The sequence below is a fragment of the Ixodes scapularis genome, unplaced genomic scaffold, assembly GCF_016920785.2.
Source record: "Ixodes scapularis isolate PalLabHiFi unplaced genomic scaffold, ASM1692078v2 PGA_scaffold2__306_contigs__length_199485367, whole genome shotgun sequence".
In the NCBI taxonomy this organism is placed as follows: Eukaryota; Metazoa; Arthropoda; class Arachnida; order Ixodida; family Ixodidae; genus Ixodes; species Ixodes scapularis.
The window spans coordinates 111,413,864-111,485,952 of record NW_024609857.1 but is presented as its reverse complement, the minus strand read 5'-3'; the positions used below and the strand labels follow the sequence as shown (position 1 = coordinate 111,485,952).

General features: G+C 45.0%; 1 protein-coding gene across 1 annotated transcript; it reads right to left on the bottom strand.

Annotated features, from left to right (window-relative positions):
• Nucleotides 1-11,459: 11,459 nt before the first annotated feature.
• LOC8041414 (carcinine transporter) lies at nucleotides 11,460-46,066 on the bottom strand. The gene is made up of 10 exons (XM_029991610.4): nucleotides 45,401-46,066; nucleotides 45,051-45,154; nucleotides 41,385-41,539; nucleotides 36,312-36,480; nucleotides 32,867-32,993; nucleotides 29,846-29,955; nucleotides 25,378-25,592; nucleotides 22,064-22,245; nucleotides 16,865-17,028; nucleotides 11,460-12,172 (listed from the first exon to the last, which is right to left on the bottom strand). The coding sequence occupies exons 1-10, from the start codon at nucleotides 45,800-45,802 to the stop codon at nucleotides 12,085-12,087; spliced, it is 1,716 nt and encodes a 571-aa protein (XP_029847470.2). The 5' UTR covers nucleotides 45,803-46,066; the 3' UTR covers nucleotides 11,460-12,084.
• Between the last annotated feature and the right edge of the window lie 26,023 nt (nucleotides 46,067-72,089).

Below are 72,089 nucleotides of genomic sequence, written 5' to 3'. Positions count from 1 at the left end.
GATACCACGGCTCATGTATGTGTGCCAATGGCTATAGCAGGTATGGCTACACCAAGACATAATCGTTTCAGCATGCCATATGCAATCGAACACAATTAATCTCCTGACAAAATGAAGTAATCGCATTAACGAAGCTGTTAAGTGACGGAAGGGAATTACAACATTTGATGAAAAGGCCATTCTTTTTTTCCTATGAAAAATAATATTTGAAAGTATCGTGCTTAAGTTTTTATGGGAGAGACCATGTACTTCGTGTTCTCTTGATCTTTGACCGCGAGTTAATTACCGTGACATCTGATGCACGGATGCTCCGGTGATTCCCTGTCCTAACTCGACGACATTAGCAGACGTAGGTTCCTGTAACATATAACGCAATTTAAGAAACGAGTACCGTGTTAACGTACTTTAAGTGCAAAAAGTCTCCCTGTAGCACTATTAAAGACTTACATTAGGAATGCGGTGCGCAAGTTCGCCTGCTTCTTTTGCGGGGGTTGTGGTGACGTCAGAAGGCCGAGCTCTGATCGACTCTAAATGAAGGACAGTGGGTAAGGCTCAAGGAAGCCTGCTTTGAGGTCTAGCCAGAATCTTTCAATCAGAGTCAATCAGAGCTCGGCGTTCTGATGTTAACACAACCCCCACAAAACAAGCAGACGAACTTGCGTTTCACGTAGTTTACCTCCGCTGACCAATCTTCTGCAGTAGTTGATATGCTAGCGATCACATCACAGATCACGCATATTCAGTGCATATTGATCGTGAAGAACAGTGTTTAGGAAGTAATTGGAAACATGAGAAGACAATAATGACGCCAAATACCCCGGAGATGGGAGTGGCATTCGGAGATGACGATCGCCTTACGGCATACGTGTTTGGTACGCTTAATTGCATCCTACAGCTCATACAAGTACTTCTAGTTGTCTTCATAGGGTTTACGTAACTGTAAGAAAAATAAATTGTCTCTTACCGTCGGGGTCACCGTTAATCATGTAGTAAACATCTGAGGTGCTTCCGATCCGGAGTTTATGCTTTCAACAAGATGGCAATGGGGATCCCGAAACGGCTAAAAAGCGCGTGCAGACGCTCTGGAAGCGGTGGTGCTGTTAGTGTAGCCCTAGATTTGCTCCGCGCCGCGTGCCACTGGGGTAGATCAGGTGACCAATTGCTCAAGGAGGTCGACCGCTCGACGACCGCTGGTACGGAGCTCTCGGCATCTGCCAGTGGAAGCTGCTATAGGACTGGTTAATTAATGATCTCAAAATGAATTGGAGGATGCAATTTAAAACGATTCATTTAAAATATGCAAATAAAAGGGGAAACTATACTTTTCTGCCAGAAACTGTATCTTACGTATATATACAATTAATGACGAAAATCTGGTTACTATATGGTTTTATGGTTAACAGCCGTGGGTTTCAGTCTGTCATATCGCAACACTCTTTTCTGATGCCTTTCGTAGTTTCGATTCTCTCGGCAGGTCACGTTTCACGTAGCGCGATGACCTGCTTCCTTCCAATTGCTATCTGACTGATTGTCGCGTTGTTTCACCTACCAACCGACAGCGGACTCACAGACTGATGATCACCACACACCCATCTCTAGCGTGTCGGCCGAGTCGAGACTACTTGTATTGCGAGACATGTATCGGGGGTTATGGCAGATTAACGCTGGGCGGAAATGCGTGACCTCCTTAATCCCCTTGACGTCATCGACGAGTTTGAGGAAGAGCAGGGATTCTGATTTGGCCACGACGGTATTGTATATCTCGTCGAGACACTTGGGCGACAATAATTGGCTACACAAATTCGGTGATTGTGTAAAAATAAGCGAATGGTTCTGAAATAAAATACCGTGCATTTTATTGCGTTATCTTCTATTTTTCTAAAGTAATTGGGAAAATTTACTTTTTGAGTTGCCGTTGTGTATTTCAGAAATTGGGGCGACAACACTGAGGCCCTCGAGTTTACCGTTTTCTGGACCGCCAGCTAGCAAATATTCCCGGCAAAAAAAGAGAAAAAAAAAATACCGAAGTTTTTGCGTAATTAATTTTGAGTAATGAAGTAACTAATACCAGATCACCGAACAATTGTACTATCTTATTAAATTTTTTTACAAGATCTAGCTAGATGCTACATGAATAGAAAGAAGACAAGTATAGTGAAGTTAACGATTCTGGAAATAAAGTATTATCGCTATCTATAACATCACAAATATAACGATCCAGGATTCCTTGAGCCTTCCGATTACAAGGTTATTAATTAGGAGCTTGCAACTCGTTCAACGCCGTATGAAATGGATGCTTATTACAAACGAAATACATTTAACGTGGTCATGATTTGAAAAGACCAAGCTTTAAACCAATAAAAGTTCTGATAGTTAATAAGCTAACTGTAGCGAAACCCAAAACACTAGATAATTTCCTCAGGACAATCGAGAACTTCTCTACAGGTCAAACGTGCGTCCTGTGCTAGAATATGCCCTGTTTCCTATGGGATCTTCCAACGAACATTGACAAAGATAAAACGAAAAAATGCAAACCGAGCAGTTCGATATATTTAGGAAAACCAATATACGGAAGAGATTTTAGCTCAACACGGTACAAATAATAGTTAAAATGGGATACGCTCGAGCAACTCAGGGCGAAGCTTCGTTTAAAGCTATTCCGTAGCATATCTCAGTCGCAATCTGGTATTCCACGTGAAACGTATACCTTTTACATATATGCTCGTGTGGATCACATCGAGAAAGTACGCGAGTGAAGTTGTAAGGCCGTAGCATTTCGTGGCTCTTTTTTTTCAAAAACAATTGGTTAATAGAATCAATTGCCTTCGCCTATAGCGCCAATTCTTTCAATGGTGCATCTTTTTTCTGCCTTAGAAGCAGACACTTTATTTCACCGATAAAAATAAAAAAAAGTAAATAGATTCCACAATAGATGATTGGAGCATATTTTGCTTTGTTAGCGTTTGCTACGTATGCCGGGATAGCAACCTTTTATATTTATATCCCCGATGTGGAATTTGATTTTTTTTTTGAGCGGTCATAAGCAATTTGCAGTTTCTTGTTTGAGTTTTTTTTTCACTTTCTCTTATGCAAATATTTTTATTTTTATCTGCTGTTAAATTTCCTTGTGTGTGTAACCCCCCCCCCCCCCCACTTCCCCCCCCCCCCACACACACACACACTGTAATGCTGGAAGGCGCTGTGGGTATTGAATAAATAAATAAATAACGTAATTTTGTTTTGATATCAATCGAGCGCACTAAAAGTCGTACGACATATGAAAACCTACAAAATGCCTTTTGGATGGTATACTGATTTAGTGGTTGTCATAATTTTGTGTTTGTCGTTATTGAATGCAAACTTGAGCTTCAATATCAAGATGGCACAGAAATTATAATATAATGTTCTAATACCCCAACTGTTTGTTTCATACACACAACTGATGTCTTTCCCTAATCTCATAGACCCCCATGGAGTTAACACTTGTGTGAGGCATATCAGTTGTCTAGAAGCTAGAAGCTTTTTATTATAATGTAGAAATTGAGTATCTTGGTGATGTTGTATTGAAACCTAAAAGGTTTTTTTCTGCGGTCAATAATTTTTATCTCTGTGGCAATTCCGTTTGTCGGTTGTAAATATTTCTGCTCTAATTTTACGTCAGGCCTACTAAGTATAAACGCAATATGGTTGCAGGAGTTCCACAGATGTGTGTTTCATACCGCCTGAGTAGGGTGTATTTTTTATACTGATATATTTTTAAAAGCGCAAATATTAGTTGCTATATAAGTAGCAAACGATCAAAGCAACGTGGTTGAATCGAAAAACTATAGTCGGTGGCAGGTCAAGAACGAAGTGGAAGCTCCTCCCATCCCTTTCCACTTAGCGCATCGAACGGTGGAGAGGAGGACGCCTCCTCTCCGGCGTTTGCTGTACTAAAGTGGAAAGAGGTGGCAGGAGCTTCCATTTTGTTCTTGACCTGTCACCGGCTATAGACAAGGAATGCGATGAAATTATGGTGGCGTGAAGGCAACCTGCTAGTCTGTAGTAATTTATAGCAGCAACAAGTACGCTATACTTGAACCTCGGATAGAATCAAAACAGGCGGCAGAACTCACCTGTGTAAAATGGTGATATACGAAGTGCTCTCCGAGGGCTTGGCCTAGAGTCTGTGGGCGGGTAAGGGCGCTCGAGAGAAAACCCGTCCCGGGCATGGACGATAAACCACTTGTGCATCACTTGCCTAAATCTGAGTGTGTGTGTCATGTCCGTTGTTCGATGCGTGAATTGCATACAGCGCGCCCGCGTCCCCAGATAAAGGAAATTGTGCCCCTCTCCTCTAACGTTCACCAAAGATGAAGCGAGATGGATTCATGCGAGGCGTAATGGTTGAGCAACTGCGGCTTGGACTTCCTCCGCCTCCACCCTCCCCTTCCCTCGTGGACGGCCGGAGGAAACCAAGTCTTCTGATCGGCGAGAGTGCCGTCTACGGTGGCGTGGATGAGCACCATGGCGCCACGCATGCGGTTTTGCTCCTCACGGTACGTTCTCCTTTCCAAGTTGATTGAAGGGAAGAAAAAAGTTTTCGCTTTAAGAGCGAGAAAATTATGCTTATTTTGCAGCCTTATGCTGACACCCTGACTGCTGCCTGTCACCATGAGGCCCCCTCAGGTGCAGCTGGATATTCACCTTCTAGCCGCGACGAAGCTCACCATTATAAGGAAGACAAAATAATGTTTGCGGTTACTCTACTGCAATTGTGTTTTCATTGCATTTCCTTTGGAAGCAACTTTGTTTTTACTTGTATGTTCTAACCGTGCAACTTATTTCTAACCATTTGTTTTTCGAAGGAGGTGGCGGCGCTCAAGCGCAAGATCAAGAGCACCCAGAAACAAAACGTCCAGCTCAAGCAGAAGAGTCATGATGACGGGACGGAAATTGGTGTTCAACGAAGACCAGGTTCAATCCTTATCTCGGCTGTCCAGTTCCGTCAGTACTTGGTCGCCACACCCAGTCAAAAAGTGTTTGCAGCTTCATTTTGCATGCGTGTGTACTGGGTTTAACCTTATGCTTGCTCAACGCCAACGGAGCGCATCTTGCGTGAAAGAATGCAAAACATCAAATTTGAACCCGGAATACTAACAGAGCTATTCGAAAAGGTGCACTGCAAAGTGAGTTCTTTCAACACTCACCAGAGAAAGTGTGTTTTTGACGGTAGATGAAATGGAGTTTCATGATAACCTTGAATACGATCTAAGCACCCAGAGTGTCGGTAGTTATGCCACGCTAAAAGAAAATGAAAGCGACGAGCCAGTCTTAGCTACACACGGCCTTGTGTTCATGATTGGCGGCATTCCCACACGTTGGAAACAGGTTGTGGCATATGCCTTCACGGGGTCATTTTTTTCTGGTTCCCGCTGTGCCGACATCATCAAAGGCATCATCCAGCAGTGTGCCGCCATTGGCTTTGAGGGTATTGCTGTCACCAGTGATATAGGGTCAGGCAATCGAGAAATCTGGAGATATTTTGTAATCTCGGCTGGGAGGAAGAGCCCTGTATTATGCAATGCTGCAAATCCACAGGATTTGTCAAAACCAATTTTTTTCTGTTGCGGATGTGCCTCACATTGTAAAAGAAACTTAGAAATCACACGTGCCGTGGCCAGCAAACACGTCTTCCACCAGACATTGTCGCCAAGTTAGAGTTTCCGTGCGACATTGTGGGCTTGTGGCCTGTCAAACAGCTGCTTGCACATGAAAAGGGAAAGCAATTTAAGGTGGCCCTAACCTTACGGACACACATACTATCTCCTGGCCATTTGAAAAAAAAAATGAAAGTGAGCTACGCTGTCCAGCTGATGAGTCACAGCACAGCATGTGCGCTATAGGAGCTAGTCAGGCAAAAACTGCCGAGTGACATCGCTTTAGCCACTGCTTGGTTCTTCAAGCAGGTTAACCGATAGTTTGATCTGATGTGCAGCCGCCATTCCTGTCTTGCACCAAATATGCGAAGACCAGGTAAACATGCAGAAGCTGTTAACTTCTTGGAGTCTTTCACTGACATGTTTTCTAGAATCCGAATTGGCGATGGTTCTAGTAAACCGGTTCAGACTGGCGTGCAGCACAAAAAGTATTCTCGGACTCCAGAGACGACACCTTGTGGAGGATGGCTTTAGTTTTCTTACGAGTAGGTTTACTCAGGATAGCCTGGAGAACCTTTTTTCGATGATTCGGCTTAAGAACCCCGTCCCCACTCCCTACCAGTGCAAGATAGCTTTGCGCGTGATAAGTGTGTCGCAGTACCGGCAAGCTCCAAAGCATGGCAGGTATGGTACTGAGGACGGAGCTTTTTTTCTAGCCGACTACAGGAGAGCTGTACAGCCAGAACTAATGGCAGTCCTCGAAGATCCTCAGGGTTCTGAGCCAGATTTCGACCTATAGGTCGATGGGCCAGTAAAGAGTGTTTTTGCGTACATGGACCCTAACAACTCCAGGGCAGCCCTCGACTTCACGCGGCTGAAGTGCTACACAGAAGGAGAACTAACTATGCCCAATGCAAAGGTTATGCAACTTTTTGAGACTTGTGAAAAAGTGTTCCTTGCCAACCGAGAAGCACTGCGCAAGCCGGGAAGTACAGACATCCTGTTCAGGAAGATGACTGCAGCTTCGGATTTTATTGATTTCCCCAGTTGCCATGGAGCAAAACAAAGCCTCACCAGGAGGTTTGTGGTACTCAGGATTCGAATCCATTTGAACGAAGCCAGTCGGCTACAAAGAGCGAAAGAAAAGTCCAAGCTTGAATCGCGGAAGTTTGCAAACGCATCAACGCCAAAGAAGTAATTTTTAAAGGGTAGGGAAGTGGATCTTCGTCTGGTTGCATATGTCGAGTTTTTCTTTTTTTTTAATATGAGCCGTACGCAGAAACAGAAACTACATAAAGTTTGTTTTCTGAAATAGAGTAAATCTGGGTTAACATTGTTTATAAAAGCTATCGAACATAAATCGGTCATTTTATGCGACTTGACCAGTGAACAGGCGGTTGTGATACAGGGTTCAACGCTTGATGAACAAACAACCGTCAGCTGTATTCCTTGTATTGTGTTTTGTTTCTTTTCTTTGTATAATTTATTTGTTTATACCCGAGAGAGTCGTAATGTTTGTTCCTTCTCTCTATATAATGTATGTTTTTAACCACAGTTTCTTGTACTCTGTTAAGTAATTTTTTCTTTCTTCTGCATAATGTATTGGTTTTTAACCACGAGTGTTGTATTTTTTATATAAAAAGTATTTAAATACCCTATGAATCTATGATCGAAATGTCATTTTTTTAAATCCTGGATGTCTATGAAATCGGATTTCTCGGGGATCATCATTGATTCCTGAGCCATTTGACCCATTTCGATAACTTATTTCCGAATCTTTCTTTTTATATTTAGCTTTTAACCACAGTTGTTGCACTATGTGAAGTAATTTGTTTCTTTCTTCTGTATGATGTATTGGTTTTTAAACTCGACTTTGTATTATATCAGGTATTTAAATTCCCTGTAAATCTAGGATTGAAATTTCATTTTTTTTAAATTATGTAAATGTATTAAAATGCATTTCTCTCGGATTATCATTGATTCCTGAGACATCTCCATAACTTGCCCCCTAATTTTTCTTTTTTATATATATACTCATACCTTAAGCTTGGGTATCTCTTTGTTTCTCGAAAGTAGCAATGGCGACATGAACTCACTGCTTTGGAATGCGCCTCTAACCAGCGCTGGATCGTACAACGAAAGCACGTTTCAAGTCACGATAGCGCGCTGCAGCCTTTTATGCCTTGTCAGCTTCTCTGGAGCAATTATTCTGTAAATGTTGTGCAACGCTGTCACAGATAGAAACTTAGAAAGCTGCAGTCGCCTAGAAAAAGCACGGCGGAAAATCATGATTTTTCCGCCGTATTCCGCACAACGGTGCGCAAACCTTGTGATGTGGTAAACAGTCGGAGAGCGATTCAGACAGTCAAACTTGCCCACTGAAAAATGCGCACTAGGCAGCTGAGCTGTGTCGGACGTCGAGGTTTTTTGAGTGATTCCCCATTAATAAATGAGTGCCGTTCGTAAATGAGCGGCTTGTTAAATGTTTTTTTTGCTAATTCTTACATGAATAAAGCACCGATTCACAAAATGCTTGTTTTCCGAATCTATCCTTACGCCAACAAAAGCGCGAACGGCAAAACCTACACGCCTATACATCGCACGTCAATGGGGACCCACTCGCCGGGAGGCACATCATGGCGGGAGCGGAACTTGCTGAATCCGCTAAACCTAGCGGGCCGTAAGCCCCTCCGATCCGCCAAACTCTCCCAGTATAAAAGGCTCTGGCTCATAGTAACGTACTCCATTCAACTCCATGCATTTGAAGACACCGTCGGCCGCCATTTTCACATAAACAAAACAATTAAGAAAATCAATCGTACTTTCTATTAGGACAACGATCGGTTTGAAACTTTGGAATTTGGTTCGGCCCGCTAGCGCTACATTTGGCCTGAGAATGATCATTCGACAATACGTATATTTTCAGTAAAATACTTGGTTTTCGCTCACCAGAGGTCTCACCTTTTAGCCTTTCCACTTTTGTGAAGAAGGAAGACCAGGGAAGCTGTACTATGGTGGGAATGAAGTAGTGGCTGGCCGCAAGTCGCCAAGCCGGAGTGGAAAGGCTCGAAAGGTTGCGCGATTTATGAGCGACGGCGGCAAGCGGCGAACCGGCAAACACGACACTCTGGACAGCTACCGCCCTCTATGAGCGACGGCGGCAACCAGAGTTTTTTGTCGACATTTCTTTGCGGTGGACACGATCCTGGGGGAAACTAGCCCTTAACATCTCCGCTGTAAAAACACGACAAAAATAGACTGATGTCACCCAGTGAACTGAGTAGGCGCGCGCCTTCCGGACGTTGTGCCGCTTAATGCAAATTGGGTCATCGCTTTCCGGTATCCCGGCAACATAGGGTTGTGGTGCGCGTACATAATCGTATACTTTCCTATGGGACGCTTCGGCATCAACTTGGGTTCTATACGACAAGACTTCATAAGATTGTATTGTTTGTGATGCCTTAGTTTGTCAGCGAGAGCAGAAAAGCTGTTCCAGTAGTCTTATTTCTTTAGCATGGCTTTGTCGTCTGCTTTTTCGTCTTTGTGAACACATGAACCCATCGCGTTCACATGGTCCTGCCACTGCGGCGACGAGAAAACTGCGATGCCACTACTCGAGCACTTCGTTTGCTCGGACGTCTCAATGAATTTAGAAACAAGCGAACATCTAATTTAATGGCAAAGAACTTAAAACTTCGAGGGACCATCGGCTCGGTATAGCACCGAGGAACAGCATCATCTATTGCGATGGAAAACTGAGCTGAGCTTGGTAGTGCTCAGGCTTGTGCACACCATTTAATCGTCAATGAAGTAAGAAGAGCTAAATATACTTTGTCGAGGAGCGATAGTTTTTTAAAAGTCGTTTCAATCTCGTTAACAGCCTGTCAGACAGGGTACGGAGGAGCTGTGGAGAAACGCCTGCATACACAGAAGAAACGATCTACATAGAGCAAGAAACGGTATACGTATAGTATACATAAAGTAATAGAGCAAACTTACATATAATGCACTTATTGCAAAAAAGTGCTAAGAATAATAGGTAACGTTTCCTACATACATCATACGCATTTACTGTTCAAATCATACAAGATTATCAATATACACCAAATCTATAACTATCGTTTGACGATGGCGTATAAATATGCGGCATTAGGACGCTCAAATATAATTCTTCAACTGTCTGATTTAAAAGAAAAACAGCGATTATTATTCATCAAGAGATCACCAGCCCTGGCAAGTTCCGAAATGTAAGACCAACTATGGAAAACAAAAAAATAAGTTATGTTTTACCATCTATTCTGAACAAATATTTTGTTAAAAACATACATATTGTGCTATTGTCAAACAGCCATATATTCCATTTGTTCATTTGATTTTCTCTTTTTTGACCACTGTATTATATGTACCCCGTCGTAGCTGCTGAATGGGGGTCCCGGAGCCTGGTCAAGCTGCATTTCTGCAGCTTTTTCTCCGGCCTCCCATTTACCACATTTACCATGCTTTACGCGCAGTAACAACTCGCATCTGTCAAAAAGGAGCAACGATGCCAGATGCCTGAAAACTCTCGATGGAGTGTAGGTTTCGTACACAGTTTCTACTCAGTTTTATTTTGCCTACGCAAGCTCCCAACTCCAACGGTTGCCCGACGGGGGAAGCTTGCTTTCTGCGGTCTTGATTGGTGTTAATGCAGAATGAATGAGTAGCCCCCGCCAAAATCAAGTTGGAATAATAGGCTACCACAAGGTTCATTTTCTACCTTTTTGGAGGTAAGTGTTGCAATTCTAAATTACATTATAGGGTTTTTTCGCGTTTTCTTTGACACAAAAATGAAGACTGCTCTGTAAAAGTCGTTTTATTTCAAGCGATGCATAACGGGAATCGTTGCTCTTTTTTTAGTGATGGTTCTGATCCTTTGAAGCACAATTGTGCTTAAAACATGTCGCCGCAACCATAGTGATAACCACCAAAATACATCAAGCAAAACGTGTCATAAAAATGGCCGCCGCAAAGCAGTGCTGAGGTTCCGATTGAGGTGGGCCAACGGATAGACCGCTACGGAGCGAGTGCCCATGGAGATTCCAACGTACGGAACACTTCGGCACGCCATCTCTCGTGCCCTATAATGTTACGCTTAGCTAACGTGCAATGGGGTGGATATATATATTAAAAAATTCGAGAAACGCTTCATTTTTTTGCCGCTCTGTCTGGCCTTTCTTAGTCATTTTCCTCGGGGGACATCTTTCTCTCGCGAAGACATAAAACACCTGATGCTGTTATTGAACCACCCTGGCACACAACGAATGACGCCATCCATTGAAAACCGTGAGTATAAACACCCGAATAAAAGTCTCGTGCTATAACCCGAACATTTCCAAACGCCGGACGTACAACGTGCATTGATGCGCCACCGGAAAACCGGGGAGAGCTACAGGTACCAGAATGCACCACGGCAGCGGCGGCGACGCGCAAATCCTGGTGAGATTGGTCTATTGTTTTTGAGACACACTGTACATAACCTACAATGCTATAAATGAGCCCCACACGTCGGGTTTTGGTTTCCTCAATTGAGGAAACCAAAACCCGATGTGTGGGGCTCATTTATATCACTTCCACTCGTTAATTAACGAGTGGAAGTGACAGTTACCGATAGTTACCGAGCATCTAACCACTGTTTCGCATCCGATAAAAGTGCGTAAAAATCCTTTGCATAATAGGCCACGCCCTGTATTTCTCTTTATCTTCAGGGCTGTCCACTTCGTTCTTCGGCGCTCTCATCGAAGAATCTTCGATAGTCACTCGGCCGATAATCAAACGGCGCGGTTGTTTTGGATCAAACAATTTATTGCTGCTGCGCCGGTAACCATGAGACTGCAACTTTATTTGCCGTAATTTACGTCCGTATTGTTTAACAATCACTTGATTCGGCGGATGTGACTTTGAATACTTCCGTGGGTTGTTGTTATCACCCTATTGGTTTAACCTTATTACGGCCGCTCTTGGTACAAGTGTGGCACGCAGTCTCTAGGTCTGCTCTAGTGGTTAGTCGGTCACGACCACAATGGCTATCCTAGTCATTCAACTAGCCACAGAAGAAATATGACTCCCTGATCTTCTTTGGTTGTGGCGCTTTGGAAATTGTGGAATGACAAGGTGTCCGCGTCAATGTGAATGCACGTAGTCTCTTTTAAAAGTAATGTTGCTTATGAGTTAAGCCAAGTATGAGTATTGAACAATGATAATGATGTAAAAATACGTTCACCTCTAAAGAAATATGTAGCGATAGTCATTCTGTATAGACTAAACAAAATTAATCACTTTAAAAAAGCAAAAAAAAAAAAAATTCTTAATGTGTTAAAGCGATTGTTCCTGACATTTACAGTGATTTGAAATAGAGTAATACTAAAACATTGATGACTGAGAATAGATGACTCAATCGCCTGGATTCTCATGATTTCGCGTCGGGGTCGTCTCCTAAAGGTTTCAACTCTTTCGATTTTTCCTCCTTTGTGTCGTAGCCCTTGCGGTCCTTCACCCTGAAAAAAGAAATGAAGCGACACTTTAAACTCCACATTTAGCCCTTTTGTTTGTGATCCAGATTCAGAAGCTTGTCATATAAAATTCGGCCTAAATTTTCCGCAATATCATGGCCAAGGCAGTGGTTACAAGGGTGCGTTATTGCTCTGTTTTTGTTTTGTTTTAAAACTAACATTTTGCGTTTATTAGGATCAAGGCATGAGCGATTCGTCGACGCTTGGTTGCCGGGATCCATCTGCAATGTACCTTTTTCACAGAAATACAGCATAGCGGCAGACGTCAAAACTTACCTGTTGGGGCATTTGTGATCAGGTTGTTCGAAAGAGCATCTCTAGCGTACGAGCCAGCGTAGAACACGAAGTTTGAGTCTCTGGCGATCGCACAGCTCACCTTTTACAAACTTTTCCTCTAGCCTTGCTATGTGCAGAGAAGCGAAGGGAGAGCAGACGACGGGGGACATCAGAACGCCGAGCTCTGGTTGGAACGAATAAAGCCTAGACCTGAAGCTGTGGTCCTTTGTCTCCGCTTCACTCGTCGAAAGCGTGGGAACGCGGAACGCTGGCGTCCGACGTTTCACTTTCGCTTTCGAATTTGTTTGACGAGTGAAGTGGAGATGAAGGCAGCCTTTCCCTCCACTTCACTCGTCGAACGCGTTAAAACGCGGAACGCTGGCGTCAGGCGTTTGGCTCTCGCATTCGAACGCGTTCGACACGTGCAGTGGAGGCAACGACAGCTGGCTTTAGGGCTACCCACTGGTCATTCCAACAAGAGCTCGGCGTTCTGATGTCCCCGTGCACTCTCGTGTCCTTCTCTCACTCAATTCCTCGAGGCATTTCGCGTTTCCTCGTTTCCTCCGAAGCACGCGCTCGTACTCGTTCCCTCACCTCCTGCAGTCTTTAAATAGATCTGCGAGCGAGCTTTCGTTGCCTTCTGGCATTTCAAACTCGCCTTTATTGTGTGCGTTGTTGGTGCAGTTAGTGCAACTCACAATCGGAGGGACTCCAGTTCGATACCGAGCCCTTCCACGCTTTCTTCGGTGCATTTTTTTAAACTGGTGAATGTTTGTGTGACGCGCCTAAGATACAGGAATGAGTTCCAGAAATTTGCTTAGAGTCAGAAATTCAAAAGAAAGAAAGAATTGTGTGAGCCCAGATATGTGAAGCAATTGCAAAGGTGTGCCGATTGCGTCCCTGTCTCGATTTGTCGTTGGTCTTAAAAGTATATTAACTCTGAAGATCCCCATGCACTTCCACATTGCTCGATCGGTGAGCAGAGAACAAGTGCTGATCATAGGCCCTCTTGATTTTTAACGTGAAAGTCTAGCGTACCGGTCGGCCGGGATGGCATTATTCGGGTTTGCGATTCGTTGCTAATATTTTATGTAGTACGGCACTGCGTTGTTACAGGATGCCAAGTTATAATGAAACAATTAGTGCCTAATAGATCCCTCTCGTTTTCAACCATCAAGGACTGCAGAACTATTCCCGCCTGGATCAGTAGGAGCTCGGCGATTTGCTCAGACGAAGTGCAAAAAGAAGACGCACGGGAGTTTTGGCCCATGTAGACACACTCATATTACTGAAAGGTTCAAGATTTGTTTAAAAACACGCAGTGTTTTAGTGTATGTAAAGGATCAGTATAAAGTTGCTTTACTATTTCTTTCATTCTTAACTTGCAACTTGAAGAAGTACATGGGATTTTGAGAGTGTTCGTTTCAAGTTGAGGAATTTCAGAAACTTCGTAGTTTTTGCCTTTTGTACTTAGCGCGACAGTGCTATAGCGAACAAGCAATCGCCAGTGTTTTAGTCTTTTTCTTGCAGTCTGAAGACTGTCGCACAAACTATTAATGTGATGGAAAGCGATAATTCGAAGCACTAAACTAAGCGGTACGCTTTCGTTCCCTGCCCTTTTAAAGTCATATGCAAAAAATGGGCGATGTGTTTTCGCTTAGAGTACTGCTCACACGTAATTATACATGACCAAGGAAAATTCCTCTTAAGTCGAGGGTCAACCCTTTGGATGTGGTGCAAGGGGCTGTCGAGGAAAGTGTACTCGTACATCGCGCTACATCAATAAGTTAACGTTTTGTCTGTTAGAGCGCAGCTCTTAGGACGCCCGTTTCCGGCTTGAGGGGCGTCGCCGTCGGCGTAACCGCGCGGTGCATTATGGGATGCGCGACGTCACTGGTGACGTCACTGATGATGTCATCAGTGACGATGCCGATGACGTCATCAATGACGATCCGATGCCGATGATCATCAGTGACGTCACTGATGGCGTCATTAGTGGCGACGACGATGCCGATGACTTCATCAATGATGATGACGTTATCAGTGACGTCACTGGTGACGCCATCAGTGACGATGACGACGACGTAATCATGATTGCGTCACTGATGACGTAATCACAATGACGATGACGGTGACGTCATCATGATGACGTCAGACTACTGAAGACGTCACTGCTGACGTCATCACGTAGACGATAACGTCATCGTGATAACGTCATCGCCATCGTCACACGACCTAACAGGGGTCAAGTGACCCCGTGAGGTCACGTGACCCTCGTGAGTTGACGGCGACGCCGCTCGTAGGGAGGAATAGCAGGCAGGATGAGGAGGAGAAAAGAGGGGTATGCGCTCCCCTTAGTACCCTTCCCTCCTCCTCCTCAAGAGCTGCGCTCTAATTCGGTGTTACAGGAAGTTGTAAACGGCTTTCATTTTTTTTAAGCAAACGTTAATGCACAACGGCAAAGCGAGTGAAATGCGACTTTCATTTACGACTTATTTTATTCAGTAATAGGCATTGAACACAAGTCATAAAAAATAAACGTAGGCAGTTTGTTCTTGTATCCGCTCTACTTTATTCAAAGAGCTCATTTGTACTTATGTTAGGGTCTGTAATCAAGAAGTTTCGAATCTCTCAGTGGCTGTGGTTGCGTGAACTATAGCGTTGGATTGCACTGAAATACTCCGGTCGTAAAGTTATGTCGGTTCCTGGAAAACAGACCCTGGGTTTGTATTTTCCGTAAGCTCAGAAGCTAGCGAAACTAACTCGTTCATAGGTTTCAGTAATCACATCGTTTCTCGTTTTCACCTCAAGAACTGTAGCATAAAGTAGTCCAGCTTGTCGCGGAGCATTACACTTTTCCTCCTTTATGTAGAGAATTGAGGTATGCTTAGGTGCATTTTAGGTTAGATGTACGTTATACTATCAATACGTACACGTTTCAAACGCAAAAAGCATGGCTTGTTCTTTGACAACCAAATATTTTAAGAACTGCTTCGCGCGGCGTAGGAAGTACGTGCGCGAGAAGTGCGCCCTAGAAATGCCCCAGACTCGTGTTTTTAAGTTTCAGAGGCGCACCGGCACGACCAAAATGTCACAAGTGAAGTCCTTTCGATTATTTCGAGACGAAGGACGCCCCCGACGCCGCCGAGCGTCGGTGATCGCAGCTAACCAGTCGATGCACGCCTAATTCGATGTGCTGCCGACAGATAGCGCAACGCGACAAACGCGAAGATGCCGCGCCAACGGCTTCTTGGCCGGCCATCTCCGTACAACGATAGGTGCCAACCGGGCGATTAGAGCACGTGTAAATGCAAGCTGGCACGGTGCCCTGAGAAGGGAACGTTGAATTCCAAAGCAAGCTAGTCAACACACTATAACATTGGTCATTACAGAGACTCGCGCCGCGCTGAAGGAAGCGTAATAACCATTTCTGGAAGATTGTCCGGCTCCTGCGGGGAAGCTCGGCAACTCCTGCGGGGAAGCTCGGCACGTATCTTGGGCGCTTGGGGGACGTAGGTGCCCATCGCCGATGCCTTGTTGTTCACGAAGTGGTTGAACGCGTTCAAGGACGTGTAGGTTTCAAGTCGTTTTTAGGTATATAGACCAGGTGACTCAAATAGGTAGTCGTGAAGATGCGGCCACGATACCTTGGGCATGTTACATGATAATAAATTATTAGTTTGCTGGCGGTCCACAAGGAGGCGATGGTGCCATGCACGAACGGGTTTCCTGTGTCCCGGGAGAGGGGGCTCGCTCCACTGACCGCGTAGGAGCTAGGCAAGCGTCCCATCTCGGGGCCCACAGAGGTTGACTATAAGAAAGGGAAGCCGAGTGCCGATGACAGAGCGATGGACTGAGAGGTCAACGGGGAACTCGGTGTGTTAGGCTTGCTGCCCGGCCACGAGAACTCTGGAGAGCCCTCGCCCCTCGGTTCTCCGGCAGAGACGGCCGCCTTGTGTTAGCCTTCGGGCCGGCCACTCGGTTTGTCTAGTTGCCGGGCCAGGGCTGCGCCAGCAGTCTATAGGAAATGTCATTCTGTCGCCTTGTGTCCTTTTCCGAGATCAGATTTCTCGCTCCCTTGGGGAACAAGCTCTTTTCTTTTTTTCACTGAAGGGATGAGAAAGCCATGTCGGTCCCGTATAAGTAAATTTCAGAAGTTACTATAGTTAGTGTTCGCCGGTGGGCCTTTTTAAGTTCGCGGTACTCACTGCCGGTCCTCAAAACAAGCGAAAATAATAACCAATCGGAAGCAACATAGTGTCCCAGGAAGTTTGGTTTGTTTTTGTTTACCTCCGCACACCCTGTATAACTAGTAATTACTACTTAATGTTTAAACAAACAAAAACAAAGAAAAAACAATAGAAAATTAAAAATCAACATTCACAAGGTCAGAATACTTACAGATGTAAAGAGAAAAACTTGCGATTCTTTCCGAAATCTTCCGCATCTTCGATGGTCTGGCAGAGCGCATAGCCGCATGTCTCTGGAAGCCACGCCGAAGAGATCCCAGCAGTGGCCGCCAGCACACCAAGGAACAGGAACGGGATCCACATGCCGTACTTGCCCTACGTGACAGTGAGACATGATTAAATTGACCTTAGGCTGGTTCAAACACTTGCATTTGAGTGTGCTCGAGTGCGTGATGCTCTCCCCTGATTGCTTACCACAAGAAAGCACCAGAGAGCCTAACTTGAAGAGAGGCTCCACGTGAGATCACAAGGAGCGTGTTTAATTTAATGACAGACGCCTCCTTTTCAGAGACTGGTCACGAGTGCGCATGCGCTGCGTTGTCCCGTGGCGGGAGGGAAGCAGGCGGAAAGGTGGAGACGTTCGCCAACGACCAACGCTTTTGGCGCCTCCTCGCAGCTCGTATTGCCAGCGCGGCCCGTACACCACGTGACCTCCTCAATCAAGCAGTTGGCAACTCTCTCTGATACAAGCTCTCAGAAAACACAGTGGCGCGCTGACAAAGTCCAGCGAATAACCCTAGAACCAGTACGTATAATTGAGACTGGAGGTTTCGGAGTATTTGCGGGATAGAATATAGGTACCATCTATGAGACACGGCTGCTTATAACATTGTTCAAAATTGTTAAAGCCTATAGTGAATGAATGATTCACAAAAAGAAATTGGAAACATTTTCAAATCCCTACAGATGGCGCCAGTGTGTTCCCTCGTCGTAAGCGATAACGAGAGAGCACGATGCGCTTGGCGACACTCGAACGCAAGTGTGTGCACTAGCCTTTAGAGCTTGGAGACTGTTCAGAAAATTAGGACATATTTGGGACATTCTTCAGTTTTAAGTTTATGGTTTCAAAGTTTCCTTCAAGATTTTGAGATGTCCTAATGCAAACAAAGGAGTTATCATGCACTTTGTCACTGGGTTTGCATGAGTGGTCACGGACATGGTGATAAAAATACTTCAGGTGGTGTAACGCTGCGCCTTCGCCGAAGTGTCGGTGTGGCGAAGATCGACACGGGATTTTCTCTCTTGCTAGCAGGGCGCGCCACCAACGTCGAGGCCGTCCTTTCGTGAGCGGCAGCAGGCGGTAGCCTGCACGGGCTGCACCGCTGCGCAGTTTTCCGAAGTTATCATTTTTGCTTCTGGCCGGTTTTGGCTTCCGGATGTTGCCGGCAATGTGGAAGAAGTGCTTCGTGTCACCGTGCAACGCGGGATACAGAACGTGAACGGAGAAGCTGTCTATTTTTGTTACTTCCCAAGAAGAGGACCACTTAAAGGCATGGCGGGACGTGATATCGCGCAAAGACCGCGTGCTGCAGCCGACGAGACTCCGTCTGCGAGAGACATTGTGAGTCAAGGTTTCTGAGCAAATCGTGAAAGCCGTCTACAAGGCCCACGCACTCGTAATGTGCCCTGCGGGAACCTGCTCTGGCGAAAGACACATCGCCAACAATGTTTTCGAACTACACTCCCCCCCCCCCCCCCCTTACCCCCCCCTACCTGACGATCGGTGGAAGGAGGGCACTGACGACCCGCATGCCGTCAGTGCCCTCCTTTCACCGACCGGCAGGCACTATTTTTAATACATTCAGTATTCCGTCACCTGGAAGTGCATGAGTTGTGCACTATTACTTTACCGTTCGTCAAATCTTGTTTGTTCCTCAAACAAGAGGTCGTTACTTTCTGAATTACTTTAACAAAGTAGTTCTAGCTCAATAAAAAAAAAAAAAAATCAATAGATCGAAGCATATTTCTGGCGTGTCACTGCCTCATTGCGTTTATGCGCAGAAACTAATATTTAATGAGTTTTTTTTACTCCTGTCAGCAGGCCTACTTCAAGAGGGAGTTTTAGTATAGGTTTGGACCTAATGGGGGGGGGGGGGAGGGGGGGGGGGACGCGGTAGAAACAAGTAGCCCGCCACCCAAAATTACGTTTTATATTTTTATCCATTCGTGTGTAAGTGCGTTCCTCAGCACAAACTATTATATCATAAAAATATTGTCACGGGTGATGACGAATAAACAAGAAATAAACAGAAATAAATAAACGTTTAATGTGGCGAACTTGTGCCAAAAATAAAGAAGGAAACAGAAGAAAGCAGAGCGTCGCGGGCGTCGAAGTCGGCGTGTCAGCAGAGTCGAACGCTGGGGCGAAACTGACTCGACAAGGTCGCGGGCGGCCTCTTATCTAGAGTGCGCCGCTATCTCGAAGATTCGGCGAAAGCGGTTCGAGCGTCGCGTGATCGGGGCGAGAATGAACACGTACTTTCTAGAAAACAAAAGCAGGGATAAATGATAGAAGTTACGTGCGGTACATGAATAAACGGGAACTTTCTGGAGGACCGTGACCGAGCGTTTCTTTCTCAGCCTTGCGCGCGGCAATATGCGAATAACGCGTCTTTTTATTTTTTATTATTTAAAATTAGACTCGTTTGTACAACGGAGGGAAGCGATTTGCCTGCTGTGGAATCAGGATGTACTTAATAAGCAAATAACATACGGTTGCCACAAGAGAACCTCAGCGTCCCATCCCTCGCGATCAATTCTAAGTACTTCGCATGCCGGTAGTACGCTTCAATCCTAGGGCCTGCGCTATACATACTCTAACGTTTACCATATAACAGCTGCTCAATCTCAACAGCCCAGCAGGTACGAGTTTCTCGCTTTACAAAGAAAGAAAGCACGCGCAATATTCTAAAAATGACACCGGCCAGATGCCCTTGTTTTGAACGTACAGTGCTAATCATACTTGTCTATAACACGCGAGCGTGCGGCTTTCTCCGGGGAGCGCTAGACTGGTGGCATTCGCGGAAACTAAGCTAGTCACGTGGCGCAACATGGAACGACCCGCTCGAGGGGTGTCGTTCTGCCCACTCTATCAGCTGGCGGCGAACGGAGAAGGCTGCTCATACGCTTTTTACAAACATCATTGCTCAAACAATAAACGAACTAAAGCGTGAAGGCGTATCAACGATGTCGTCATCAAAAAACAAAAATATATCATAAAGTACTTTACTTTTATCGCTTATCAAGCTGATAGAGAGGGCAGGGCACCCCTCGAGCGGGCCGTTCCATGTTGCGCCACGTGACTAGCTTAACTTCCGCGAATGCTACCAGTCTAGCGCTACCCGGAAAAAGCCGCACGCAAGTGTGATTATCACTGTACGTTAAAAGCCATACATAGCATCAAGAATATCCACCGCCGCTTCAAAGTGCCATGTTTAACTGCCACGTTAAGTTTAGCAAGTGCTAAGCTTCACTGGAATATCTAGACCGTTGACTCCACGCGTAGCAGACGCCCTTCGTAGGCCTTGACGGCAGTGGCGCCGTCTGGTGGAGAGCATAAGAAACGGCTGACAAAAGTCGGACGCCTTAGGGGCCGGCGTTACTCTACCTGAACCTTCTTACACCATGGTCAGGGACCACTGGTTGAACATTAGTAGAACTGTTGTAGCCACCATACTCAATCGATTTTTTTTTCTAGAAGTCCATCGGGCAACATTGGCGGTCGCCATTGCATGGACACGAACCGCGTGATTGGATCCGACTCCTCACCGAACGGTGACGCAGCTCTCGTGTCTAAACCATGCTCGGAGGACGTGATCAAGCAATTGCGGACGGGCGTCGGCGCAGTCTTTTGAAAAGGGGCTATTGCGGCCAGAAGATGCACAAACACGCGCAAAATAACATTGGCTCAAACATTTACCCCAGTCTCAGTGATCGCAAACAGAACCAATCAGATACCTTCAGAGCAGCATGGCGTCCGTGGCTTCTGACCCGTTATACTATATTGACTTGCGCAGTTTTCATGAGGCGAGATTTAATATTTTACTATCTAGGTCCAAGATGTACATTAAACTGATCGGATATTTTCCTCTTACTATTGTATCTATAAAGCTCGCTTTGATATTGCCCATTTGTCATCTAACCTAACTTGACCTAACTTAGCTTAACCTACCTGAAGCTATCATAACCTAGCATCTATCCCAATTCGGTAATCAGTATGAAGTAGCTGTTTCGAGCCTTTTGAGCTCGACGTTGCTGGGCTAACTATCTTACATGCCCACCTCCGATTGCGAAGGTAATAGAATTGTCCATACTGGTGATAAACTTACTGGCAAGCAGTGTTCTATGCGTTTCCGGAGAACGAAGTATCGAAATACGTTACCCGTTACTTGCAAAATGAAAGACCGCGCTACCCAGATACGTTACCTCAAAATAAGAAAAAACGCATTACCGCTACCGTTGCGGATAAAAAGTAACGCACGTTATTTTTGCGTTAAATGTTTAGTTCTAAAATAACAGTAACAGCGGTTTTTTTTTGTTTTTTTTTTTGCGACAATATTTTTTGACGTTGGGACAAAGGGCGGTGGCGTGGTTTTTTTTCTAAAGAGAGTCTTTTTCGCGCGGAGAAAAAACAGTCAAAAGCTTGAAGGCAAGTAGAATGAGTGCAATGCTTACTGACTTTACTGCGATTCATCTTAAGTACGGACGCAGTCAACGCTACGAGCTAAATGAACTAATCAAGCAGTGTCAAGAGTGGAAATCACTGGGCCATTTTTACGCGTGTGATCGGTTCAGCGATAAAGAACACACTCCAGAAACATGAGGAACATTATGGTGGTGCCCTTTTGACGTTGTCCAATCGGTCCCATCAGTATAGAAACAAGAAAAAAAATGTAAGTGTACTTTTCGTCAGTTTTTGGAAAGAAGGTGTAGCGAGTAACGTAACAACATTTTCCGTTACTTGAAATGAGTAACGCAACTACGTTACCCGCTACTGTTTAAAAAAATGTGACGAGTTCGTTAGTACGTTACCGAAAAAAGTAACACGTTATCGGTAACGCAGTTACTTGTATGGCGTTGCAGCCGACACTGCCGGCAAGCAAAAACACAATGGAACATAATTTTTGTTTTCAGCTGTGTCTGCACTGGAGTTGGGTCTCACGCGAAGTCATTACGCTCTTATATGGAACTAACTATCGCGTCCTGGAGAAAGTGACCAAATTTGAAGAAATGGTTTGCCACTGAATGTACGACTCTCCCTAAATTTAAGCTGTCGCAGACGGCCAAACATCACAAACACAAGCAAAAAAAAAAAAAAAAAAAAAAGATCAGTGAGCAAATTTTTACTTACGAGATAGATAATGTAGGGCATGCAGATGCTAAAAGCCGAAGAAAAGGCCGACGATGCCCCGAGTGCAAACGATCGTAGCGGCGTGGGCATGAGTTCGGCAGCTTGCTGATACATGATCATGAAGGAAGCTGTGCAAGCAAACTTCGCGATGAGCGATGCTGTGACACCAGCCACGATGGCTCCTGAAATGACACAAAAAAAGGATGAGATGAATGATAGTACCTGCATATTTCTTTTCCCCGTTAACTTCCGAAGGAAAGTTCTCTCAATAAATTCCTTAAATAAGGTTAATGAAACACGAAAAAAAAAATTAGGGACAGTTCACTTTTATGTTTGAAGCCTGTATTATATTGATCATATCATTTGTGCCCGACTGGAGTACACGGCCCTCCCACGTTATGTGCCTCATGTATGTTTTTTAAAACGTTACCTTTCCAGGGGTCTCCTTGTGTTTGTCGAAATGTTTCGACTTATAAATAGAGTGAATTCCTGCGAGGGTAGTCTTTAAAATACATTTTAAGTTTTTGTTTTGTTGTGTCCATCGATAGAGTTTTATAGTCGGTGACAAGTTAAGGCTGAAGTGGAAGCTCCTTCCACCTTTTTCCGCCTTAAAGGAGCGAATGCTGGAAAGGGGACGATCCTCTCTCTCCAGCGTTCTCTCTGCTAAAGTGGAAAGATGTGGGAGGATCCTTCCACTTCACTCCTAACCTGTCACCGACTATAGGCTCAAGGCCGTATATAACTTTATTATTAATGAAGGGATAAGCTGTAATAAGCTAAATTACCAAAGGGAAGTATAACGATAAAATCAGAACGAGGAAGTACTGCAAATTTAGACTATTATAGATGGTGCTTCAGATGATTAAAACCTTATCGCTTTCCACTTTTTATACAAACCCCATTATTGAGCGTGTCTTATATTAAACAAATGAAAACTATGTCTGCGTTACACTCTATTTGAAAAAGACCAGAGTTAAATGAAGAGTAAAACTGAAAGTATAGCGAGATGTGATATAGACACGAAAGAGGACGTATTGTTCATGACGTGCTATTTCCTTAACGCTAATGAATGACCTGAAATCTGCAATATATAGCTGCCAGCTACGCAAACGAGAAAATTGTTCTTAGGTAATAAACGCACTTTTAGCCCAGTGCTTGCTATTATTAAGGCTGCATATGACGACGGCATACTAGATATTGAGCGTTATTTCGATATGGTGCTTTTAGCCGCTGCCACGACGAACCCAGGATTTCCTGTGCGGATTGTATGTCTTGGGGCTAACGATGTATTATGCCGCACAAAGCAAAGGAACAGAACATCGGGGGGCCAAATTATTGACTCACATTCCAGTAACAGTGCTTGTTCAGTATATTTGTGTTGTCGCTAAAGTAGAGCATTTATCTGGCCCCAAATGAACCCTTTTGGACGTGTGTCGCGAATTCGCTGCACACAAGTTCTATGCTTTTGTATACAGCCAATGCTCTGTTATACTCCAACGTCGAGCTTAGCAAACGCGGCGTGGCGCAGCGCACACAAACAGTGATTGGTCGCAGATATCGAGTTCCTCCTTGCCGGTCTGTGAAACACAAGCGCTCCGCCACTGCGCTGCGTTCGCTGCTTTACCTTCATCTGACTGACGCCGACTGGTGCGGAACCCGAACGTGCGCCATAACGAGGCGCACCTCGTGCCATCTATCGAAGGCCCGGTGTACTTCGGGCTAAATCAACTTTCGCTGGCGGACAGCGGTATTCAGCACTTGGCAAGCCGATTTTCAGCCGCCATCTCAGTGAAATTTAAGTGAAGATCGCGTTTTCAAATTGTTTCTAATATGCATGCTTCTATATCAAACTTCATGACCTACATTACTTCATTTATATTTTGAACATCGTGGCGAAGAGAAGTTCAACGCTCGCTTTGTCGCGAATTTGCGACTTTCGGCATTTAGTGGCGTGCGTATCGCGTTTTCTGCGTGTCGCGTTTTCTGCAGGATACATTTTCTGAAGTCAAAAAACTTGCTGTACCGGAAGTGGAGGTTTTTCTCCGGTTCCGTTCCACTTTGGCTCGTTTTTGTTTGCCGGGGGGAAAGCTACCCTCCGCTTCCGTCCTTGGGGACAGAGACCTGGGGCGTGCTCATCAAGTAGGTTTGGAGAGCCACTCACACGCTGCTGGCTGTCGTCAAGGCGTCCATTGTTGTTGTCGCTCCCAAAGCTCTCTCTCTCGAAAAAAAAGGAGGAGACGACAACGAGGAGGAAAGCTGAACTGTTTGTGTGGTTGATGTCCTCACTGAAAACGCGTGCGCCGGAAGTTCTACTCTCACCAAAAGTGTCCTGTTTTTTTGTTGTTGTTGTTCCGTAAGTGGCATCTGGTGTGTCTTGTGTGGACATCTCTTTTACGATGAGTAGAACTTGTAGCGCCATCACCCAATAAGTGCCACGAGCGGACGACGCTCTATTTCCTCTACTGGCTGCGCCTGTCGGGAGATGGCGCGACAAATTACAACTATTGCTAACTCGGTCGTCTGCGAACACGTTCGGCGTTAAGCCTCTTACGTTTATTGGTCTTCTTTGTAATGCGAAAGCATTAACTATGCCATGGACTGGGGCCGGTGGCGTGTGTAACCGGAAAAAAAAAGAGGAAAACGTGAATGAAATTCCCGTTCTCCCATTGGCTGAGCAAAACGGCTTCTAGGTACCCATTGGGCGTGTTCAGTAGCGCCTCCCTTACCTCCGAGCGGAGTGACTCGAATCAGAGCTTTTTGAATTTTCTCGCCGGAAATTGTCACCAGTCAGGAAATGACGTCATCTTTAGCTCCTTTGAGTCTACGTGCGTTGTCTCCACACTCGGTGCTTCGGAGCTTGACTCCGAAGCCCCGGAGGTACGTGCACCGGAAGGGACTTTTGGCCGTCCAGTAGAAGGAGTCAGTGACCCCTTGACTCCGGGGCTGCTACTAAACGCGCCCTTTGGCTTCCGCTTCACGAGAACGCGCGCTGGGCCGCCGGCTGCAACATCGGCAGTAGCAAAACCTGGCCGTCCACGCCAGTACACCCCAGACGAACAAAGGGAGCGGAAGGACGACATTCATGTTTTCGCATATACAATTCATAAGAACTGCCTAGGTGTCCTCAGAATGTTTTACAAAAAGAAAGTGAGCTACGCTTTGACATTTCTCAAGGAGGAGCACTACTAAAATACACCTTTGGTGAAAGTTCGAGCTTATCACGTGCAGGCGCTGATTTTTGCGGCTCGTCTTACATTGATAGTATCCCTCGTGGACGACCCGCACCTTAAAGCGGGGTACACCGTATCACTGACCCGATGGAATGAAACAAGATGCGACGCAGGCCATGCTGACGAGCAGCTGGTAACCGACGTTCGTCCACCGTCGGCCATAGTGCTCCATGGTCCACCAGGCCGCGAACGAAGCCGGAAATTCGACGAGTCCCAGCAGGAAGAAGTTGAGGAACTCGTTGCCGCTCATGTTGCTCACGTTGATGTGCAGGCCGTAGTAGGCACAGCCATTGGCCACCCTGTAACGCAGCGGAAGCGACATAAAAAATAAAATAAATTCCGAAGCGCTTTTTTCAGTATAATTTAAGAACGCGAGGTTTGGGTAAGTTAGCTCGACAGTAGAGTAACTGACGTAATAAGAACGACAGGAAGGGGCTTCATTCGTAGCGCTTCCAGCGCCAGCTTCCCACCTTCGATAACGCTTCAGGGTCTCATGAGCTTCGAGCGTGCACGCATGGCCAAAGCACGACGGAAGGCAAGGAGCGCGTGCTAAAGGCCTCGGATTCGAAAGAGCCAGACTCCCTGCCGTCCTCGTTCTTTCGGTGACAATAGTCGTTTTGTAGTTGGTTCCTAGTTGGTTTGATCGGTGATGCTGGCGCATTGTAGGCTGCCCGGCCACCGTAGAATCCTTGCAGTGACGTCACTTGATCGGACACATTGGTGGTTCGGGGGAGTGACAGTGTACCTCCTATTGCATTAACGGTTCGTTGCTGACTTCGATGAACAGTGTAAAAAAGCACCGTGTGCAAGCCACGTATAGCGTAGCTATTATAAGCGGTGCCCTTCCAAAGACAAGCTACTGGTGCGGACGGATCAAGAGCGGTAAGGTTTGTCCATCTCCGATTACTTCATTAAAACGATTGTTACTGACGGTTTAAGAAACGTGAGACGTGGTGAGCTCAGAGCACCTTATTATTAGCGCTCCGCAGTCAATACGACCGCGGTATTTTGCCGATAAGAACCCCGAAGAACAAATCGCGACGCAACAAATGTAAACATAACATAAGACGCCCTCCCTTTTTTCAGGTCTCAGTAACCATACAAGTAGCCCAGGAGCTACGATAAAACAATAGGAAAATATGGTGCGCAAACTGACGCCGTCCTAAGTTCAAAAGTTGTATTTTTCTTAAAGGGGACACTGAAGTCATTTTCTAAAGAGGTCGGCTTTGATCTTATATTGTTTAAAAGGTGTTAATTCTCGCAGATACCAAGTCCCTATATTACAAAACCGCCTATTCATCTCAGGGCAAGAGAAAAACCTGCGGACTCTTTTTTTCTCGCGGACTACATTGTGTGGACCAATGAAAGCCCTACAACACGCGCAGCTTCCGAAGAATCTTATTATACCTTTTTTCGAAGAGAGTGTGATAGGTACAGATTCAGATAAGACTCCTATTTTTCACCGCGCGTGAAGCCATTGCTTGCAACTCGCCGACAAGCGCCTTTCGTCGACCATTTCACTCGGTAGAAAATTCTTCCCAAAAAGGGCGTGTCGCGACCTTCGAACACGCTTTTAACGAGCAAATAAGCTACGCACGATTGCGATTTCAGATATGTTGGGATATTTAGAGCGTCTAGACTGAGTTGTCTCCAGAAAAGGACGATATCAGAATCGACTTCAGCGCCCCTTTAAGTTATTAATAACTGTCGAGAAAGTTGTAACTTTTATTTTTCGAGACAAACAGATTTAGTTCTTACGTCATGCCTCTCTGTACCAACCAAACGTTACAGCCTAATGTAACGTCTCGTTGTTAGGATGCGGTAATATTTGTGCAGTAGAAACCGAAATGCTGCTATTTTATTAAAGGTCAACGTATAAACCTGCTTCCCCGGTTGAAAAGACAGGATGAGAAACGGACGTGTTATGACTGACGCCAGAATAACTTATACTACTAGGAATCGAAGAGCGTTCTAATATGCTTTACTCTCGGCTACAATTAGTGTAGCTAGCTTTGGGACGTGACCTAATTTATACCTTGACGTGACCTTCGACTTTTCACCGTCCTTATGCCAAGTAGAAGCTTTGCTTGTAAAGCAGCCCAGATTTCTACGAGCTTCTCCCTTACTTTCCCGCGCTACATCAGCACACAAGTCAAGACAAGATCTCATCACTCCTGACATGCAAGCCGGGTCCACTGCGAGAATGGTACAACTTCTCAGTTAGTGGCATCAAGTTAAAGTTCTGGTATATGTCTGTGGTCCTACAACAGCCTTGTTAAATGAACCTGTTTTTTTCCTGGGCAATGTTATAAAAATAGCATTAGTTGTATTTACAAGTGATAGAGTAATTTCGTTGGGGTTACCACAGATATGCGACAATTTCTCCATTATTTTTGTTGCTATTGCGATGTGATGAGCGGGACCATCGTGGGACAAAAATTTGAGATATATCCTCGCCTTAATCACTATGTTTTGTGGATAACTCAAGCCATTCTTTAAACTACTTATATGGAAGGCACTGGTGCCTATCAAAACTTCATGACCATTGAATCATCATCGCGCTTATAGACACGAACAAGGTGGAAGAACAAGGCGACACAATCAGCGAACTTCAAAAGCTTGATCCTCAGAAGACACGAAAATATACCCTCTGCGTTATCGCGCCACTTAAACCTAGGGTGCCTACATGTTTCCGCTCCGCTTTAGGGTGGCGCACACTTCTTGTTACCCTTCCCCAGATCCTCTCCCACCGCCATTTTGACCCACTTCTTATTTGGCTAAACGTACACAAAGTTGAGTTTTCGTAGTTTCGACACACCGGCAACACTGTGAGGCCGCTTCCGTTTCCGTTCATAAGAGGAGTCGGACGAGTCGGAGGCTCAGCGGGATGGCGGTCGTCGTGGCTGTCGCTTTCTTTATTCGGGTGTTTCTTACTTTGAAGTGGCGAGCAGGAAGTATGCGTTGCGTTTATCGAAACGTGAGTCCCCTCGACAAAATGGAACGCAACAGACCGGCATCACACGCCGAAACCTCGCCGTCGGAACGAGCGGGGTGGGCGCTCCCTAGCCCTAACGAGGATTAGCGGAGCAGCGCGAGCGCACGACTGGCGAGTGTGACAAAATGGTCGACGAAACAGCGGAGGCTGCCATGGCAACGAGGTAGGCAACACCGGTTTGTCGGCAACAGGTATCACAAACGTTGTCGCCACCCTAAACAGCGGAGCGGCGGCAACATCTACCCTACTTAAACCGTCCCGTAACCCGCCGCTGCTCGCAAGAACTTTCTCTTCATCTGCCAGATCAATTGAAGCCATGCTGACAGATTGCGTTGTCTTATTCTTCCCCCTTGACCATGTCCATAATGCGACCATGTTTCCAAAGATTCAGCACCAACTCGCCTAAAAGTCAGCATTGATGAACCTGTTACGACTTTCATTGCGTTCACAAAGCACTGAGCTCTGCAAATTGCTCAATTACCTACCGTTAGCGCCGTAGTTACGCGTTTGTGATAATAAATAACACCGGCATGCAAAAAGAAGCTAGCCAAAATGTTTTCAGGGTGTATAATTATGCTGCAAATGTATAATACTTGACACTAATTCTGGTTTCTGTGTTAACAAAAGATCTTCTCTCTTAGCAGCCTATACGAATGGCGTGTTTTTGCAATTGGTTTACATAGCGGGATTTCGGAAAGGACACATTGCCACTGACCGCAGTCATTGTCCTTTTAAAAGAACGATGTTATCTTAAGCACTATCTTATTCTGAAATTCTTTAAGGAAAAATTACATAAAGCACTTTCGCTGTTCTCCGTTTCGCTATAAAGAAAACCTGCGATAATTTTCTGGTGTATTTTCAAATTTTCGCAAGAACAAATCTCTGATCGCATAGTATATATAATGCGTCAGAAACATTTACGGGCGAGGGAATTATATCTAGATTTAGGGATAACAAGTTTAGAAATGCAAGAGAAAACTGTTTCCGCATGACGTTCTTGGTGTTCACTCGATTTGTGGATCCCAGGAGCGAAGCAACCATTCGATCGAGGCTAGCAGTATAAATATTCATTTAGAGTACTTTCGACTTAGCATTTTGCGAAGCAGTGAAAAAGCAAAACAAAAGCCAGACGAACAAATTAATGACAAAGGACGCCAGGGATTGCATTTTTCGTTGTGTACTAGTTTTTTGCCTTATGTTTTCATTGTGTTTTCAGCTTCTCACAGCCTCGTAGAATGGCTTTTCTTTCACTGAACACAGTGCACTTGGAAAACCAAGAACTGCCATCTATGAAGTATTCTTGAACAAATGTTGTGAAACTGGGAATGATGCTATTGTCTTATGACTGACTTCCTAACATGTTTAGAGTCTTGATAAATAGAAACTCCTTGCGGTACCGTAACATAATCATCTGGTGGACTAGTTGGTTGAAAATTGTACCATATTGACCGGAAAGACGAGGGCTTGTCCTCATCTTTTACCGTTATATTTTACAGTGCTTCGGTATACGAAAGAAAGTTTAGGGAACGGTATGCCCATACATTTTAGGCATCTCACCAGCTCATGGTGACGATAAGAAGATGCCTTCGAATTCTAGTCTTCCTGAGCAGGTCTGCTGATGATGCTTCTGCGACGACCTTTTCTTCGGCAAGCTTGTGCTGTACTTTCTCTCGAATGAGGAAGAAAGAAAGATCAGAAACATACAATTAGGAAACGCCGCTAACGCAACCTGTGACGTAGCAAGCTTCCAAGCAAAATGTGATGTAATAAAAAATGACAGGGTTTTAACCCTGAGTTTATCATCGTTAGAATAAAAAGCAACAAAATTGAGTTATCTCAATGCATGATTACCTCCTGCATTCAAGCAGGTTTAATTTCCAATATATATTGTGTAATGCCCGTGGGCGTGCCAACTCCCGGTCATTCTATTATCACCATGAAGGCGATGCAATAGTCCCTTTTCGAAACAACGAAATAATGCATAGATTATGTGTGACTACCATTAGTTGGTCATGCATTGTGAGCACTCATTGGACACGAGCTCTTCGTCAGTATTCGGAGTGTACTCGGATCAAAACGCATTCCACAAGAGTGCTGCGTCAGTGCTCGGCTCGAACTCGGAACGAATCACGGGCTTCACGCCGAAAACGATGATATCGACAAAATGCGGCGATGCATAATCTATGCATCATTTCACTATGTCCGAAAGGGTCTGACGCCGAAGAACGAATCAAGGAACAAGAAACGTGAACAACAGTCAGCCACGCCCTGTGATTTTTATGCTGTCTCTGACCTCAATGCTTTTTGACGTGGGTTTGGTATAACGCCGATTTATAATGCCATATTGTTACGGTTTCAAAGTGAGGGATTGTTTACAGACATAACACTTCACAGCTTAAAATGGTAGGTTGCGGTCTGTGTGGATTATCACTTGATTCCTTGGAAACCAACATCCTATCTGCATTACTTGATAAGAGCGATCACAGGCTAATTACACATCCGTTAACTCTGTGTGAAATAAACTATACAAAGTGATTACAGTCACTTTGGTCTAGTGTGTACATTAAAAAAAGGTTTTACAGTTTACTTGGGGGCAAATGTTCATCTGTATCTTCAGGGCGTAAGACATGATATAGTATACCACAAAAATATTGCTGCAATAAAGAAAAACTGAAGAATTTAAAAAAAAATTTTGAACATTGAACATTTGAATGTAGACACCTTAAAGGAATTGTCCGGTCGAAACCGGAAGTTCTTGCGCTCGTTATGTTAAGGGAGCCTTCATATAGACAAACGTCATTTTAATTTTGATATATGATGTTCCAATACTAACTAAACCTTTCATGAGCGTGTGTACGGAACTGCACCCCGGATTTCCCCGGTGTCAATGGCTGAAATCCGTAGCTGCTGCGTGACGTAACATAACGCCAAGAATCGTCGGATGGTCGGGATAACAAGCGTTGGTCGATGGATCGATGTCTTGTGTTCTGTTTCGAATTATATTGTCTCCTGAAGTACGTTTCTTCTAATGCAGTTCCTAAACGTGTGCAAAAAAGTCGCGCCTTTTAGCAGGATATTACTCGTAGGCAGCCGTTAGGCTTCAAGCAAACGTATGCCGTTTCTCGCATACAAAACTGTGACGGCCACTGATCGGACAAGAAGCGCTTGCAAAAAGAAGGATGCAGATTTTGCCCATGAAGCGGCATCTGGGTCCCCCTATCGGCGGACACATTAGATCGGTGATACGTCTGCGGGTTTTGCCCCTGAAGGGCATCGCCCGCGGACATCGCCCTCAGGGTTACGCCCGCGGGTTTAAGGGAAACGGCGAATCGTTCAAAACGCACGTAACATTTCTAGATCATCACTTGACTTGGACGAGCTTGGTGAATCGTAGCGATGCTCCACTTTCTGAAGCTGGTCAAACAGAATAGGGCTGCAAGCGTGCTAAAGATAACTTTAGTCATTGATCCAACATGGCCTAGCTATAGGTTTTGGTTTCACTGCATAAGCGAACCGATTGATTTGATATGGGCGAGGAGCGAGTGGATGTAGCTGAATATCGTTGGCACAGCATCACACCTCAGCTTACGAGCCTTCTGTCCGCTTAGAGCTCAGCTCGTAGCTCTCTTTTTGTAAAATGATCGCTGCATAAGCGGGATCTTGACCTTAACGGGAATCCATTGCTTCCTACGCACGGCGACGATCTATTTTGCTCGTTGCTGCACGTCTCGTGGATCGCAGGTGGTGCCCGGTGGTTCTGGTACCCAGCCGTGCAACAAAAATTTCACTCATCCACGAAACAAGTTGAGTACAACAACAAAAATCAAGCACGCTGCGGCGTTCATTCGCAGGCAGAAGACGAGACGGGAACGCTCGCTTTGCGTTATGTGTCGTCAGAGCTTCAATGTTACCAACGAAAGCATCGTTTATTCTAATGCGATTGGAGCAGTTTAAAATTTGATTACTCATGCAGAGCTTGTTTTTGCCTCGAAACGATGCGTTTCGAGGCAAAAACAAGAATATTCAATTGTCTTCTCGAAAATTAAATTTGACCGGATTATCTCTTTAAGAATCATGTGTGTAAAGCTTTCGATTGAAGCGACGTCATTGCCACTCAGACTTTTGCTGTAGCTCTGCTCGCTGCTGCGCAATGAGCGCAGGAATGAAGCAGAGCAAACAGGAAACCTAAAAGTGTCACCATCGGCAGTGTCTGATGAGCCTTCCTTGCCTCTAAACTGGCCAACAGATGCCGAGGATGATGTCACGACGCCTTTGACAAATAACATGCGACAGAGAGGCTCCCCGCATGGCCCGCGGCCATCACAGCACGGTTATTTAAGATAAACGCGATTTACGCTAACTCGATGATCGCATTCAATAAGCAAAAATCTTTCGCTGTAATTTTTTTTTTTTTTTTCAAAGTGCTTTAGTTGTTGTTTTAGTTCGCCGAGTAGGGCAAAGTGCGTGTATGTACTAATATTGTTTTGCTGGCAATCTATCAATCATCTGGAAGTCACAACCCAGCGCAGATTAAACGGCAGGTTCATCTAGAAAATGTATAATAGTATTGCTGCTTACCAGGAGGTCAGATTCGAGGTCTTCAGGCAGTTTAACACCATTTCTCTTGGCGATACGCTCAAGAATTTTGAGTGTTTCCTTCACACGACCCTGGGAGAGCAGCCATCGCGGTGATTCGGGGATCAACCTAAGTGGCGAGAAGTAACAATCAAAATGAGTGTCGCGTGTGAAGGCTGCTGATCTATGTTTGACTGCAATCATTTGCGCTTAGGTCACTGGGAGAGCTTACGGCAAAGGAACACACTAACGCCATCTCTCAGGTAGCATAGAACCCCTTTGGTCTGGTTATAACTAGACTGAAAGTTTTGTAGCCATCGGAAAATTAAATATTTCATTATCTAAGAGAATTTGTCTTTTATAGCACTGTCAGGATTACTTTAATCTCAAACTGAAGGAGTAATGCGTAAAACATGCACAAACAAGAATCGTTCCAGGGCTATATCCCCTAGTCCTTTCTCGCGCTTATCATCTGGTCAAAAAAATGTTGAGTCACTGTCTGGTGACGCATGCGCCGCGTCTCATATACCGCACAGCTGAGCTACAGAGCATGTTCAGAAGGCGTTCCACAACAGACAAAGATGGCAGCGCGCAGGAGGCGATTTTTGGAAAGGTTTATAGATGACGCCGGTGTGTTATCTATAGTCGTAAATCTTTGCAAGTGGTTATGAAGCAGTCGATCAGTCAAGCGCATATCTGGGGACAAGGTTTAATAGGTAACTTGCTTAAAAAATAATAAAGCACGGTAACACTAGTGGAAAATATTTTAGACGCTTTCTTAAACTGTTTCACTTTTAAACCGGTAAAGTTTTACTGTCTTCTATAAAAATGTTACTTCAAGGGTGTTATGTAAGAATTAAGATTTATGTCGCTTCATATTGATGGTTGGACAAGGAGCATTTTTAACATTATATTACGATTGCAAAGGCAGTTAAATATAAAATAATTATTTTACGTGATTGACGATCAAAGCGAGGGTGGAACCGCCTAAAGCCACCCGATCCTGCGAAACTAGTGCCAAGCTCACCGTATGATCGCCATTTTGGTCCATGGAATGAGCAGTTTCTACTTGACCCGCCCACTTTCGGTTAGCCTATTGGAATTCGCGGTGAGAGGTGGCTTTATGAAGACAATTCTTCTATAGCGGCATATTATTATTCATACACCGACAAAACAAGCGCACATATTTGCCCATCCACTCCATAGGGCGTTAAGTGCTTGGCGGTATTGAAAAAATATTTTTCCTTCCTTGTACGAAGGCAAAAAAAAAAGAAGAAATTTGTGGATATTAGCTTGATTGTTAAGTTGATTGCAAACGCAGTGCCCAAGATGCTCATATTGACGAAAACACTTTCTGTACAATAGTGCTTTACAGATATTGTCACAAATGACAAGAGTAGAAGCGGCAAAATCCCGTTTCAAACTGAAGGTTTAATAATTAACGGGGGCAAACTTGTGCCAAAAACCAAACAGAAAACAACAGAGAACGAGCGTCGAGACAGCAGAAATGCCGGCGGTCATTTAGCGGCGTAACATTCATCCAAAGCGAGATTGACTCAACTAAGTCACGCTCAGCTCCTTATCTAGAGTGACTCAGCATCTGGAAAATTTGGCCCAGAAAGTTCGAGCGTTGAGCGTTCGCGGCTAGGATGAGCAGGAACTTTCCAGAACAAGAAAATATGACGAAATTATGAAAGTTACGTCCTGAATGAAAATGAACACAAATCTCCTACAATCTTGTGAATGGGTGTTGCTTACTCGGCCCCGCGCGCGGGAATATATATTGGAACGGCTGGTTCATAATTACCACCTCCAAGCTTAAAAGATCTAAAAGGACCAAAATGGCTATTGCCATAGCAACAGAGACCAATCAGCCAATCGCCTTGCAATATTTTGGCGGTTTGCATGTATGTGTCTAGTTATGTCCTGCTAGCAGGCCGGGAAGTCAATGGCGCTAGTTTCCAGTATAAAGTGACTTTAGAACCGTCCAGACGAATTTACTTTTTCGTTAATTTTGTAGACGCTCCAGGAAATTATTATTATAGTAATTACTCTAAATTACCAATTGCCTTTTATAAACACTGTTAGTGCGAACAAGTGATCGCCGGTGCTTCTTTTATTTCTCCCCCAGCTGAAAAGCTATCGCGAAAATGCTTAGTATGGTTGAATGTACTTATCCGGTGTATGAAGTTATGCGGTAAAATTTCATGTGCGCCAGTAACAAGCCGAACGCAAAAAAGCGCACAAGTTTAATTCGCGCTAACAGAGTCGCGCAGTGCACATTTAAAGGCCCATGCACATAAGTGCGTTTGAATGCGTTTGCACGGCCACTGGATCTGAAACGCAGAGGTGCGGCCCTCCAAATGCAGCATAAACGGCGAGACGCGCCTATTAACCCGGGCAACCACCGCGGTGCCGACGGTTTATGACAGCCAGAGCCGTAAATATAGAGAGTTTGGTCATTGGGAGGAGCCGGCAGGAGCCAGGGCTAAGTGCCGAAAGCGGTGCCTCCGACAGCGCCATATATTCCCCTGTGATAATCCCGCGAAGTAAAAAGAACCCAAGACGACCTTGAAGGAGACGCGTGCCGCAGCGCAGGTATTTTTTTTGTGTCTGAATGAGGCTGAAAGTACATGAATGAATAATTATAAGAGATTGATGGAGATAGGGAGTTTCAAGGGGCTGAGTGCTTACTGAGCCAGAAAAGTTGACACTGACTAGAAAAGTTCCCTCAAACATGAGGCGGAACTGCGAACATGGGGTGCGCGATCGGGGTTAAGGTCGAAATTCCCACGGAGGCGAGTCTACGGTTTTTACCGTCCATACACTCGATCGTCTGCGCCTGTACGCCGTGTGTCAGCTTACAAAACCACTAGCAATAGCAGCGTCCCTTTTTTTTCTTTGTGGCGATTTTGTAATACGTTTATTGTTGAACGAACATCTCGGAAGCCCATTGTGATAGCAACGTACACCTGTCATTCTTGTTTGTTTGTGCCCTGCCGAGATCGTCCCAAGATTGGACACCTTGACGCTGTCGCGGGCGCCGCCATGTTGTCGGGGATTTCGCTTGCTGTACACGTTTGCAAGTCTTTCCTGAGGACGCCGCCATGTTGCTCAGTTGGGATGCGCTTGGACGCGTCATAATCTGGTTATGAAGACTTGCTAAAGCGTCGTAGTCGGAATATGGCTGCTGCTAAGCGCACCCCAGCTGAAGAAGAGGGGGGTGCCCTGAGGCCTTGCTTGCAAACGTGTATTGACAAGCCACAAACCACGACAGCCCGTAGTTATTGGCTCTTGACTTCAGTCGACTGCCTTCCAACGAAAGTTTGTACACCGGATTTGTGGAAACGCTTTCCGGAACGTTCGGCGGCCTTCTGCCGCACCTGAACGCATCGGGCTGAAACGCAAATGTGTTTGCCTTTATGCGTCATGCGTGACTGAGTCTCACTTGAGGTAAAACATGTTGGGGATGGCGCAGGCCGAGCAAATCAGTCCCAGCAGAATCCAGGACCGGCACACGTAGGCTAGCAGGGGAAGGATGCAGAGGCCCACAGTCCACGCGATGCAGCAGACACCCAGCATCATTGTACGGTGCTTCGGCCCCACGAGCTCCAGGACTGCCCAATTGTAAAGAAAAGGTGGATTTAGAGGTACACCACATCTTCAGCCTGGGTGGATTCCTCTATTCTCCACTTATAGACACCAAGCGCTTAAAGGGAAACTCCGCCAATTTTTCTAGTGTCTTCGATTTGGCTGGAAATTGACAGACCAAATGAATGACCCTTTCTCAACTGATAGTTAAAATATTTTATAAAAATAAATATTTTCCGTGAAGTTGTTGAATTTTCAAGTTGCACCGGCCGCGAAGGTCCCAGAAGGCGACTCTCTATTGGCAGCTATGAAAAATCTCTACTTTTCCCTACCCACGTACGTCACCGGCGGGCAGGCGGACGAGCGACCCGAGGCAGTCGCGAAGTGGTTTTCCTGGGGCCAGCGATCCATATTATTTTTTTACAGCTTCAAGGTTAAAACTTCCCTTGCAGTGGGAAGCAATTTGTGATCCGTGATGGATTGTAGGAACAGTGCCGAAAAAAGCATCTTGCCAGCAGTGGAGGACAGCCAAGTCAAGTTGCTTTTGCGCGAGCTATGTGCCGAGAGACAGGGCGTCACGTGAAACATTCTCACTTATGCTCGGAACACTTTTTAGCCGCGTGCTGCGATTTGAGTATCCTTCTGCAGCAAGTACACCTTTAAGAGAGGCAAGGGCTGACTCAAGCCGGCTGTGACCACTACGGCATCCGTCCAAAGGCGAGCGCTACTAATATCGAGAAAAAGAGTGCACATTCCAGCACAATATTCGACATTTGGCGCAGTCACGTTTGTTGTACACAATTGCTTCACAAATTTTTTTTATATATATATATACATTACATTCGTTCTGGACATCGAATGTAGCTCGGGTCACTCTCGGAGTTCCACTCACGCGGCCGATCTGCTGAAGACGAAAAGTGAACTGTCTAAACAAAGTCTGAGTTTAGACATGACTTTCGACATATTGCTATTCGTGTCTGGTATTACAGAGGTTTATGGAACAGGTGTTGAGATCCATTAATATATGAAAAAGTCGGTGCCTGGTTTGTCAAGTGGTTGGCGTGCAATGTCGTCTCGCAGAAGAGGTGGTGAAAACATCTTTATTTTATTGTACTGTGGACAAAGAAGAAATGTTACATAGGACTGAAAAGCTCCTTAAAACCATAAAATATTAATGTCGTTGAGGGGAGGCATGCTCATTTACAGCTGATGAACACTATGCAAAACAAAGCTTAAAAAAAATCGTATATAGATTTACTTCCTTCCGACGTGCATTCACGGATGAGTGTTTGAGCGTCTTGTATTCTACTCTAGCAGTAAACAAGAAAAAGAAAGAAAGAAAAAAAAAAGAAATATTCGTACGAACATTTTTTGTAAATTTTGTTAACTTATATTGAATTAAAAAATTATAATGGATTTCTGTACTTTACGTTTTATTGTATATTCAAGAAAAAAATTCTTTATTCTAAGATGAATAGTGCAGTTGTGTATTTTATACGTCTTTCATTGCACCATGATTGGCGCGGTGGTTGCGGAGTTCTTTTAAATGGGATTTTAGCACGATCTCCATGAACAGTAAGTCACCAGCCATCTGGCCTACATGAATGCGGTTCATTCCATTCCATACAATTCTCTTTTTACAAGAATCACAGTCTAGACGTGGAAGGTCACAACCCACCACGCGCATGTTCGCCGCCTTGGAAGGCGAGCAAAGCACGCGCCACACGCACGAACGCTGAAAACGGCACCGACCAGAAGTGTTTTTCTGGAACGGTCTATCGATATTTTGCGAAATTAATGAAGCACCAAGGAACAGATGCATGTTAAAATAGTAGACGTGATGGCGTCTGTAACAGTAAATTTTCTAAAGAAAATGTAAAGCAAATGGCACTTTCCTTCAGATAATACAAGCGTGCGGGGTATCTGTACCCGGATTCCGAACATTCTCCGCGGTGCTTGGGTAATTTGTCAACGAATGTATTGCGTGACTCTTCGGCCTTTCTTCGCCAGTGCAACTGCCAGCTTCTGATAAAAGAATAACGGATTTGATAGCGATTTCACGAAACTAGCCAGCCGTGGCTTAAGCGTACCGAGTTGAAAAAACGATTATCTCAAAATTCCAGTTGCTTCCAGTTTTATGGCGCGTTCACACTGGAAGCGGACCCGCGTTCGGAAAGCGGATCCGCGCGTTCTCAACCGCAAAGCGGCTAGGATCGAGCAGTTGGAGCGCGTTTTTGCCAACCGCTTCGGGACCGATTTCTCCCAACCGCTTTCACGAACCGCAAAGCGGCAACCAATCACAACGCGACGCTGACGTGACGTCAGTGACTTTCGAAACAAGATGGCACCTGTCGGTGGTGAGGCGTCCAAGGCGCTGTAGTCCTAGCGCTGTAGTCTTAGCTTTCGACAAATCAACAGAGAAACTTGATGTTCACGTCCGTCACTTGAATTTGCCGCGAAAAGAATTCACTCGGTAATTTTAACGGGCTTCGCATCGGTGATTTGGTTTTGGTAAGAGTTTGTCGATTATTCCGGGTGCCACAGCCCAAGCTCGCTGCCTTGTTAATCTCTGCCTGTAGAATGTCAGAACCCGCCCCTGATCGACCGAAATGTCAGCTTTTCTACCCACTAGGACAGTTGCGTGAACAATTGAAATCTTTCGACACCGTGCATGATCACCACGAAGGCCGATAGAGACGTCGTGAGCTTGATTGCGTAGCCAACGCACCACCGCGGAGGGGGCAGGGTACCTGCGCTAGCTGGACCTGTAACGTTTACTACTTATAAAATAAATAAAGGGAACCTACTCAAGGAATAAAGTGTACGTACCAGACAATGCAGAGGTAATCGATACGGCGTTTATTTGAGCTTAATGCCAAACAAACAGTAGACTCGATCGGCGAGCGAGTGACGAGAGGAGAGTCCGCCACCAAGGAGGCTACGACCGGCTAGCACCGAACACATTCCCCCGCACCACGTTCCACACCATCGCTCACAACTTCGAAAATGATAAGAGCGAACATCAACGAGGGTGGAAAACTGGCCCTCTATCCCGAAAACAAGGTCAGCTATTCATGCGGGAAGGGTCCAGTTCGAAGAAAAGGTCGGGGGCATCCTGTTCTGAGTCAGCAAGGCGCGCCTAGCTGGGCTTTGCTTGTGGGCGAAGTCGAGGGAATCACAGGCGAGTTTGGCGGGTCCATGCTTCTTTTTTCGCTCCTTGAACTCGTGATGCGCGCGAACATCCCGGAGAAAAATATTCCGAGTGCCAAAATAGCGAAACTTTGGCTTTCGATCTTGAATTAAAGTGGATTTTGGATTGTAAAACAGGGTTGCCAAACGCAAGTCTCAAAAGATCAGGCGTGGTCGCCGAGAAACCGCCAACCGCCTCTCCGTGTGTCTGAACGGGGTCGCTCGCGAACCGCATCCGCTACCGCTTCGCGAACACGGATCCGCTTCCAGTGTGAATGCGCCATTAGAGCGCAGCTCATAGGCGCCTGTGTCCGGATTGAGCGGCGTCGGCGTCGGCGTCGGCGTCGCCGTCGCTGTTGCCGTCGGCGTAACCGTGAGGTCACGTGACCTTCCCAGGTCACGTGACCTGGGGGTCACGTGACCCCTAGTTCGCGCAGCCCCCGAGGTCACGCGACGTGACCCCCCCCCCCCCCCCCCCCCCGCTTCGAGATCACGTAACCCCCATGAGGGGAGGAGGAGAAAGGAGGGAAGCAGGGAGGATGAGCAGGGGGGACGAAGCCGAATTTTCATTACTCCGAAAAATGATTTTAAAAGACTTTTGTCTCTTGTCCCTCGGCCGGCCTCGAACCGGAGCCCTTTCGTTCAGGAGTAGCAGGCAGGATCACGAGGAAGGAGGAGGGAGGAGGAATATACGCTCCCCTCAGTACCCTTCGCTCCTCCTTCTCAAGAGCTGCGCTCTAATTCGGCGTTACAGAAAGTTGTAAACGGCTTTCATTTTTTTTTTTTTTACTTTCTCATAGTTCAGCGTGTAGGCACAGTTCGTACTTTGTGCAACTAGAGATTATTGCAGCACGAACGGCCCTGTTTTTTCGCTATTTGACGTGGGAAACGAGGGCGCGAGCGTACCCGATTGCCGCCCGCGCGTCTCGCTGCCTGCCGGTGATGTCACGTTGAGATGACGGGGAAGGCTACGGAAAAAACCGGGGAAAACGATGTAATGGTTTGGGCAGTGAACAAAATACCACTTTTTAAAATTAACTAGAATGAATGTAGAGGACCGAGATAGCATTTCGAAATCACGAAGCCATCCGCACTCAGATGATGTTTTTGAATTAAGTAGCTCAAAAATCGGCGAACTTCCCCTTTAAGAAACACGAGACTTGGCTTAATGCGTTCACCTTTTTTGCTTTTGATTTGTACATTGGCGACCACATCGGCGAATGCCGCAATCGAATTGACTGGGGAGCGGTAAAGTTCGGGAATCATCATGCCCTGCATTTTTTAAGTTATAACCCAAAGAAACTTAGGGAGAGCAGACTTGATCGCGCGGGAATGTCGGAGCACAGACCTCTGGTTTTAATGATTAGTGGAGGCCAGCTGCCTTTGTCAATACTCAGGTCTTCTAACGCATTCGAACGCTGGACATTAGTGTCCGGCGTTCGGCGTTTGTATCCGTTCGAAGATCGAGTAGAGACAAAGGTAACTAGCTTCCACCAATCCTTCCAACCAGAGCTCGGTCTTCCGACTTCCCCGCGCACCTTCGTCAACTCATCTCTCTCAATTTCTATTTTTATAGAAAGAAAATGCTAATGTATATTACATAACTAGCGACGGAATACATTACATACAAGAAAGCAGTGCAATTTTATTTATGAACAGCAATGTTAGAAGTCTCGCCGAAGTGCCCTGGATCGCGTTAGGTTAACCTTGACCCTTAAAAAAAAGCGTTGTTGCTGCTTACGTATGATATAGGGCAGCTGAAAAATCTGCGGCATGACGCTTGCGTTGAGAGCTCGCAGTGTGGCGAACGCTGTGAAGTTGGTGACCAGAATGGAAGAGAGCCCGGACAGCACAGCCACCACCACAGTCATGAAGAACGTGTACCTTCGACCGATCCTGAAATATGACGCCGGATTATACTTTTCTGTCATCTAAAAAACATCTGAGTAAGCATAATACGTAAAAAAATATAAAAAAGACGAGCTTCTAAAATTATTTACAAAAGACAGACACAAAAAACACGATAGTTACAGCCATTGTTTTCTTTTTATTTAACATTAGGAGCAGGCGTTTCACACTTTCTTAACAGCCGATAACCCCATAGACAATATAAGCTGAAACACCCGATCCGCCGGTCTACTGCGTTTCCGGTATCCACGCGCTCACTTGTTTATTGTTTTTCTCAAATAGTTCGAAGTATGAGACTTTAACTTCGGCTTCCTCTCCTAATTGGGTCCAAGGCTCTATTAAAAAAAATTGGTAGGTACGAAAGAAAAGCACAAAGAACCGTGTCAGCTCATATTGACCGCGGTAGCGCATATGAATAGGATCAGCATTATTTGATCGCAAAAGTCACAAATTCAGTGCCGGAAAATTGGGCTTATTCTAGAATTTCTGGAATAATCAATGTAAGAATAGCCAAGGTATCCTTGTACCTTTGATGAAAACTGACAATTGATGTTTTTTTTTAAATGTCGGGCAACGTGATGCGGGGGCGCGGGCTCCTTCTTTTGTAATCTCCGTCGGAGACAAAATTTACCACTCTAGAAAATACGAGCAAAGGTCCGTAGGCGGAAATAACCTTCTACAATGTTCGTTGAAGCTGTATTGCTTTGAAATTTATGTTCGCGTGAGCCAAACAAGTGTACACGGTGTCACAAAGAGAGGTCATTTAGCGAGCTAAACACAACAAAATGAGGAATAGTTATACCGAATTTGATACTCGAGCAAGAGGTTTTCAGGAAGGTATCCTTCTAACCGGCACCACACTCAATCCTTCGATTTTTTTAAAGGGTTAGCCACTGGCAGGAAATGTATGCTCTTATGTTACATATAAAATACAGGGTGTTTCACAACACGCTGGCCTAATTGCTCACGTGAAAAGTATGTACGAGCATAACAGATGTCGATGACATATTGGTCACGGCGAAAGTGTCAATTCAGGAAATTATTAACGTTGGCTATAATCAGGTGGTTAGCTGTTTTAAGTAGCTAAATTTTTAATTAGTAGATTAAAAGGTATTGAAAAGATGTGGGCATCATCGAAAACCACTAAATTAGTGCAGTTAAAAACAAAGTTAGCTAGGCACGTGCCACATTTTACCACGTAAAAAAGAAAACAACAAACCATTTGCACCTGTTCTTAGATTTCGGTTTTCTTTCACAGTACATCTATGCAGCAGCAAACCCGTTCCCCATGACCAATACCTGCAACCACGACTTCGCTTTTTCAGTAGCAGAGAAGGAAGTGCGGCACAAGCTGGTGAAATGCAACGCTGTGCTGTTCGAATGATATTGCAAGAATAAGCTTCGATTCTTGTGTTCACTCCCGTAACATGAAGACAAATTTGCGACGGCGCGCTTGGGGTCTTTGTGCATGGGGAGCAGGTTTTCGTGATAAACGAAAAGCATAAAAAGCGGTCTAAGTGAGCATTGTTTTTATGAACGCTGTATAATGGTTTGCGTGCCTTATATTTTTGTAAATTGCGATGGTTGAGTGGTCTTTGATGATGCCCTGAAAGTTTCTAGTGAAGACCATACTTTTGAATTGATGTACTAGAAATTTAATTGCTCAAAATGTTTAAGACCCTAATTATACAAAAGGTCAATAATAAATATTCCATTCCAAGAATACCACGATGGCATTAATCTTTTTCTTTTTTTTTTTGCGCGGTATGTACTTTTCGTGGGAGCGATTTGGCAAGCGTTCCGGAAATTAGGCGCCAATGACACTGAAGCGAAGCCTTAAATGCTGTATACGAGGAGTAAAAAAATACTGCAGAGTATGCTCTTTGACTCCGGGTTGAAAGGACTACGTAGAATATTTAGTTACAGACCAACTCAAGCCCTCAGAGTCAGTTTGTCGTCTTAGCTTTTTTACAGAGGTATACGTGACAAAATCTAGACTTCATGAACCCCGACTCGTTTAGTTTACTGCTCATGTGAAATACCAGACGTCGTAACATGACTGCAGAGTTATTGCATTAACATTGGGTTGAAAAAATTGATTTTTTTATATTCACAAAATAAACAAAGGGTTAAAAATATTCGAAGCAGACCAGGCACGTTTTTCTGCTCGGATTCACATCAACGTGCTCAATAATATACGTCTTCAAAATTCGCTTAAAAAAAGAATAAATATTGTGCTTAAGACATCTTAATCGTAGTGATAATATTACAATTAGAGTTTTATTCTTAATATACATATACTATATATATATATAAACGGACATACATTGCTCGTTTATGTTTTGAGGACTTGGTGTGATCCGGAAATCTTAATTTTATTTTGGCAATTTAGGCCCCAAATTTTAATGCATTTATCTGCCTTCCATACAGCTGTATCGCCTCTTTCAACGTAGTTTTGTCATTTATGTTTTCCTTCGTGTATTTTGTTGCTAAACACAGATTGCTACACAGGTCGGACTGAAATAACGTCAATCAAGAAGTTCGCCATCTTATCACTATTTTACAGCATCAATTGCTAGGTCAATGATAATGGTAGGATAGAGGGTTGCGGCAGAGATGAATTTAATACGAGAATATTGAAGCGATAATAATACACATCAGAACCGAGCTCTCGAAACTGTAGCAAACAGCACTGAAACGTAAAGCGTTGACGACAACATTGTCATTTAGAAAGAAGAATACAGTGGAGGTGAGTTGAATTACAATTTGGACATTCAACCTTGTAGGAAGCCCACACTGTTTTATCTATTATAGACTTGATTATTACGAAAAAAGAAGAAAGACCAAAGAGCAACAAACTAGGGTCAGTGCTCGAGCTTAAATAGTAGAGTCAAGAAAGATTTAGATAATGGTTAGCGCAAACGAAAATTCCCGAACACTATCAGTGACAATCGTTGTAATTTTTGAGCAAAGTTAGCTTTGAGAACGCAGAGCATATATGCATAAGAGGTCGAGCAGTTCTAATTTGGAACTTCCCTCGTTTATTTTTCATTAACACACGTTCCTTTAACATACGTCGGAGCCCAATCGACGGTAGGTACCGTTGGGCCAATCGAACAATGCCGAAAGCGTCACGTCACTGCGAGTGATATTTTTCTGCGGGTATGGTATTACGTACCCTTAAGACCTTTGCAAAAAGTCTTCTTCTGCGCGCTGCCATCTTTGTTTGCTCGGCTGTGAAACGCCTTCTGTCCATTTGTTTATATTCTAGCCTTTTACTGCGGTCTGACCTAAGGTAAAACCAAAAGTTACTTAGGAACAAAAACTTCGTTTAGAAAGTTGATGATAAACTGAGATCTTCTATGTTTAGACTGAGGCTAGACCAAGACACAATCCTTCGCTGTCGGCGTTCTCTTAAAGTCAGATAAAGTATTGAACCCCTGCATAAAAACGTTATCTCCAGTCACAAAACAATGCGACCTATATAATGTTTACATACCTGTCCGACAGCGTGCCGAATAATACTGTCCCCACGGCACTGCCAACACTGCTTAGCGTGAAGACAAGACTGGGCAAGTGAGCCTTGTCGCATACCAGGTTCCACTGAAACAGAAAGTTTGAAACGCTAAATAAACACTCACTTTACTTTCTGATCACTTGACGGATGCAATCATTTATTAGAGTAACACTTTTTTTTTTGTTGGACCCAGAATCTCACGCTTGAAAAAGGCGTCAGGAGGAAACCAAGCCTTAGACACGGCATCTTGTCAGTATTACTCTCAACACTTTTTGAAATATTTTCACCCATTACAATTACCACTTTATGTGTAAGAAAACAGTCCAGGTTACCTGTGTTGATGCAGTGCTCTCGTAGTTTGTCTTGTCGTAGGTAAACTGCGTGCAGGGTATCCTTTCAAGACCTGGCACTTGTAGCCTTGTCCAGTTTTCATCGCCAGCGTGATCCAGATACGTTTGCACAGCACTGGCGTTGAACGCGGAGAGCGGATACACCTCACAGTTGTCCTTGCTGACAAGGAGGTCATGTAGTAGCTCGGGGTCGCCCCCCGTAAGGTTGAACACTTCTCCCAAGTCTGGCAACAGGCAGGAGTGCTGAGGCACGGACAGCATGAAGATTTGGTTCATAAAGTATCCAGGCATCAAGAGCGATGCGGGTGCCAGGTAGACCCAAACCAGTATTTTCTGGAACTTGCCGTAACCGCCGGCCTTCTCGATGACGTCTTCGAATTCCATGCTGGCACCTCAGGTTGCACCTTTAGGACGAAGAATCGAAGTGCGAGTGAGAGACCACGAGGAAGCAAACGAGCGAATGCAGATTGAGGTGAACTGGTCGGCGTGTTACGGTGCTCAAGTTGCTAGAGGCAAGAATAACAGTAAGGACCACGTTATCTTACGGAGTCGCCTGTCCAGATTGGAGCTATCGCGTGGTCTTATCAGGTGCGCAGCAGCCTAAAGAGCTGAACGAGCAGACTTCGGCTCAAGAGGCTTCGCATCCTATAGATGTAGCCGTGTGTGCAGCTTGGTTATTAGTGAGAGAGCTAAGGTGTTTTTAGGCCCACTTTACACTCTGATATAATGACGTATTTATGTTGCTTATCAGCGTGCGGTTGTTGGTTGCTGTTGTACGTATATGCCACCCTTTTAAGTCTTCTTGAAGATAGGTAATGCCAACAAATGCATAAGAAGGAAAGGGCACATGGATTCTGTTATCTTTTCTCCCCTTCCCTCTGTCTTTTTTTCTGAATTTATTTTGGTTAGTTTGTCCAGACAAGTTAGATGGACTAATACCTGAGACTTATACTTAATTCCTATCACTGATATTTTCACCACGGAGTATTCTTTAAACATCGACTTAATACGAATTCATTTCTGACAAGTATACAGACACACACAGACACAGACACACACACACACACACACACACACACACACACACACACACACACACACACACACACACACACACACACACACACACACACACACACACACACACACACACACACACACACACACACACACACACACACACACACACACACACACACACACACACACACACACACACACACACACACACACACACACACACACACACACACACACACACACATCCTGACCTTCCTTGTGTTGAGGTTCATGTTAACTGGCTTCGTACAGTTGTGTAAACAAAATTGAAGACGCCATTTAAACGTGCCAAAAAACCGTTAATAACCATATTCTGCGCATGATGTTCCAGATTATGTAAAAAAAGTTCGTTTGTTGTCAACAGAGTACATTTTGATTGCATGCCAAAATATAAATTACAACCCTTAACACTATACTTTTCAGCCTAAATCCAGAAGCAGCGCTGACGAGCTAATGGGACCAATCAAGCTGCCTCAAAAGCGCAAGTTACTGTGCCTTTTATATTTACGATTTGTTCAGCGATGATAGAACACGTACCATGATGGTGTCTTTTTGACGCTGTCTGATTTGTCCCATCAGCACGTAGCGTGGGCTGCGTCTGGACTTATTGGTGCACTGACACCACAAAGGTCGCATTTTTCCATTTTTCGTTGTTGTCTATAGGCAACCGGCAACGGCCAGGCGGCGCCAGCAGGGCGAGAGCGCACGGTTATACCCCGTCTCGTTGTAACTTGGGAAACGGCGAACGATAAGCCCCACACTGCGTGCCGAAGGCTTGGAAATGCGCGACGTATACGAGCGCAACGCACACATATTGGAGCATGACGCAGCGAAAAGTCTGATACTTCTTCAAAGTTGAGCCGCATTCCGGTGATACGCAGTCACGTTCCGATTGGCCCGCCCGGGCCGTAGCTTCCGTTCTACTGGCACGTTACGCGATCACGGCTTCCTGGGATACTGAGTATTTCTTGCTTCAGACACTAGGCTCAGCGGCGCCACCAGAGTAATAGCTCACGTTTGAACAATGCAGCCGCCACTCCCAGGGGTACCCAATATTCCTTGCTTCAGTCGCTAGATGACGCCAAACCAAACAGCATTGCAGGTTGGCTATAACGATGCAAATTGTAGTCATAGACAAAAAAAAAAAAAATGCAACAACGCAAAAAAAAAAAAAAAAAAACTTTTTCCCCCGCATGGATGTGAGCCTTGTTATTTTTGGCGTTTTTTCCCCCTCTTTTCACCCCCTCGTTTTGTAAGCGAAATCTCCATAATATTTATAAAGGCATTCGTAAAATATGTTTTTGAATTCAATTGCGAACGCACTACGGCCCTTCTTTCTGAAATAGCGAAAATTGGATTCCGGAGCGATGTCGCCACCTGGCTTTTTATCCTCCCTCGGAAAACATGGCGGCTCCTGCGGCGCTCTGTACATGCAGCACCAGCAGCGTAGACTTTCCATCTTCCCGGGGGTGGGGCTTGGCTTTTCCGCGCAATTTTTCTACAGCGGCAATTATCAGTAGTTTATTTTAGGGGGCACATTTTACAGCGTATTTATATCGCCATGTGTTCGTCGCTGTGTGCGTTATTTTGTTTGTCACTACTAGAAGCTCGTTACATGGCATGTAAAGAGCGTCTTGGTAAGGATCATGACCCTCAGAGCCCCCCCCCCCCCCCCCCCCCCCCCCCCTTTTGGATTTTACCAGGGGTGGGCACGAGCCCCGATGCACCCCCGTAGTTACGCCTATGTGTAACACTGAGGATGATCGGCGAGTCGGGGAATCCGACCAAGTTCTCTTTTTTAGGTGCCCGACGACCCCTCAGGCTTCCAAAAGGAAGTCATCACCCGGTAAAAACAACTGGGTTTGGTGTCTGTGTACCACTATTTCGGTTGTGACCGCGCTGGGGCAGCCTTTCACGCAGAACCGTCTCGACCTGGCCCCTTATGTCGCTCGCAAAAGCCCACTGCGCGTTCTCTTCAACCTCACACCTTTTCAAAGAATTTGAGTTCGAAGAATTGCCCTAAAAGAACTTTAAACTGGAAAGTGAGGCTCCGTCTGCTCGCAGCGATAGGCGGCAGGCACGGAGAAGAGAATTTGATCGCGGGATGTGGGCGAACCCGACACTTCGGGTCGGGATAGTTCGGAGGCGTGAGAGAAACCGATTTGCAGGACGACTCAATCTTTGACGTCACTGCTTGGTGCGGATCGCGCGGGAACTTCAAATTCGGCTGCGGGAAATTGTTTTTTTACTTCATAAGCACTGCCTTTCCAAGTTCCAAATTTTGAGGGTAATTTCTGGACATCGTTTTCAATCGTTTCGGATAATAATAATAATAATAATAATAATAATAATAATAATAATAATAATAATAATAATAATAATAAAAGATTGTTACCTATCAGTGGCTCTTTAAGGTGAAACAAAGTATAAAAGTATGAGCTTCACAGTAATCTTTTTTTTATCTCTCTGAATTTCACATCTAAAAAGAGAATAATAAACCCGCCATTAAGCTTCTAAGTTATGTAATATATGAAATTGAAATGGAAAGAAAAACTAGAAATGGGAAAGTGTCATGATGTACAAAGTGAAACACAAAGCTGGCGAGGGCAGCTGTGACCTTAAGTTATGATTGTCAGTGTAGTGAATGTGACCCAATCATTTCATTAACTGTTATTATCGCACTTGTATTAAACCCCGATTCTATTCTATAGCTTAACATGGTGCGCGACCCTATTGAGTTTATTTGAGTTATAATTTGTACGCGTTGTTTTTGTTTCAGAGATATGCCGATCATGTCAACGTAAGAGGAGGCCTCTTACGTCGACATAACCGGCACATCCCTCGAAGTTCCGAAGAAACAGCTGAGTTCACACGCATCAGGGCCCGATCCGCATAGTTGCATAGCGTAACAACTTGCATGGCGTGCGGTGTCTAGCAGCGGAACAAAATATGAGGCAGAGTGGTTTCAAGGTTTTCTGCACGAAAATTGTCGGTTTATTCAGTGGCGACTGGCGATTCGTTTGAGTACACCTGTGGCATGGCTCACAGAAACGAAGCTCCAAATTCTACCATGAAATATAATAAAATCATGTGATTGAAGATCAGTGCAAACTTCATTGTTGGTAGGTAGCCCACATATATCATATTAAGATAAAAAAAGAAACAGCAGAGTGTACAAGTGATAAAACAGATCGCTACAACTAATAACAAGACAAATTTTCTAGCAAGAGAGGAAGGCCAAACAGCGCATGTCTTTTGTTTGTGAAATTGTACAGTGCATAATACGTGATATTTTCAGGCTGCCGAGGTTTCTGCATTTTTTAGGGTCTCTTAATGGCTCGTGCAGTTCCATTTCATTTTTTTTTTAAGAAAAGGGGGGGGGGGGTGCATATGAACTATACAAAAAAAAAAAAAAAAACGCACCGTTGTGCCAAAATATGTGTTGTTCCGAAACATGCGGGTTCTGTAAGATGTAAGAAGTGCTCATGACTTTCCTACGGCAAAGCATTCGATGTAATGGTGTTGGTGTTATATCATCGACAAACCTTCGAGACGTGTCATCTTACGGGGCCGTGGGTGTTGTCCGCTGCCAGAGTGAACAACGTCCATCGAGATTAGTTTGGTACCATGAGGCCAAAGATAACCTAACCACACGCGCAGGAATATACATATTTCCTCCGACTGCTGCCAAACGAGATGTGATGCGATATCATTTAGCATCCTTTGCCCGTTTCAGACGTCCGTCGAGCCCCGCGCTCTCGGTCTGGAAATTAATTATAATTTTAAACCAATTCAGTTTTTTCCTAAGTTAAGCGGAGGGATCGGAATGATTTATAACTGCGAACGAACTCAAAAATTTCCGGCTAGATTGATACCTAAAATTAATTGGAAAATAATGATCCGCCAATTTGGATTTTGTCACTAAATATTGACACCGTGTCGGGGCAGAGGGACGCCCACATGCATAGTGTTTGGTGGATCTAGGAATTGTATCGCATTTAAAACTAGAAATTCACCGGGCATATTACGGTTTACTTCTACTATACCTGCCTAGAAACCTCTGCTATGCCCTTCTGCCCTGACAGTGGCGACATCGTGATATTACTCCAGAATAAAACTTGATAGTATTGAAAGGGGAGCGGAGCAACGACTTCATTTTGGTGGTATACAAAGTCACTGACGGCTTAAAAGAAACACAGGGCATGAAGACTCCCGAACAACTTATCGTATCTCCACTGCCAGTGGCATTACGACAATAAAGAGTTTTTGTAGCTCATTCCGATACCTCCGGTACCTAAATCCGGTAGTCCGCCCACGGCTTTTCGCATGCATCATATCGATATCGAAGGTATTGGAACGATCCACTAAAACTCCCCATTAGCCGATAAGAAAGGCAAAATGGAAGTGTGGCAAATGGTAATATATATACATATATATATATATATATATATGTACGTATGTTTGCGCAACACCCTGCGAAAGATTTATATCGCGGTAGGTTATCGAGGCACTTAGCTTTATAACCTTCGGACGACTCCAGGGAAATCTCAGGATAGGTCAAGAAGGCGCGCTGAGCTTTTGTGACGACGATAAAGGTCTTGATCGGATAGATTCCTACCCTTGCCACGAGCTCATTTCGAGTGGCACTGTTCCAAACGCAGTTGGGGCGAGCGTAGTATCGACCTGCGATCTTGAGTCTTCGCGTGCGTTTCGGTTGGCGCTCCACCGTAAGAAGGGTACTTCAGCTGGTCCAAATATCATCAGAAATCTCTGTGTGGCAGATATGTAAAAGACCCGCGTATAAGGTTTTCAATTCATATGCTTAAAATTTTTGCAAAAAACAAAACAAATCACGACGAGGCTTTAGTAATATTTTTTTTTTTTTTGTTTGCAGCATGTGCAGGATTCGACTGTGAGTTTCGTTCTTGTCACAATGATGGTCCCTATTGCTCGCAGTAATTCCATTCACATAAAGTAATTACGTCGAAAGTGACCTCCTGTCAAGCACACTGAATGCTCGCGAAATAGAATGAATTAGTTGCACAGTGGAGGACGTTGTATTCGCTCAGCCTTTCGAAAGTCAGATTTAACGGGGTACGTTGCTGATACTTTTAATAGACTAAAATTAATGATTGACGTGTTTGTAAGTACTTATTTTAATTATGCGTAGCATTATGCGTTTCACGAGTCATAATTCTCATGTTCCAAAATGAGTAGAGGTTTCTAGAAGTAAGAAAAAGGCGACAGTAATATGATGGCGGACACTAACATCTCCAGCACCAAAATAAGAGGCCTGTGAAGTGATGAAGTGTTGATAAAAAGCCCGGTTAGCCATTCAGCTGTGAATGACATGGCTAATGTCTTTGTACGCTTACCATTTACGCAGACGTTCAGTAAACAGACGGAGTAGGTACAAACATTTAATTCGTGCCTGCGAGAAAAAAAACAAAAACAAAAAAACGAAATATTTCTAGAATAGACTTTCCTTATAGTGGGGAAGTCAGTTTCCTTCGTCTATTACTAAAAAAACAAACCTACACAGCTTGCAGCGAATTTGTCGGACACAATTCCGTAATTAAGCCGGCAGATGGCGTTCATTATCGATTGTCAGCGACAATGATTATAGTAAAACCGCAACGTCACCATCATCATCGCCATGATCAATCAAGCGGCGAGCCTGCGCAATGGCATTATAGTGGCGAAGCCACTAATTGAGGGGCGAGAGGCTAAGCTGTGCGTAGTTATCCTATTCCTTTTTTTTTTCTTGTCAGCGGGAAGCACAAATTCAGAAGAGATTCATTGAAGGACTGTGTTTATATTTGGGCATATGTAATGCTCAATACACAAGTATAGAAGTAATGTCAATATTCAATTGGGGGACTAGTGTGCAAGAGGAAATCACAAATGGCGTCCATTAACCTCAAATGTGCATGTTAATGGTAGACCTGACTTAACACCACCGGATGTCTACGTAACTGGATGGTTGAAAACAGACACACATGCACACGCACGCACGCACGCACACACACACACACGCACACACGCACACACACACACACACACACACACACACACACACACACACACACACTCGCGCGCACGCATAAACACACACAGAAACATCTGGGATTGTTCATTTCCGACGAGGACCGAAGGTTCTATCGCCAGGGCAGGTTTTATGAATGTTGCGGTGATTTATCTCGGAGATAAGTGCGTGTTTTTTTATTAGACGTTACCATCTCTGTGAGAAGCAGGAAGTAGCTGTAGGTACCTAGCGACAAGCCAACTTGTGCTGCATGGAGATGTCATTGGAACTGACGGGCCGGACGCAGGTTACGATGGTTGCTGCATCCAAATGGTTTGCATACTAATCGCCCCTTCCCCTGGCAGACAGCGGACGCTCGGCGCTCCCCGAGCGGATTCTTGTTTCCCTCGCGAGATGCGAACAATGTTTCCGTGTGCCGGTTGTAGATCTGGAGTGGGTGGATCGCTCACCGAGCGGCTCCAACCGATCCGCGGGGAAGGGGTGGAGCGCGTAGAGAGGTTTGGAGCAGGGTGTCGAACGGGAACCGAACTGAGCCGAAAGCCGGAACTGAACCGAACCGAAATCGTCACCGCCATGTTGAAACTGAAGCGGTAAATATGTAACGGTAACCGGTTCTAAACGGTTCACTCTATTTTTTTATAATTACAAAATTAATTTTTGAGAAAAAAATTGGCAGCTGTATCGCTATCCAGTGATCAAATTGTCATATACCGAATTGCGATGTGCGACAAATTGTAGTTTTTTTTTATGGTGCTTTTGTACTGGCACTATGATTAATCTTCTGTCGCCTGCTCACGCGAAGTCACTGTCTCAAGACATACTTTGAAGTAGTATTACACCACGTGACCCCGTGACCATGTGGTTTTATTAACAAAAATCACCAATTAGCGAGGGTGATGCTAAATTGAATTGACTGGTATCTTGTCCAGACGCCAAGCTATGCCGAAAATGTTCACTTGGGCACGCGCTGGGTACGCATTATTTTAGGCCCTACTTGACCACTTGACGAAGGTGCGTATAGATTAGAACGTACAATTTTGATCACACTTTTCTGCATAATTGTTCGTCTGCATCACAGTGCTGAGTATAAACAATGTTGGTCACGAAACGAAGCATTGTGACTTTCGCTTAGAGATTCTATGGGCTGTTTCTCGCGTGAGTTGCAACGTGGTGGCGCCAGTGTGCAAATAGCTCCCAACCACTTCCGGCTCTGAGGTAGACGGCGGGTTTCGCAGTATTTGCCAAATGAAATATGCATGCTATCTTTTGGAAATGGCCACTTGTAGCACTGTCAGACTTCATTTACTCTCACGATGAAAGAACGAAGAGTTGAAAATGAGGAAATATACGTGGAACCGTAAGTGTGCCGGGGCTACGCAAAAGATGGCGCCACTGAATTTGTTGCCAAGCAAAAAAGGGCGAATGAAAGGTAGAAAGGGCCTGTCCTCAAACTTTTGTGACATTTTTTTCAAATGATATTGCTTTTAGCGCAGTTGCGTCCTCATCATATATATTGTAAAATATATTTCATAAACAAGATTTCACGATGTATATTGCGGGAACGTGCCCATTCCATGATTTTATGCATTGTAATTAATTCCTAAGTTCAACAGCTCAACTAGGATTGAACTTCTAATACTGTGGCGCAAAGGTGCACCAATCACGGCTGTTTTAGGCGAGCTACCAGACGGATAAACTTTCGATTCGGGTACAATATACGCCACCGAGGTAAACTAATAGATGTTGATTCGTACAAACACGACGTTTAATATGTTGATCTAGCTTTTCTTTGACTGTTTTGTTGAAATTAAATGACGCAATGTTTTATTTGTGTACATTAAAATAGAAGTTGATTGTACGAATGACAAAAAATTTATATAGTTACTTCGTTAGCGCTTGAAATAGTGCCTATTGCCAAAACGACGCGGAAAATATATTCTCAATTCAGGGTTTAAACCGTTTCGAACCGTTACTTTTGCTGCACGGAACTAAACGGCAGCAGAACCGAAAGCCGTGAACTTGAACTCAAACCGACCCGATAAAAATTTTGTTTGAACACTCTGGTCCGGAGTAGTTCTCCGCGCTGCCTTTTTCGGAGGAGCACGATATGTAGTCACTCGCAACATTTCAGTTTCGATATCAGCGTTCTTGCGAGGGAATGGGAGAGTTTTGTGTTGTTTTTTTTTTTGGTTTCGACAGCTGGGTGGGTTCTCTTGTTGTGCTCGCTTTCGTTCATGAACGTACCAACCGGGGGTGGAGGGGGAGGCAGCGTGCAAAAAGCGCTTGCCCGCCCCTCCCCCCCTCTCAGTTCTGAGGTATGGCATTGTGTTTGCCCCCGTCCCTCTGAAACAGCCGCCACTGGGCATTGCAAACACTGGTCGGCGGCGCCCAAGGGATTCCGACGGCACCGCACCCCGGCCCTGGGGGAAGTCTGGTTTGCCCTTCTACTCAAAAACAAGTTGGTACGCCACTGCTTTCGTTCCTCTCATCACTAGCTGCTACTCGACCTAGAATGCTGCGGTGATGGCATCTTTGCTGTTAGTTTTAGGAGGTCTAATAGAAAGCAGAGCAGTGACAGCCAAGGCAGCGACAGCGACGAAGATAGAACTCATCAAGCTCCAGCTGTAGTGACGACTACGACGAGGCAGTCGTCATCGGCGTAGTGTTTGCTGAGCGTTGAATCGTAGGGCATTATTGGGTTAAATGCGGTACCAAAATAATCGCAAAAGGTCACAGACGTTCCTGCAGCCGTTGACTATACGCCTGTTTCATTTTTTTTTTTCAAAGATACCACGGCTCAGAATAATCTCTCGATTATGTCTCTCACATAAATTTTACCACACCAGCACCAACTTATCTGATTCGCTGATATCACCTCCTGACAGAATTTCGTCACGCCTCAATTGCAGCCGTTGCATCAAACGCATAACAGGCAAAACGGTAGCCTTTAATACGTCATTCTTTCCTCATGCCATAACTCTCTGGAACTCTCTTCCTAAAAAAATTCCGCTTTTTGAAAATCAGTGACTGCACGTATGCAATAAATTTTAACCATTTTAAGATGCATTACTCTGAGTATTGATTCTACATCAATTTTTTTGGTTCTATATTTGTGTTTATATGTTCTGTATTACACCACAAGCCTCCTCCCCTTAAGTAATGTCCCACGGGGCCCTTAAGGAAAAATAAATGAATAAAATGAAATATGCGTGCCAATGGTCATAGCAGGTATGACTACGCCGAAACATAATTGTTTTAGCAAGCCATATGCAACCGACGACAGTTAACCTCCTGGCAGATTGAAGTAATCACATCAACAAAGTTGTTAAGTGACGAAGGGGATTACAACATTTGATGAGAAAGCAATTCTTTATTTTCCCTATAGAAAAAGTAATCCTTGCAAGCATCATGCTGAAGCCAGTATTGAAGAAACCATATACTTCGTGTTTTCTTGAGCTTTGACCGCCAGTTAATTACCATAATATCCGATGCACGGATGCTTCGGTGACTCCCTCTCGTAACTCGACATCATTAGCAGACGTAGGTGCCCGCAACATATAACGCCACGTAATAAAATAGTACTGCGGGAACGTACTTTAAGTGGAAAAAGTCTCCCCGTAGCCCTGTAAAAGACAGTTACATCAGTAATACGGTGCGGAAGTTCGCCTGCTTCATTTGCTGAGGTTGTGGTGACGTCAGAAGGCCGAGCTCTGATCGACTCTGATTGAAGGATAGTGGGTAAGGCTCAAGGAAGCCTGCTTTGAGGCCTAGCCAGAATATTTCAATCAGGGCCAATCAGAGGTTGGCGTTCCGACGCCAACACAACCCCCCGCAATAGAAGCAGACGAACTTTCGCTCCGCGTAGTTTACCTCCGCTGACCAATTGTTCTGCAATATTTGATAAGCGAGCAATCACATAACAAATCACACATATATACAGTTCATATTGATCGTGAAGAACAATATTTAGAAAGTAATTGAAAAAATTAGAAGATTATTTATACGCCAAATACTCCGGAGATGGGAGTCGCACTCGGAGGTGACGATCGCTTTACGGCATAGTGTTTGGCATGCTTAATTGCATCCTACGGCACGTACAAGTATACTTCTAGTTGTCTTCATCGGATTTACATAACTGTGAGGAAAAATTTATTGTCTCTTAACGTCGAGGTCACTGTTAATCAAGTAGTAAAAAATCGGAGGTGCTTCCGATCCGGGGTTTATGCTTTACACAATATGGCAATGGGAACCGAAACCGTTAAAGGGATGCTTAACCAAAATCTGGATTCCACAAAACAGAATGGCAAAAGCGTGCGACGGGATGCTACAAACACCAAAACATCACTCATACAGCGATATCTCGAACGGATGACCGTATTTTTGAAAAAAAGAGGCGCATTTGGCAGGAATGTCGACGTATGTTTCTCCGAGAAGGAGAGGGAACGGCCTCGCGTCTTCTCCGCCTCGCGGCCTTGAGGGAGCGAAGCGAAGAGAGGTGGAAACAAGGTATCTTGACGTCACGCGCCTCATCGGCCTGGTTCAATCTCGACTTCTTTTTCGAAAAATACGGCCGTCCATTTGAGATATCGCCTTACTAGTAGTGTTGTAGGGATTGCAGCGTCCCGCCTACAACTCCAGCATTGTTTTTTTTTTAAATCCAAATTTCGGTTCACCATCCCTTTAAAAAGCGCGGGCAGACGCTTTGAAAGCGGTGGTGCTGTGAGTGTTGAGCTAGATTTGCGCCGCAGCGCGTGCCACTGGGGTAGATCACGTGACCAATCGCTCGGCGAGGCCGACCGCTAGCGCGGAGCTCTCGGCATCTGCCAGTGGAAGGTGCTATAGGACTGGTTATTTTATGATCTGACAACGAATTGGAGGATGCAATTCAAAACGATTCATTTAAAATATGCCAATAAAAAGGGAAAGTATACTTTACTGCCTGAAACTATATCTTGCGCTATATACAATTAATTATTTTTTTTTATTTACAAAAACAACCTGCAGCGCCGAAGCATTATAGCAGGGAAACACAGAATGAAACACATAATCGCGAACATAAATACAATGGCAAAAATGCAAGAAATGCTGCTAAATAAAAGAACACACACAAACTCTTGAATGTAAAAGAAAAAAGCACGAAAATCCTTCTTACTATATGGTTTTATTGTTGTTAACAGCTGTGGGTTTCAGTGTGTCATATCGCAACATTGTTTCCTCGTGTCTTTCGTAGTTTCAATTCTCTCGGCAGGTTACGTTCCACGTAGCGCGATGACCTGCTTCCTTCCAACTGCTATCCGGCTGATTGTCGCGTTGCTTCACCTACTAACCGACAGCGGACCCACATACTGATTATCACCGTACCCCAATCTCCAGCGTGTCGGCCGAGTCAAGACTACTTGTATTGCGACACAACATGTATCGGGGGTATGGCAGATTGACGTTGGCAGGAAATGCGTGACCGCCTTAATCCACTTGACGTCATCGACGAGTTTGAGGAATAGCAGCGGTTCTGATTGGCCACGACGGTATCGCACGACGGTATCGCGAGACACTTCGGCGACGATAAACGTCTAAACAAATTCGACGATTGCGTTACAACATAAGCCAATGGTTTTGAAATAAACGACCGTGCCTCATATTGCTCTACCTTCTATTTTTCTAAGATTAATTAGGAAAAGTTACTTTTGGAGTTGCCCTTGCGTCTTTAAGAAATTGGTGCGAAAACACTAAGGCCCTCGAGTTAACCGTTTTCTTGACCGCCAGCGAGCACATATCCCCGGCAAAAAAAGAAAACAAAAATTGAAGACACATGACGTAATTAAGGTTGATTTTTAAAGTAACTAATACCAAATCACGAAACAATTTTACTTTATTATTAATGTTTTATTTTTTTTTGCAAGACCAAGGTAAACGCTACCTGAATGGAAAGAAGATACGTATAGTGAAGTTGACGATTCGGAAAATAAAGTTCTTTCACTATCTATAACATCCCAAATATAAGAATCCAGGATTCCTGGTGACTTCCGATCTCAAGGTTATTAATTAGTATCTGGCAACTGGTTCAACGGCGTACTAAACGGATGATTATTACAAATAAAATACACTTAATGCGATCATGATTTGAGAAAGCCAAGCATGAAACCAATAAAGGTTCTACCAGTTAATAAACTAACTGTAAATAAACTCAAAACACTAAGTAATTTCTTCAGGACATTCGAGAACTTCTCTACAAGTGAGACGTGCGTCCTGTGCTAGAATAGGCCTGTCCTCTACGGGATTCTCCAACTAACCTTGACTAAGATAAAATAGAAATGGTGCAAAACAGAGCAGTTCGGTATGTTTTAGAAAAACAAAAGTAGGGACGAGATTTTAGCGCAACGGGCTACAAATAATAGTTAAAATGGGATACGCTTGAAGAATGCAGAGCGAAGCTTCGTTTAAAGCTGTTTCATAGCACATATCACTCGCAATCTGGTATTCCACGTGAAACGTATATCTTTTACATATATACGCTCGTGTGGATTACATCCAGAAAGTACGCGAGTGAAGTTGTAAGGCCGTAGCATTTCGTGGCTCTTTTTTTTTTTTCAAAAACAATTGGTCAATGGAATCAATTGCCTTCGCCTATGGCGTCAATTCTTTTCAATGGTGCATCTTCTTTCTGCTTTAGAAGCAGAGACTTCATTTTATTGGTAATCCTTTGAAAAAAAAAGAAAACACAAAAAAAAGATACCGCAAACGATAGTTGGGATATATTTTGCCTTGTTAGCGTTTGCTCTGTATGTCACGATAGCAATCTTTTATTTGTTATATGCCCGAAGTGAGTTTGATCCTTTTTCGAACTATCGTAAGCAATTTGTAGTTTCTTGTTTGCATTTTTCTCTTTCTCTTATGCGAATATTTTAAGTTTTATCTGCTGTTAAATTTCTTTTTGTGTGTAACACCCTCCCTCCGCCTCCCACCAGTGTAGAGCTGCAAGGAGCTGTAGGTATTAAATCAATAAATAAAAAAAAACACGTAATTTTGTTTTGATGTCAATGAAGCACACTACAATTCGTACGGCGCATGGTAAGCTACAAAATGCCCATTGGATGGTGTACTGATTTGCTGGTTGTCATAATTTGATGGTTGTCGTAATTGGAAACAGAATTGTTCTTCAATGTCAAGATGGCAAAGAAATTGCAATATACGGTTTTTATACTTCAACGGCTTGTTTCATACACACAATTGATGTCTTTTCCTAATCTCATAGGCACACATTCAGTTGACGCTTGTGTGAGGCACATGTAAGGCCGCGGTAAATTGTGTGCATGTTGCGGCTGCTTTGCCGGCGGGTGTGTTCTTTTATTATTTGTTTTCGCTCCCAACGCCGTAGGCCCGAGTGCTCGGAGCGCGCGCGTGTTACCCGATCCGGGCAGTCGGTGCTCAGGCGCCAGCCAGGCGGCGAACAATGCACGGGCCGATTAAACGAGGAATTCGGTTCTGGCGGTTGGAAAACTGATGGGGTGTTATATTTACTTTCGGACGTTTATTGTACAGGTGTATACCTCGTGATCTTCTTCTGTTTTAAAATTATTGGTCGGTCCTGGCCAGAGGGAGAGAAGGACCTTTCCTACAAAGGCCCGTGTCGGGCGAGAAAAGGACGATTTTGGCGTATGAGCTGGGCGCGCACGCGGACTTGGAGGCGCGCAGCAATGACTTTTTGTAACGAACGTACAGAGTCAGTAATTATTTGAACTAATAAACACATTGGAAAATGTCAACCATCTAAAGGCTCCTGGATTCGGCGTCGTCAACAGAAGACGCCGAGGACCATCGTCATCAGAGAAGCACGAAGAACCAAAAAAGAAACTTTTACTGCATATAAGTTGTCTAGAAGAAAGAAGCTTTTTATCATTATGTAGGAATTGAGTATCTTGGTTTTTTTGTTTTGAAACCTAAAAGGTTTTAGTCCGTGGACAATAACTTTTATCACTCTGGCAATTTTGCTTGTCGGTTGTAAATATTTCTGCTCTAAGTTTACGTCAGGGCTACTAAAAATAAGAGCAAAATGATTGGAGGAGTTCCGCGGATGTGTATTTTATACCGCCTGGGTGTGCTGTAGTTTTTTAGATAATATGTTTTTCAAAATCGCAGATATTATTTGCTATGTATTTAGTGAAAAGTTCAAAGCAACGTAGTTGAATCGAAAACTTAGGAAGGGTTGTGATAAAATGATTGCGGCGTGAAAGCAATCTGTTAGTGCGTAGTATTTTATAGCAGCGACAAGTACGCTATACTTGAACCTCCGGGCAGAATCGAAACAAACGGCACAACTCACCTGTGTAAGATAGCGATACACGAAGTGCTCTCCGAAGGCTTGGCCTATAGTCTGTGGACGGGTAAGGGCGCTCGAGAGGAAAGCCCTCCCGGACATGGACGATGAACCACTTGTGCCTCACTTGTCAAAATCTGAGTGTGTGTGTCCCGTCCGTTGTTCGATGCGTGAATTGCATACAGCGCGCCCGCGTCCCCAGATGGAGGAAATTGTGCCCCTCTCCTCTGTCGTTCACCAAGGATGAAGCGAGATGGATTCATGCGAGGCGTAATGGTTGAGCAACTGCGGCTTGGACTTCCTCCGCCCTCCCCTTCCCTCGTGGACGGCCGGAGGAAGCCAAGTCTTCTGATCGGCGAGAGTGCCGTCTACGGTGGCGTGGATGAGCACCATGGCGTCACGCATGCGGTTTCGCTCCTCACGGTACGTTCTCCTTTCCAAGTTGATTGAAGGGGAGAGAAAAATGTTCGCTTTAAGAGCGAGAAAATGATCGCGCACACTTAAAGCTTGAAGTAAAAGTAGAGATGGTGGCACAAACCGGAAAACAAGCCAACTGGAAGGGTTAAAATATACGAGAGAAAAATAGGTGAGAGGCGGCAGAGCGTGAAGTGTAGGTGCATGTATCTGTCTTCAATGGAACCACGTAGCGGTACGCTTCGCATTATGAAACTTAGGATCATATTATGTGTTTTCAAGGCTCTGTGATACCGTGCTCTTGAATAAAATTCGTGAAACAAGTCTATTTCACCGACATAGATTGCGAAACGTCACTAAATTCCTCTACTGGTTTCAAGAATCAACCGAGATTGATAAAACACTACATCGGAATTACGGATATAGATGTTTATTTAGATGGCTGAAATTTGGTCGGCCTTGAGAAAGGGGCGACGGCGTCTCCAGCTGTGAGGTAGACATTTGGCCAGTAAAGGAGTACCACCAGCCGCAGCCTTTAATGCAGTAGTGACTACACAGATTCGCACAGGCTTACCATACGATGTCTTCAGACCGATCCGTTTTAAATGCCACCATCGAGACGGCTTTTTTTATATATAGTTGCTAGAAAGCGCAACAGCCTTCATTGAACGACAGCGGAATGCATTATGTAACCTTGTCCTAGTGAACGAGCGAATGATTTCTGCGATTTTGACATAAGGCCGACTCTTTCGGCGACACGTCACATCGGGTGCGGATGTTCGTATTCCTGCCATTTCTGCGGCGTATACTAAAACCAACGACTTTCATGCTTAGATGATTTAAACAGAGAGCCTACATGAGAAATGTCGCGAAATATGTTTAGGTTTAAAAAAAACTATTTGTTTTGAGTAACGTTCTAGATAAAATGCAAAAAATGACGACTTTATTTTTCTTTTGTAAACCATACGTATGCCTTCGGTGTCGACTATCTTAGTTGACTGACCGGCCTCACTCTGCTGTAGCTACTGTGCTACTCCGCCAGCGACGAGCACAATCACATAACGTCCTGGGGCACCACGTTCGGAGTCGGGACTGCCCGGCGACTTTATGGATCAATAGGAACGTTTTGTAGATTGTATGCACGAACCAACCTTACTAGATTAGCTCAGTTACAGATCTGCCCATAGACACTGCTTGCACGAACTGTAGCACCCTCCCCCCCCCCCCCCCCTCCCCCCGGCTGGCCTCCCGTCGTTTGACGCGCAGCAGATATTGGGAGACGGCTAGTATGGTGGCTGCAGTGTATTCTATGGAATATGCGTGTTTTGAACCACAGCGTCTAAAATGGAGTTTCTTCGCACTCTATGGAACACACAGTTTCGGAACGAATCTAGCTGCCGCTTCAAGCAAGAGGAGGCGGACTGATGGGCCTCAATTGTAGTATCCCCCTCCGCGGGAGTTTTATAACTAAGGCAGTGTTGGGAAGCACTTTGAGTACATTGTAGTTAAAATACTACTTGAAGTAAGTTTAAGAAACTTGTACTTTACTTGTAATCTACGTAAAGCATTTTTTCTGGTACTTTCCGAGAAAAGTACAATTTCCGACCTCAAAGTACATTCCCCAAATTTGGTTTTGTTAAATTTGTATCACAAAATGATGCTTTGTCAACTCCGAAGAAATACTGGGAGGGATATTCTACTCTCACCAGAAAAGTAAGCAGACGATGCATCGCTCCACTTGTTCTGGGGGACGGTTTCCCCGTAGCTTTTTGAACTCTGGCTACTTCTCGGTCGGTCAGCGCAAGCAAGGAGGTTTAACACATCAGGAAAGCAAAATTAATCATAATCTATCACCTGAAACTGTGGTGCGGAACAATTAAACTTTCAAGTCGAAGAAAAACACAACAGAGGAGAATGTCACCTTGTCCTGAGACATTCTCTTTTGTCATTTCCTTCGACTTGAAAGTTCTTTAATTTTTTCGCACCACAATCTTAGGTGTCACATTAGGATTAATTATCACCAGCTCGCTTTCACACTCACTGTTGTTATTGTTTTCATTACAGAGAGGACACTCCTCTATGAGAGGATTGCTTGCGGAAGCTACGGGGCTGAAGTCATGCTCTCTCCTGGTGCATTTAACCCCCTTGGGTGCAACAATGCAGTGCAAGCGGCGCCAAATTCAGAAGAGGGACTTCTGAATTTGGCTCCATTCCTGAAAATAACTACTCTATGGCAACTTAACTTTATCAAATATTCGCCACTGTTTTTGGAAATAGGTCATGCACCCCTGATTACCCCTGGGCAATGCATACTAATTAAAATTCACTGTATAGGGCAGTAATGCCAGGCTGACCCGGTCTAAGAGCCGCAAACAAAACCACGAAACTTCCAAGAGCCGGGGGGGGGGGGGGGGGGGGGGCGGGGCAAACTTTTGTTTAAAGGAATAAACAATACTAGAGCTACTTACAAGCTATCCGAGTCAAAAGCTGTCCAAGTGTACGCAATGTAGCAGTAGCACAAGACTACCAAACCGCAAATGGTCTTTCTATTTAAAACGCGTTCCATTCCTTTTTTTTGGAGAAGTGCTGGTGTGACCGGGAGGGAGGTGGGGGATTGGGGACGGGGGGAGGGGAGGTGGGAGAGGGAGCCGCGAGCCGCACTTTCACACGCGAAGAGCCGCACGCGGCTCGCGAGCCGCAGCTTGGCCACCCCTGGTATAGGGGAATTAAAGGACATCATGAAAGATATGTTAAAATACTTGTACTTTACTTTTAAGGTACATTCTATTGATAGTGCTTTACTTCAAGTACATTGCACCAGTGTACTTACTACTTTACTTCAAGTACATTGCACCAGTGTACTTACTACTTTACTTAAAGTACATCACGTCCCATTTACTTTGTACTTTACTTGAAGTACCTTTTAGATGTACTTTACCCAACAATGAACTAAGGTAACGTATAGTAACGTTGTGAAGAGCTTTGCAATGCTAGCAGGAGCTCGTGCCGTCATATCATGGATTAGGCACATCCACAAAAAACCCTTATTGGTTTAGTCAGTTTCCTTTTTTTCTTTTTTATACACCAACTCATGTTTACAAACAAACCGGAGCGCCCCTAGCGGACGCCACCGGCGCCGCGCATGCGCGACAGAGTGTGGGCAAGAAGCTCGCCGTCGCCCATAAACAAATCATTGGAAGGCGATGTTGTTGGCGTCGGTGTGACTGCCGCTGCCCTTTTACGCGTTCGAATTGTTGATTCCACGTCTTCCTGGCGATGTCCGACTACTTGAGCAGCCTCAGCGAAATTACCGAGGCTCGTTACACCGCAAAATTTTGCGTGAACAATAGGGAGTTTTAGTAGACCGTGTTTCCCCCTCCGCTATTCCTCCGCTACGAAGAAACCGCCACTGTGCCTGCGCGCCGATGGCCTTGGCTGTAGAGTTCCGGGTAGCGGAGGGGGAAACACGGTCTACTAAAACTCGCTAATGGGACATGCGGCGATACATTCCGCGTGGACGCCGCAGAATGTACACTAAAGCCTGATTCGCATGATGAGTTTTCGCTCGCAATTTTCAGTGGCGACGTCGCTCGGGTTGCAAAAAGATGAGATGGTCGACGTCGATACTGAACATCGCTAGCAGAATCGGACCAAGTAAATCAGGCATAACAAGTCGGTGATGGCCAGTGGTAACAATGATCAATATCCCCTTGTGCCTACTGGTTACATCGAGCCTGCTTACCAACCCTCAAACTTAAGTCGTTTGAGGCCCGCACTTACTTCTTATCGCAAGCACCTGGCGAACATTTGGTCTAAAGGCCGGGGCTAAAAGAGCAGACGACAAGCAGAAACGTTTGAAAGAGCAGACGACAGTTCGAACTATCAGGCGGCCGTTTGAACTTGAAAACGCACTGAAGGTAGTCCGCGGGTGGTCCGTACAACTTGACGGTTTTCCGGCGTTCATGCCGGAACAAAACAAATAAATCTGATGGCCGCAAGTATCCGTGAATTCAATCCAAAGTGCTTCCCTCCCAAGCAATCGTGGTCCGACGGCGTCTGGTTTTCCCTTTTCACGGCAGATTTCCATGTTCTCGGACGAACCGAGCACATGAAAACTGACCTTCCAACCTCTCTCGACTCTGAGTACAGCCCCAGTCGCGGCGTTTTGACGAGAAGGCAGGTTTTTGTCTGGTTCCTTTGAAAACAAAGCAGGAATACACGTTTCACATGGGGCCTTCCACCCACAGCCCCAGACCGCAAGTGCGTCCGACGCGCACCCACCGCGCCGTGACGTAACAGATGAGTTCGTGTATATGGTGTGTATGAAATACGTTGAGCACCACCTCACTGGTATGTGACATATAATTGGTAACCCAAAACGTGATTCTAAAATTAAAAAAAAAAAAACAGAAAGAAATTAGCTTCGCCGAAGCTTCGCCGATCACAGCACGATGCTGCTTAGCTGCCAATATTAAGGGACTGTGGACTCGTCAAGCTGCAATGCTTTAGCTTTTTTCCACAGCTCCTTCATCTTCGTACAAGGTGAAAAAATAAACTGATTTGATTTTATTTGAACTCGTGTGCGGACAACTTAGGTCTATGCGTACGACACTAAAAGACAACGATAACTTAAATTAAAGAAAACCGATGCATTCGTAATGAAGAGACATCATGCCTAATCTTTACGTGAGCGTTTAGCGTGACATAAGCGCAATGAAAAAGCGAGGTCAAGCAAGGGTTACTTCGTTTCCTCGGTCACTCTTCGGGTTCAAAAACTTCGGTTCACTAAGCTTCTTGGGCGTGGCACACGGGTGCTCCGACATACCTTGAGTCAAGCAAGTTTGATCTTATCAGCACCATTCAGTGTCAGTAACCTAAATGCTGGTTCCAAATCGTTGCTTCTCTGCCTGTAATGGCTTATCTGTCGACACCTTTGCATGGGATGGGATGCCAGTTCTCATAAAAATGGTGGAATGTACGTCCATCGCTTCCGTACTTTATCCCAGCCCGTGTTTCATCCGGGGTAGGAAAAAAAATTAGGTGAGCTTTTGTCCGGGTCAGTGAAAACACGGGTGAGCTTTTGTCCGGTGAGCTTTTGTCCGGTTACCGTCGACATACGCTACCCAGAATAACCACTAGAAAAGTAGCCGGATGGCAAACCCCAACATCAGTAATTTCTGGTATGAGTTCCGATGGGAAAAACGTTGACGGCCTAAAGCGCGAAACACATGTACGACGAAACCGTCCGATCCGACGTCCGACCACTTCCTATAGGGGGCGCGCTGGCGCCTGTCAAAACGGCTGTCATCTGGATGATCGTCGCAGAACAGCAGTACGAGGCGGAGTCTGCGAGGCGTAAGTAATTCTAATTTTGCTTTATACGAGCAATATTAGGGCCTTACTTTATTTTTTTCACGTCAGGAGAGTGTAGGCAAGCACTTTTATTGTGAGGCCGATCATCCAGGAGCAAGGGAGCACGATTCTCACACCGCGGTACCACCATCGCTGAAAGTTGCGAATACGACGGTAGGAGGCGAGGGTTTTCAACGCTCTCCGATGCTACAAAAACCCTCTCCCCCCAAGGTCATTCCGGCAGTCCGCACGTCGGATCGGAAGGTTTTCGTCGTACATGTGTTTCGCGCTTAAGCGGACCAGCAGAAATATTCTTCCGCCTGGCGGAAATTCCTCCTCGCCCTCTTTCTTTCGTGTATTGTAGCACGGCGAGGCGAGGGGAAAGGTCCCCTCTTGCGCCGGCTTCTTCTGAGAGGATAAGCCGAGAAAATCTCCATGCTGAGTGACGAGCGATGGGTGCGGCAGCAGCGACCTCGTGACTTACAGGTAGCTTCAGATCCTATCGCGTAATCTGCCCCATTTTTCGGCGCTCACCAAGCCTAGCCCCTCGGGTGTAGGTTTTTGCGGAGCTGCAAGGCTGCGCCCGCGCACTCACCGAATTTCAGCTGTCGAAGGTCTTTGGTTTTGCCCGTGGCAAAATAAACACATACTTGAGAGCTGCGATGCATCCCCGCACCCATTGAAGGAACGTTTCATAGATATTCTCGGTTGATCAAGGAGCTCAAAAGACATGCGCGAGAAGTGGTGACTTGAATATGTAAGGATGACTTACATCTTTAGAAAACATTCCATCTTAAAAAAAACGGCTTATCGCGCTCAAAACTGCCTCAAATTAAGATTGATGGAAAAGAAAGCGATGTACCAGGAGCGGGCATCTTTTAGAAGGTCTTTGTTTTCTAGCAACGAGCACAAATATTATGTGCGTAACTTACACAATATGATGGCCAACGAATGTACGAGACATTTATATTTACGCATCCCAGCAACCACATGAGGTGAGAAGACAGCAATGGTGTGTGTCGATACTAAAAAGTTTTAGTGGATCGTCTTTAGCTCTTTGATAACCGCACCCTACGACAATATACAAGCTATTACCTTTCTGTGAGCATTCTTGATCGAGTGCAGCTATCGAAGCGTCTGGTGTTATAGTTCAAAGTTGCTTAAATCGGTGCTATAGAACGTGCTGCCACTTTAAAGTATTATTGAGGCATTAAAAATAATAAATAAATAAATCAAATGTAGCCGATTTTTTTTAACATGATACGCGTTTGTAATTTGTCTTTGCAAACACATTTTAGGTATACTGCCACACAGCACGGACAAACTATTGCCGGTCTTTCTAATTTTGTTTTTTAGAAATAAATTATGTTTAGAAAACTGTCAATGCAACTATCCGACCTAAGTGGCAGAGCTCAGTGCTAGACAATACATGTTGCTGGCAGAAATAGTAAATAGCGCCGATGTCGCGTTCGGGCTAAAAGTGCCACGTAATGCACGCGTACCGCTATAAGTGCGTCCGTACATTTCATCGAACGCCATTTCATCGAACGCCGTTTCATCAAAGCCGTTTCATCGAAGCCGTTTCGTCGAACACCGTTTCATCGAACGCCGTTTCCTCGAACGCCGTTTCAAAGAAGCCGTTTCCTCGAACGCCTTTTCATCGAACAACGTTACAGTGTGTAATATTTAGGAATTTACTTTAATTTTTATACACAACTTCATCTAATTCTCTCCTTTTTTTTCTTCTTTTGTTTCTGTTTTTATATCACTGGGTGCAGTGACGAGATAAGTTCCATCGTGAACATTTCCTGCTTCGAGAAGAAGCCTCCATGAAACAATGACCCCTCTCCATGTCACATAAAACAATTAAAAATGAGGCAAAAACAGAAAGCACGGACACTTAAAAGTGTTCTAAGTGTCTGTCCTTTATTTGCAGCGTCGTGGTTTCAGTCATATATGTATATGAGTAAAGATTTTCAGTAAGTCGCATACCCAATTGTTTTTATTTATTTTTATGCCAGTTGCTTTTATCTTTAGTAATTTGACACCACCTTCAAAACAATTTCACAAGTGACTACCTTAGTCTTAACAAATGCAAGGTGAAACATCTATAAAGCACTGTTATGCCCCAAAACTCGGTACAGAGCCATAACAGAGAAATTCGATGAAACGGCCCTTAGCGATTCGATGAAACGGCGTTCGATGAAATGTCCGTTCATTCGATAAAACAACTTTCTATAAAATGGCGAAAAAGTGAGGTTCAGGCTTGGTCGGAGATAGCTACGGTTACACTCGTACGCTTTTTCAGTTCTATCTCGCATATATAAGCTTCTTGCTCAAATAAACATTGGCATCTGACTTTTCGCTCATCTTGGCCTTTAGCGCGACTGTTAACAAGTTCTAAAACAGTCAAAGCAAAAGTGATTTAATTAGCTTAGGATTATAGGTTGAGCGAAATATTTACAAAGGTCGAGGTTCCCTGGGTCGTCTTTTGTATTCAATCCGCCCCCCCCCCCCCCCCCCCCTCACCACCACTTCCTTCCTCTAAATAAACAACGTAGGTTATTTTATGAACCACCAGTAATGGAGCGTACTCGCAAAACGTCTATTTGGCGTAAGGAAACGTAAGAATTAAAGGCCTTGTTTAAATGTTCGAGCAATGAGCTGGTCTTCTTACTGTGCGTGACACAGCTAGCACGAACACAATATTGACATTTTTACGCAAAGGCCATGCAGAATTCAGTGTAGAACAAATTGATGCCTCGTAAGTTGGTGCCCAACGGAAGCACTCTTTTTACCGAATTGCTTGTTTAAAAATAACAACTTTTCAACCATAAAAATAAAACAAAATAACACCACTTCTTTGGGGGCCACTAAATTTACTGATTCACTCCGTTAGCATTGATTGTGCAGCGGTATGCGTACATTACGCGACACTGTTAGCGCAAACACGGCATCGGCGCTTTTTGCTATTTTCCCCAGCAATGTATCGACTCGCACTAAACTCTACCGCTTAGCTGGGATACTCGCATTAACAGTTTCCTAAACATCATTCAGTTCTAACAAGAAAAAAAAAGTGAGAAACACCGGCAATTGTTTGTTCGTGCTAACTGCGTGGCGTAGGGTACCTAAAAGTTTTTTACAATGCTAAATACAATTCTGTGTCACGTTAAAAAAAATTGTCTGCTTTTGCTTTAGTTTCTTTGAGACACACAAATACTTCGAAGTGGCGGCCCGTGCTATGGTACCGATACAAGCAACGTTGAACCATAACACGACACGTTGGACTCGCCAAAAAGGGTTTTAATATTGTCTTTTCCGCTCCATAGCCACACTCGATAAAGAATGTTGTGGGGATTGTGATCCCTCAACATTCTGTCGCGTCAGCGTTTTGGCGCGCCGTGGCGGCCGCGCTGGCGTAGCGAGAGGTGGCGCTGCTTACCACTGTGAGTGGCTTCCTCCTCTCCCCCCTCGGGGCGATTTCCGTAACGAACCCCCGCACAAAGGAGATCGACGTGTCGCTCCTTGATTGGCCACTTCGCCCCCGCCGTTATCTTAAAACCAGCGGACAGCAGTCTCGCTGCTCTCTTCTTCCTGGGATTCGGCGGCGGCGACAACGGGGAACCTTCCGGCGCACCGGTGAGCGTTTAGCCCGTCCTTTGTACATTTGTGAGCGACCGTTCGGCCGTGGGCGATCTCCACACCGACGGCGTTCACCAGCTTATAGCCGCTGTGTTGTTGTTATTTTGTTTCATTGTAAATAAACAGAGTTTATCACCGTTACCAACGTGACTGGTGTCTGTTTGCGCTCAACGAGCAGCATGCCACGCGAGTACGAACCCGCTTCGCGGTAGAGCGTCTCGCCGCGAACGTGGTACTCCCAAAGGCAGTGGCCCCAAGGAGAACCACAATGTAAAGAGCGAATCTAGCTTACATTTCGTTCTGGGGTACGGACCGTACGGTTATCTAAGTGGCTAAAAGTGACCCACTAAAACTTTCTCAAATTGACATCCACCCTTGATGCCCTCTCACCTCAGGTGGTTGTTGGGAATGTGTAAATATGAATTTCATACATTTTGCTGGCCATCATGTTCCGCGAGTTAGGCACACAACAGGGCATTTTAGTAAATCGTTTTCAAAGGCCCGCTGCCACTTCAGGCGCGTGCTTCAGAGAATGCATCGAAGTGGCAGCGCGAGCTTCCGCTAAATATATGTGGCCTGAAAACATAGTCTGCTAAAGTTCTCCAATAATTTGTGCTCGCTGCTAGAAAACAGAGAACTTCTAGAAGATTCCCGCGCCTGGTGCATCGTTTTCTTTTCCATCGATCCCAATTTGAGGCAGGTTTGAGCGTGATAAGCCGTTTTTTTAAAGATGGAATGTTTTGTGAAGATGTAAGTCATCCTTACATATTCAAGTCACCACTTCTCGCGCATGTCTTTTGAGCTCCTTGATGAACCAAAAATATCCATGACACGTTCCTTCAATGGGTGCGGGGATGCATCGCAGCTCTCAAGTATGTGTTTATTTTGTCACAGGCTAAACCAAAGACCTTCGACAGCTGAAATTTGGTGATTGCAGCTCCGTAAAACCTACACCCGAGAAGCTAGGCTTGGTGAGCGCCAAAAAATGGGGCAGATTACGCGATAGGATCTGAAGCTACCTCTAAGTCACGAGGTCGCTGCTGCCGCACCGATCGCCCGTCGCTCAAAATGGGGATTTTCTCGGCTTATCCTCTCAGAAGAAGCCGGCGCAAAAGGGGACCTTTCCCCTCGCCTCGCCGTGCTACAATACAAGAAAGAAAGAGGGCGAGGAGGACTTTCCGCCAGGCGGAAGAATATTTCTGCTGGTCCGCCTTTAAGGGCGCATTCACACTGGAAGCAGATCCTCGTTCGCGAAGCGGTCGCGAATGCGGTTCGCGAGCGACCCCGTTCAGACACACCGAGAGGCGGTTGGCGGTTTCTCGGCGATCACGCGTGATCTTTTGAGACTTGCGTTTGGCAACCCTCCTTTACAATCCAAAATCCACTTTAAGTCAAGATCCAAAGCCAAAGTTTTGCTATTTTGGCACTCGAAATATTTTTCTTCGGGATGTTCGCGCGCATCACGAGTTCAAGGAGCCAAAAAGTAGCATGGACCCGCCAAACTCGCCTGTGATTCCCTCGACTTCGCCCACAAGAAAAGCCCAGCTAGGCGCGCCTTGCTGACTCAGAACAGGATGCCCCCGACTTTTTCTTCGAAGTAAACCCTTCCCGCATGAATAGCTGAGCTTGTTTTCGGGATACAGGGCCAGTTTTCCCCATCGTTGTTGTTCGCTCTTATCATTTTCAAAGTTGTCAGCGGTGAGGTGAACCGTGGTGCGGGGGAAAGTGTTCGGTGCTAGTCGGTCGTGTCTTCGTTGGTGGCGGACTCTCCTCTCGTCACTCGCTCGTCGATCGAGTCTACTGTTTGTTTGACATTAAGCTCAAATAAACGCCGTATGGATTAC

Bases quoted from the DNA above. Each gene is read 5' to 3' on its own strand.
- LOC8041414 (XM_029991610.4), bottom strand. From the start codon at position 45,802: ATGGAATTCGAAGACGTCATCGAGAAGGCCGGCGGTTACGGCAAGTTC. The intron at 41,540-45,050 runs GTATGTAAACAT...GTCATATTTCAG, and splicing joins TTCGGCACGCTGTCGGACAG to GATCGGTCGAAGGTACACGT. The intron at 22,246-25,377 runs GTCAGTGATACG...GTGTCATTTCAG, and splicing joins ATCTTGTTTCATTCCATCGG to GAGCCATCGTGGCTGGTGTC.